This window comes from Arachis stenosperma, chromosome 5 (genome assembly GCF_014773155.1).
Source record: "Arachis stenosperma cultivar V10309 chromosome 5, arast.V10309.gnm1.PFL2, whole genome shotgun sequence".
NCBI classification, from domain to species: domain Eukaryota; kingdom Viridiplantae; phylum Streptophyta; class Magnoliopsida; order Fabales; family Fabaceae; genus Arachis; species Arachis stenosperma.
Window position 1 is genome coordinate 139,689,333 of NC_080381.1, and position 57,626 is coordinate 139,746,958.

A 57,626-nucleotide genomic window follows, 5' to 3' on the forward strand; every position below is an offset into this window, starting at 1 on the left:
GTTGTATTGTCGTTTCTTTTGTCTGATTTGAGATACCCACTTTGTGATTTATGTTGATTCCATCAGTTTTGATGATATATTTTGTTGATTGTTGAGATGCCTTATTGCTATTAGGAAGATTGTTTGTGTACCTATTATTTTGATAGTGAAAGATTTTACTGGACTAAGTCCCGTGAATTTTTTGTCCCTCTTTTAGGGGTTTTCTCATGATAAAATTTTGATGTTTGATTATTTAAATCCTATCATTATATTTGCTGTTTGGAGTATCTTTGGAGTTGTCTATTTAATCGCACAGGTTGTGAAAAAATTATTTTTGGTACTTCTGCGGTTAGACAGGTTCTTGTTTGAACCAATCTTTGTTAAGTTTTTTCAACAAAGTGGTATCTAGAGCTTTGGTTGTTTATCTCTGTGCTGATTAAATGGAGGAAAATACTCATGGGCCAAATATAGTTAAATTGAATTTCTAAAATTACTCGATTTGGAAGACTCTCATAAAAGATACGTTGTATAGCAAGGACTTGTATGATCCTGTGGAGGGGGATAAATCCAAAGGTACCAAATCCGATGCTGAATGGAAGAAGATGAATCAGAAGGCAGTTACTTTGATTTGGTAATGGCTTGATCTTAGCGTGTATCCATATGTTGACACCAAAACGAATACCGAGAAGATGTGGAAGAAATTGAATGAGTTATATGAGAGGAAGAATGTGCAAAACAAAGCATTCTTGATTAGGAAACTTGTCAATATGAAGTATATTGAAGGTAAATCAATGCAGGAGTACTTGAGCATTTTTCAGGAGACGGAGAACTAACTGACAAATAATTAAATCACTTTGAATGATGAGTTGCAAGTCTTGTTGTTGTTGAGCTCTTTGCCTGATAGTTGGAAAGTTCAGGTTGTGACACTGACTAACTCAGCTCCAAAACAATGGTTAAAGAGAGCATGTTGAATGAAGAAGGCAGAAGAAGAGAAAGAGGTTTGACTAATTCCTCCTCCCAGTCAGAAGCACTTGTTTCAAAGTCACGGAGAAGAAGTCACATTAGAAAACCTCATAGTTTTGACAAGTCAGAGAGTCAAAGCAAGTCAAGAGGAAAGTACAAGTCAAGAAAGGAGTTCATTTGTCACCATTGTGGCAAGTCGGGGCATATCAAGAGGTATTAGGTTCTTGGAATGAGAACAATCAAAGGGAAGAAACGAAGACAAAGGTAAAGATAGTGATAAAGAAAATGCTGCTATTGTTTATGAAGATGTTCTTATCACATATGATGAAAATTATATGAATCTTGTCTGTGATGATTCCACTTGGATTATGGACTCTGGTGCCTCGTGTCATGTCACTCCGAGACGTGAATTTTTCACTTCTTATACTGCTGAAAACTTTGGCAAAATCAAATTGGGAGATAAAGGAGTGTGTGATATCATTGGTATGGGTGATATGTGGCTTGAAACCAACATGGGATATAATTTGCAGTTGAAAAATGTTAGGCATGCTCAAATATGCAATTCAATCTCATTTCAGTGAAGGCATTGGATTAAGAGCGGTATTGTACTTCCTTTGGTAGTGAAAAATGCAAGATTACCAAAGGGGCTCTCATTGTTGCTAAAGAAGACAATAGTCTCACTACTCTCTACCGGTTGCAAGCAAAATTGTGCAAAGAAGAAGTAAATGTAGCTGATGATTCCTCCTCTGATTTGTGGCATATACATCTTGGTCACTTGAGCAAGAAAGGACTAACCGTCTTAGGCAAGAAGCACTCACTTCCCGTGAAAGGTACAACTTTAAATACTTGTACTCATTGTTTTGTTGGAAACCATGCTAAAGTATCATTTAATAATTTTGGACCTCATAGGAGATCACATGTTCTAGATTTAGTTCACACTAATGTTTGCACTATGGATGCTAAGACACTAAGCGATGCATCATACTTTGTTACCTTTACCGATGATTATTCTTGAAAAATGTGGACTTTTGTTTTGAAATCTAAAGACCAGGTGTTCAGTATCTTCAAACACTTTCATGCAAGTGTTGAAAGAGAAATAGAAAGGAAATTGAAATGTGTTCAAGCAGATAATGGTGGTGAATACAAGGGTCTATTTGAAGAGTATTGTAAAGGATATAGGATCAAACTTGAGAAGATGGTTCCTAAGACTCCTCAACATAATGGAGTTGCAGAGAGAATGAATCACACTATCAATGATAGAGTCAGGTGTATGCTCTCTCATGCAAAGTTGCCTAAATCCTTTTAGGGTGAAGCGATGAGAACTGCAGTGGATTTGATTAACCTTTCTCCTTCAGTTCCACCAAATGGTGATGTTCTAGAGAAAGTTTAGAGAAGGAAAGATGTCTCCTATAGTCACTTGCAAGTGTTCGACTGTAGGGTTTTTGTTCGCATTCCAAGAGATAAAAGGTCTAAACTTGATGGAAAGTCAAAGCAGTGTATCTTCATGGGTTATGGTCATGAAGACTTATTACAAATTATGAGATCCGGTGAGCAAGAAAATAATTAGAATCTGAGATGTGATTTTTCTTGAAGACCAAACTATTGAAGACCTTGAGAAGACAGATAAGTAAATAATAACTATTAGACGTTCTGGTGATGATGAACTTGGTCCTTCCACTAGACTTCTTGTTGATGGGGGGAGATATACAAGTTGATAATGATGGTGATAATTTTCATGATGAACCTACACCTCAACCTGAGGTGCCAAATGCAGAAGTTTCACCAGATGTTAAACTTCCACCTGAACCACCAGGTAAGCCTAAATTAAGAAGATCTACTAGAGAGCGTCATCATTCTCAGAAATACTCTCCTCATGAGTATGTGATGAACGCTGAGACTGGGGAGTCAGAGAGCTACCAGGAAGCTATGTCTGATGAGTATGGAAAGATTGGTTGAAGGCCATGCAAGAAGAAATGAAATCCTTGCATGAGAATCATAAGTTTGAATTGGTGGTACTACTAAAAGGTAAGAGAGCATTCAAGAATAAATAAGTGTTTAAACTGAAAGTGGATGAAAATATCTCACAGCCAAGGTACAAAGATTGATTGGTTGTGAAAGGCTTTGAGCAAAAGAAATATATCGATTTTGAGGAGATTTTCTCTCCAATTGTAAAGATGTCCTCTATTCGAGTTGTGCTTGGATTGGCAACTAGCTTGAATTTAGAGGTTGGACAGCTTGATGTGAAGACTGCGTTCCTTTACGGTGACACAGATAAAAAAAATTTATGTGGAACAACCAGAAGGTTTCGAGATTAAAGGAAAGGAGCATCTTGTATGCAAGTTGAAGAAGAGCTTATATGGGTTGAAGCAAGCGCCAAGGCAGTGGTACACGAAGTTTGATTCCTTTATGAAAGGTCATAAGTATAGTAAGACTTCTTCTGATTATTGTGTGTATGTTAAAAAATTCTCTTATGATAATTTTATAATTCTCTTGTTTTATATTGATAACATATTGATTGTTAATCATGACACTAAAAAAAATTAAAAATCTTAAAAAAGACTTGAATAGATCTTTTACTACGAAGAATTTGAGTCTTACAAAAAAAATTATTTATTAACTTTAATAAAAGCTTTTCACTTTTGCTTACTTAATAGATGTTATTTTAAGTCACGTTTTAACTAGACCTAATTTTTCTTTAAAAAATTTTTGACAATGCCAATTTTGTAATTATACATTACTTTACATGTGTTTTTTTTTTTTTTCGTGTGAGATAAGATAACTATTATTAAAATGTATGTAAAAATATGTGTATTCTTGTTGTATTTTGTCATGAGTCAAATGGTTTAATTAAATGAATTAATTTTTGTTAAAACATAACACGTTAACCACTAAACTCACATTTTTTTCCCCAACTTGCATAATCTATCTATATCTTGATCTAGCTAATTAACGCATATAGATTGAGTCTCACGTGTATCATAGGTCTCAAAGAAGATAAATTAAAGAGTATATATTCATGTTGGTCCTTAAAAAATTTCAGACTAAATATTGTAATTTTTAACTAAATTAATTATTTGATTTGTTTCTAACAATTAATTCTGTTAGTCACTTAGATTCTTGACTCCATCAACTCTAATGGAAGATAAAATAGTCCATGACAACTTTAACAGGGAATAAAATGATCACTGACAACTCTAACAAGGGACAAAATGATCTCTGACCTCTTTATTCGAAAACGACACTGTTCTTCTCCAATTTTGATCATATCTCGTATAATCTTAACATTCATACTCTTCTTCTTTACCTTCATAGTCTTCTTTTCCATCTTTTTCTTCCTCCTTTTTAACTCTAAGATTAAGCCATGGTGTAATTGCCACACGTGTTGCACCTACTTCAACATGTCATGGATCACACACTTTCTAAATCTCTGTGACTGGTACATCCACCTCCTTTGCCCTTCACCCACCAGAAACATCTACTTCCACGTCCTCGATAACATCACTTCCAACCCCGACAACGTCTACGAGATTCTCAATACCAAGTTCCACAACTATCCCAAGAGCATACATTTCTTCACTCTCCGGCAAGCAATTTAGATTGTTGGACATTAGGACATCATGAAAAGATTCTCATTTGACATCATATACAAATTCTCATTTGAAATAGACATCGAGTGCTTCATTCCTTCTTTTCCGGAGTTCAAGTTGGCAGATGGTGCACGAAATTGCAATAACACTTTTGCAATCCCGCACAACTAACCAGCAAGTGCACTGGGTCGTCCAAGTAATACCTTGCGTGAGCAAGGGTCGATCCCACGGAGATTGTCGGCTTGAAGCAAGCTATGGTTACCTTGTAAATCTTAGTCAGGATATCAGAAATTATCAGGATTGATTGTAAAAAGCAAAAGAACATGAAAAAGGTACTTGTTTTGCAGTAATGGAGAATAGGCTGAGGCTTTGGAGATGCTCCATCTTCCGAATCTCTGCTTTCCTACTGTCATCTTCATCAAACACGCAAGTCTCCTTCCATGGCAAGCTGTATGTAGGGTTTCACCGTTGTCAGTGGCTACCTCCCATCCTCTCAGTGAAAATACGTCCCGACGCTCTGTCACAGCATGGCTAATCATCTGTCGGTTCTCAATCAGGCCGGAATAGAATCCAGTGATTCTTTTGCGTCTGTCACTAACGCCCCGCCTTCAGGAGTTTGAAGCTCGTCACAGTCATCCAGTCATTGAATCCTACTCAGAATACCACAGACAAGGTTTAGACCTTCCGGATTCTCTTGAATGCCGCCATCAGTTCTAGCTTATACCACGAAGATTCCGGTTAAAGAACCCAAGAGATATCTACTCAATCTAAAGTAGAACAGAGGTGGTTGTCAGGCACATGTTCATAGTTGAGAATGATGATGAGTGTCACGGATCATCACATTCATCCGGGTTAAGAGCAAGTGATATCTTAGAATGGAAGCAAGCATGATTGAATAAGAAACAGTAGTAATTGCATTAATCCATCAAGACACAGCAGAGCTCCTCACCCCCAACCATGGGATTTAGAGACTCATGCTGTGGAAAGTATACAATGAAACGTGTAAAAGTGTCATGAGGTCATAAGGTACCGATTACAATGTCAAAAGATCCTATAAATAGTAAACTAGTATCCTAAGGTTTACAGAAATGAGTAAATGACAGAAAAATCCACTTCCGGGCCCACTTGGTGTGTGCTTGGGCTGAGCAATGAAGCAATTTCGTGTAGAGACCTTTTCTGGAGTTAAACGCCAGCTTTCATGCCAGTTTGGGCGTTTAACTCCAAGTTTTATGCCAGTTCCGGCGTTTAACGCTGGAATTTCTGATGCTGATTTGCTACGCCGGTTTGGGCCATCAAATCTTGGGCAAAGTATGGACTATCATATATTGCTGAAAAGCCCAGGATGTCTACTTTCCAATGCCCTTGAGAGCGCGCCAATTGGGCTTCTGTAGCTCCAGAAAATCCACTTCGAGTGCAGGGAGGTCAGAATCCAACAGCATCTGCAGTCCTTTTCAGTCTTTGAATCAGATTTTTGCTCAGAACCTTCAATTTCAGTCAGAAAATACCTGAAATCACAGAAAAACACACAAACTCATAGTAAAGTCCAGAAAAGTGAATTTTAACTAAAAACTAATAAAAATATACTAAAGACTAACTAAAAGATACTAAAAACATACTAAAAACAATGCCAAAAAGTGTACAAATTATCCGCTCATCACAACACCAAACTTAAATTGTTGCTTGTCCCCAAGCAACTGAAAATCAAAATAGGATAAAAAGGAGAGAATATACTATAGACTTCAAAATATCCAAGAAACATAGTTCCAATTAGATGAGCGGGACTAGTAGCTTTTTGCCTCCGAACAGTTTTGGCATCTCACTCTATCCTCTGAAATTCAGAATGATTGGCTTCTTCAGGAACTCAGAATCCAGATAGTGTTATTGATTCTCCTAGTTAAGTATGATAATTCTTGAACACAGCTACTTTATGAGTCTTGGCTGTGGCCCAAAGCACTCTGTCTTCCAGTATTACCACCGGATACATTCATGCCACAGACACATAATTGGGTGAACCTTTTTAGATTGTGACTCAGCTTTGCTAGAGTCCCCAATTAGAGGTGTCCAGGGTTCTTAAGCACACTCTTTTTGCCTTGGATCACAACTTTATTTCTTTCTTTTTTTTTCTTTTTCTTTTCTTCCCTTTTTTTTTTGTATTCACTGCTTTTTCTTGCTTCAAGAATCATTTTTATGATTTTTCAGATCCTCAATAACATGTCTCTTTTTCCATCATTCTTTCAAGAGCCAACAATTTTAACATTCATGAATAACAAATTCAAAAGACATATGCACTGTTCAAGCATTCATTCAGAAAGCAAAAAGTGTTGTCACCACATCAAACTAATTCAACTAGTTTCAGAGATAAATTTTGAAATCCTGTACTTCTTGTTCTTTTGTGATTAAAGCATTTTTCTTTTAAGAGAGGTGATGGATTCATAGGACATTCATAACTTTAAGGCATAAATTTTATTAATTATGAATTAAGAGCAAGACTCAAAATATAAGATGAAACTAAAAATAGAAAACAGAAAATGCAAAAATAAGCTCCTAAAGATAGAGGTTTTCACAGAGTTAGGACTCAACAACCTTGATTTTGAGAAGTGGATGCTCCCTCAGCTTGAGAGGAGAGCTTTTGGCGTTTCATCTCTTGGAGTTCACGCCCCTGCTTCTCTTGTTCCTTCAGCAATTTGCAGAGCATGCAGTTCTGATTCTGCTGTTCTTCCTTCAGTTGCTCCATAGTCTCTTGCAACTTGGTAATAGATGCTTCTAGGCTGGCCCAGTAGCCAATTTCAGGGAATTCAGGGAGGAACTCCTGCGCCCTCCTTTTGATAGAGTTTTCTTGTGCTTGTCCTTCCATTGACTTCTTAGTGATTGGATGTTCAATGGGTATGAATTCATCTACTCCCATCTTCACCCCAGCCTCTTTACAGAGCAAGGAGATCAAGCTTGGGTAAGCCAATTTGGCTTCAGTGGAATTTTTATTTGCAATTGTGTAGATCTCACAAGCAATCACATGATGAACCTCCACTTCTTTTCCAAGCATAATGCAATGAATCATCACTGCTCTCTTGATGGTAACCTCAGAACGGTTGCTAGTGGGCAATATGGAACGCCCAATGAAGTCTAGCCACCCTCTTGCAATTGGTTTGAGGTCTCCTCTCTTGAGTTGGTTTGGGACACCTTTAGAATTGGTTATCCACTTAGTTCCAGGGAGGCATATGTCCTCTAGAACTTGATCCAACCCTTTGTCTACTCTCACCATCCTCCTATTAAAGGAGTCAGGATCATCTTGCAGTTGAGGCAACTTGAAGATTTCTCTTATTTTGTCCAGATGGAAGTACATAACTTTCCCTCTGACCATGGTTCTATAGGTATGGTAAGCGGTTCCAGTCATTCTCTGCTTATCTGTCAGCCACAGATTTGAGTAGAATTCCTGAACCATGTTCCTTCCAACCTTTGTCTCAGGATTGGTTAGAACTTCCCAACCTCTGTTTCGAATTTGCTCTTGGATCCCCGGATATTCATCTTCTTTCAGATCAAAATTTACTTCCGGGATCACTGACCTCAGACCCATTATTTTGTGATAATGGTCTTCATGTTCTTTGGTTAAGAACTTCTCTTGATTCCAAAGATTCTTTGGATTAGTCTCTTTCTTTCCTCTTAAATTGGTTTGTTTTCCCTTAGGAGCCATGATCTTGATGAATCTTGGCTTAGTGATCACGGAAAAGCACACCAAACTTAGAGGTTTGCTTGTCCTCAAGCAAAAGAAAAGAGAGAAGAGAGGGGGATGAAGAGGAAATTCGAATGGTGTGATGGAATGAGGGAGCCAAACGTGTATTTATAAGGTGGGGAGGGGAGTTTTCGAAAAAGAAGAGAGAAATTTGAAAGGAGATTTGAGAAGATATGGAAAGAAATTGAGAAAAGGGTGAAATTTTTGAACAATGTTTGTAATTGATTTGAAATAAATTTGAAGAATGGTTTTGATTTTTGAAGATTTGAAAGTGAATGATGAATGATTGAAGTGTGATTTTGTAGAAAAGTATGGGTGAGAAAAGGAAAGTTTGAAAAAAATTGAATTGAAAACAAAATTGTGGTCCCCCCACCAAGCTGGCGTTAAACGCCCAGAATGGCACCCATTCTGGCGTTTAACGCCCATTTGCTACCCCTTTTGGGCGTTTAACGCCCAGCCAGGTGCCCTGGCTGGCGTTAAACGCCAGAAATCCTTTGTCACTGGGCGTTTTTCAGAACGCCCAGGATGCTGCACACCTGGCGTTAAACGCCCAGAATGGTGCCCATTCTGGCGTTTAACGCCCAAAATGGCACCATTCCTGGCGTTAAACGCCCAGAATGGTACCCATTCTGGCGTTTAACGCCCAAAATGCCCCTTACTGGCGTTTTTTCGCCAGTAAGCTCATTTTCTCTGTTTTTTGAGCTGAATCCTTCTGTAACTCTGTGAATTCTTTCATTTTTGATACTTGCCTTTGTAAGAACTAATCATATACCCTCCTAATGACTGGGTTGCCTCCCAGCAAGCGTTTCTTTACTGTCTTTAGCTGGACTTCTGCTAAGAATCACTCAAGTCTCAATCTTGAGCATTCCTGCTCAAAATTGCCTTCAAGATAATGCTTGATTCTCTGTCCATTAACAATGAACTTTCTATCTGAATCAATATCCTGAAGCTCAACATATCCATATGGTGACACTCCTGTAATCACATACGGACCCCTCCACCGGGATTTGAGTTTTCCTGGAAACAATTTGAGCCTGGAGTTGAAGAGCAGAACTTTTTGTCCTGGCTCAAAGACTCTGGTTGACAATCTCTTGTCATGCCACTTCTTTGCCTTTTCCTTATAAATTTTAGCATTTTCAAAGGCATTGAGTCTGAACTCCTCTAGCTCATTTAGCTGAAGCAATCTTTTTTCACCAGCTAACTGAGCATCCATGTTTAGGAATCTGGTTGCCCAGTAGGCTTTATGTTCCAGTTACACAGGCAAATGACAGGCCTTCCCATACACCAGTTGGTATGGAGAGGTGCCTATAGGAGTCTTGAACGCTGTTCTGTATGCCCATTGAGCATCATCCAAGCTCTTTGCCCAATCCTTTCTTCGGGCTATCACAGTCCGTTCTAGGATTCTTTTTAGCTCTCTGTTAGAGACTTCTGCTTGCCCATTGGTCTGTGGATGATACGGAGTTGCCACTTTATGGCTGATTCCATATCTAACCATAGCAGAGTATAGCTGTTTGTTGCAGAAATGAGAGCCCCCATCACTGATTAGTACTCTGGGAACACCAAATCTGCTGAAGATGTTTTTCTGGAGGAACTTTAGCACGGTCTTGGTATCATTAGTGGGTGTAGCAATTGCTTCTACCCACTTAGATACATAGTCTACTGCCACCAGAATGTAAGTGTTTGAGTATGATGGTGGGAATGGCCCCATGAAGTCAATTCCCCATACATCAAACAATTCTATCTCTAATATCCCTTGTTGAGGCATGGCATATCCGTGAGGCAGGTTACCAGCTCTTTGGCAACTGTCACAGTTACGTACAAACTCTCGGGAATCTTTATAGAGAGTAGGCCAGTAGAAGCCACACTGGAGGACTTTAGTGGCTGTTCGCTCACTTCCAAAATGTCCTCCATAATGTGATCCATGGCAGTGCCATAGGATCCTTTGTGCTTCTTCTCTGGGTACACATCTGCGGATCACTCCGTCAGCACATCTCTTAAAGAGATATGGTTCATCCCAGAGGTAGTACTTGGCATCTGAAATTAATTTCTTTCTTTGCACTCTGCTGTACTCCTTGGGTATGAACCTCACAGCTTTATAGTTTGCCATATCTGCAAACCATGGAGCTTCCTGAATGGCAAAGAGTTGTTCATCTGGGAAAGTCTCAGAGATCTCAGTAGAAGGGAGGGACGCCCCAGCTACTGGTTCTATTCGGGACAGATGATCAGCCACTTGGTTTTCTGTCCCTTTTCTGTCTCTTATTTCTATATCAAACTCTTGCAGAAGCAACACCCATCTGATAAGCCTGGGTTTTGAATCCTGCTTTGTGAGTAGGTATTTAAGAGCAGCATGGTCAGTGTACACAATCACCTTTGATCCCACTAGGTAGGATCTAAACTTGTCAATGGCGTAAACCACTGCAAGTAACTCTTTCTCTGTGGTTGTGTAGTTCTTTTGTGCGTCATTTAGAACACGGCTGGCATAATAAATGACGTGCAAAAGCTTGTTATGCCTCTGTCCCAACACTGCACCAATGGCATGATCACTGGCATCACACATTAATTCAAATGGCAATGTCCAATCTGGTGCAGAGATAACTGGTGCTGTGACCAGCTTAGCTTTTAGGGTCTCAAATGCCTGCAGACACTCATTATCAAAGATAAATGGAGTGTCAGCAGCTAGCAGATTACTTAGAGGTTTGGCAATTTTTGAAAAATCCTTTATAAACCTTCTATAAAATCCTGCATGCCCCAGAAAGCTTCTGATTGCCTTAACATTGGCAGGTGGTGGTAATTTTTCAATTACCTCTACCTTTGCCTTATCCACCTCTATTCCCCTGCTTGAAATTTTGTGCCCAAGGACAATTCCCTCAGTCACCATAAAGTGACATTTTTCCCAGTTTAAAACCAGGTTAGTCTCTTGGCATCTTTTCAGGACAAGTGATAGGTGGTTAAGACAGGAGCTGAATGAGTCTCCATATACTGAGAAGTCATCCATGAAGACTTCCAGAAATTTCTCTACCATATCTGAGAAGATAGATAGCATGCACCTCTGAAAGGTTGCAGGTGCATTACACAGACCAAAAGGCATCCTTCTGTAGGCAAACACGCCAGAAGGGCTAGTAAATGCTGTTTTCTCTTGGTCCTGGGGATCTACTGCTATTTGGTTGTAGCCTGAATAGCCATCCAAAAAGCAGTAGTAGTCATGACCAGCTAGTCTTTCTAGCATTTGGTCTATGAATGGTAAAGGAAAATGATCCTTTCTGGTGGCTGTATTGAGCCTTCTGTAGTCAATACACATACGCCACCCTGTGACTGTCCTTGTAGGAACCAGTTCATTTTTTTCATTATGAACCACTGTCATGCCTCCCTTTTTGGGAACAACTTGGACAGGGCTCACCCAGGGGCTATCAGAAATAGGATAAATAATCCCAGCCTCTAGTAATTTAGTGACCTCTTTCTGCACCACCTCCTTCATGGCTGGATTTAGCCGCCTCTGTGGTTGGACCACTGGTTTGGCATTATCCTCCAATAGGATCTTGTGCATGCATCTAGCTGGGCTAATGCCCTTAAGATCACTTATGGACCACCCAAGAGCTGTCTTGTGCGTCCTTAGCACTTGAATCAGTGCTTCCTCTTCCTGTGGGTCTAAAGCAGAGCTTATAATCACTGGAAAAGTGTCACCCTCTCCTAGAAATGCATATTTCAGAGATGGTGGTAGAGGTTTGAGTTCAGGTTTGGGAGGTTTATCCTCCTCCTGAGGAATTTTCGAAAATTCCTTTAATTCCTCTAGTTCTTCTTGATCCGGTTGAGCATCTTTGAAGATGTCCTCAAGCTCTGATTCTAGGCTTTCAGCCATATTGATCTCTTCTACCAGAGAGTCAATAATGTCAGCGCCCATGCAGTCATTTGGTGTGTCTGGATACTGCATAGCTTTTACAGCATTCAACTTGAACTCATCCTCATTGACTCTGAGGGTTACTTCCCCTCTTTGTACATCAATGAGAGTTCGTCCAGTTGCTAGGAAAGGTCTTCCTAGAATGAGAGTTGCACTCTTGTGCTCCTCCATTTCTAGCACCACAAAGTCAGTGGGAAAGGCAAAGGGCCCAACCTTGACAATCATGTCCTCTATTATGCCTGATGGGTGTTTAATGGAGCCATCAGCAAGTTGGAGGCATATCCTGGTTGGTTTGACTTCTCCAGCCAACCCAAGCTTTCTGATAGTGGATGCAGGTATTAGATTGATGCTTGCTCCAAGATCACATAGAGCTGTCTTGGTGCAAGCACCTTCTAATGTGCATGGTATCATAAAGCTTCCAGGATCTTGAAGCTTTTCTGGTAAGCTTTTCAGAATGACTGCACTGCATTCTTCAGTGAGAAATACTTTTTCAGTTTCTCTCCAATCCTTCTTATGACTTAGGATCTCTTTCATGAACTTAGCATAAGAAGGTATTTGCTCAAGTGCCTCTGCAAACGGAATCTTTATTTCAAGAGTCCTTAGATAGTCTGCAAAGCGGGCAAATTGCTTATCCTGTTCCGCTTTGAGGAGTTTCTGAGGATAAGGCATCTTGGCATGATATTCTTCAACCTTAGATGCTGCAGGTTTATTCCTTACAGAAGTGGTTGAAGAAGCCTTGTTAGAGGGATTACTGTCAGCACTCTCAGGTGTCTGATCTTCCCTTGGCGTATGAACGCCAGGATTGGGTGGAAAATGGGCGTTAAACGCCAACTTTTCCCCCTTTTCTGGCGTTTGAACGCCAGAACTGGGCAGGGAATGGGCGTTTAACGCCAGCTTTTCCCCCTTTTCTGGCGTTTGAACGCCATAACTGGGCAAGGAATGGGCGTTTAACGCCAACTTTCCTTCCCTTTCTGGCGTTTGAACGCCAATAATATTCCTCTCTGGGCTCTTGTTGTCCTCAGAGGGATTTTGAACAGTGGTTTGGTTATCCTCTGTCAATTGTTCTTTGTTTGCCTTCTTGCTCCTTTGAGCAGTGGTGTTCAGTGTTTTCCCACTCCTTAGTTGAACTGCTTGACATCCTTCTGTTATCTGTTTAGATATTTGCTGTTTTGCTTGATTCAACTGCAGTTCTATGTTCTTGTTAGCAACTTTAGTATCATGGAGCATTTCTTTAAATTCTGCTAACTGTTCTGTCATCAGGAGCAATTGTTGATTAAGCTCATTCATCTGTTCTTGAGGATTAGGATCAGTGACTAATGCCATGACCTCCTCTTTTGGAACGAACTCACTGCTAGAATATAAGTATTGGTTTTTAGCAACAGTGTCTATAAGCTCTTGAGCCTCTTCAATTGTCTTCCTCATGTGTATAGATCCACCAGCTGAGTGGTATAAAGACATCTGAGCTTTTTCTGTGAGCCCATAGTAGAAGATGTCTAACTGTACCCACTCTGAAAACATTTCAGAGGGGCATTTTCTAAGCATACCTCTATACCTCTCCCAGGCATTATAAAGGGATTCATTATCCTCTTGTTTAAAGCCTTGGATGTCCAGCCTTAGCTGTGTCATCCTCTTTGGAGGGTAGAAATGATTCAGGAATTTGTCTGATAACTGTTTCCATGTCTTTATGCTTGCTGTAGGTTGGTTATTCAACCACCTTTTAGCTTGATCTTTTACAGCAAATGGAAACAGTAATAGTCTGTAGACATCCTGATTTACCTCTTTATCATGTACTGTGTCAGCAATTTGTAAGAACTGTGCCAGAAACTCAGTAGGTTCTTCCTGTGGAAGACCGGAATACTGGCAATTTTGCTGCACTATGATAATGAGTTGAGGGTTTAGCTCAAAGCTGCTTGCTTTGATGGGAGGTATACAGATGCTACTCCCATATGCAGCTGTAATGGGGTTAGCATATGACCCCAGAGTCCTCTTGGACTGATTAATTCCACTTGAGTCCATAATGGACAAAAGGGAAATGATAATGATTGCAAAGAGATAAATTTTGTTTTTTTTTTCTCTTTTTTTTTATTTAACCAAAAAAAATAAAAATAAAATAAAACACAAGGAAAATAAAACAAAAAATTCGAAAATCAAAAAGAAAAATAAGATCAAAACAAATTGAGAACTGAATCAATTAGTTAATTAAAAAGATTTTGAAAACAGCAATTAAAAAGATATGATTGAAAAATTTTTATGAAAAAGATTTGATTTTTAAAAAAAAAGAGGAAAGAGAAAAACAACAAAAAGACACCAAACTTAAAATTTTTAGAAAATCAAACACTAATTTTCGAAAATTTTAAAGGAAAAACACAAAGAGGACACCAAACTTAGAATTTTTAAAGATCAAAAAGAGACTAAGAACATGCAATTTCGAAAAACTAAAAGAAAAACAAAAGCATGCAATGGACACCAAACTTAGAATATGAAACTAGACTCAGATAAAAGACTCTAAACCTACAAAAATAAAGCAGTCCTAATCTAAGCAACAAGATAAGCCGTCAGTTGTCCAAACTCGAACAATCCCCGGTAACGGCGCCAAAAACTTGGTGCACGAAATTGCAATAACACTTTTGCAATCCTGCACAACTAACCAGCAAGTGCACTGGGTCGTCCAAGTAATACCTTGCGTGAGCAAGGGTCGATCCCACAGAGATTGTTGGCTTGAAGCAAGCTATGGTTACCTTGTAAATCTTAGTCAGGATATCAGAAATTATCAGGATTGATTGTAAAAAGCAAAAGAACATGAAAAAGGTACTTGTTTTGCAGTAATGGAGAATAGGCTGAGGCTTTGGAGATGCTCCATCTTCCGAATCTCTGCTTTCCTACTGTCATCTTCATCAAACACGCAAGTCTCCTTCCATGGCAAGCTGTATGTAGGGTTTCACCGTTGTCAGTGGCTACCTCCCATCCTCTCAGTGAAAATACGTCCCGACGCTCTATCACAGCATGGCTAATCATCTGTCGGTTCTCAATCAGGCCGGAATAGAATCCAGTGATTCTTTTGCGTCTGTCACTAACGCCCCGCCTTCAGGAGTTTGAAGCTCGTCACAGTCATCCAGTCATTGAATCCTACTCAGAATACCACAGACAAGGTTTAGACCTTCCGGATTCTCTTGAATGCCGCCATCAGTTCTAGCTTATACCACGAAGATTCCGGTTAAAGAACCCAAGAGATATCTACTCAATCTAAAGTAGAACAGAGGTGGTTGTCAGGCACATGTTCATAGTTGAGAATGATGATGAGTGTCACGGATCATCACATTCATCCGGGTTAAGAGCAAGTGATATCTTAGAATGGAAGCAAGCATGATTGAATAAGAAACAGTAGTAATTGCATTAATCCATCAAGACACAGCAGAGCTCCTCACCCCCAACCATGGGGTTTAGAGACTCATGCTGTGGAAAGTATACAATGAAACATGTAAAAGTGTCATGAGGTCATAAGGTACCGATTACAATGTCAAAAGATCCTATAAATAGTAAACTAGTATCCTAAGGTTTACAGAAATGAGTAAATGACAGAAAAATCCACTTCCGGGCCCACTTGGTGTGTGCTTGGACTGAGCAATGAAGCAATTTCGTGTAGAGACCTTTTCTGGAGTTAAACGCCAGCTTTCATGCCAGTTTGGGCGTTTAACTCCAAGTTTTATGCCAGTTCCGGCGTTTAACGCTGGAATTTCTGATGCTGATTTGCTACGCCGGTTTGGGCCATCAAATCTTGGGCAAAGTATGGACTATCATATATTGCTGGAAAGCCCAGGATGTCTACTTTCCAATGCCGTTGAGAGCGCGCCAATTGGGCTTCTGTAGCTCCAGAAAATCCACTTCGAGTGCAGGGAGGTCAGAATCCAACAGCATCTGCAGTCCTTTTCAGTCTCTGAATCAGATTTTTGCTCAGAACCTTCAATTTCAGTCAGAAAATACCTGAAATCACAGAAAAACACACAAACTCATAGTAAAGTCCAGAAAAGTGAATTTTAACTAAAAACTAATAAAAATATACTAAAGACTAACTAAAAGATACTAAAAACATACTAAAAACAATGCCAAAAAGTGTACAAATTATCCGCTCATCAGCAGACAGCTTCGACCTCGCATCTAAGTTATCAATACAACGAGTAATATCGTCGTTGCCGCTCATATGGAAACTGAAGCGATTATTAAACATTAGTTCAGAGAAAAGAAGCTGAAGGAAGCGATCGGAGTGGTGGACAATGTGGTCATGGAGATGATAGGACAGAGAAGGAGGGAGATGGCAACAACGATGACGAATCTTAACAAATCAGATTTGCTATCTAGATTCATGGGATCCACGAACGAAGACGAGAAGTAGTTGAGAGACTTAGTTATTAATTTTTTGAGTATGAATTGGTTGAGAACAAGTTGGGGATTTTTTTTTTCTTGTGAACATTAAAGTTGTAGAGTGTGCATTGTGTAGCTTGAAGTTACAGTGCTAGACTGTTAGTGTTATGTGAGATATGATAAAAATTGGGAGAGAATAGTGTCGTTTCCGAATAGAAGAAACTCAGGTATCATTTTGTCCCTTATTAGAATTATCAGGGATTATTTTATCCTCCGTTAGAGTTGACAGAATAAAAGATTTAAGTGAATGACAGAATTAATTGTTAAGGATTAATTGAGTAATTAATTTTAGTTAGAGACTCAAAGTGTCTAATCTAAAATTTTTTAAGAAGCAAAATGGATATATACTCTAAATTAAATAAAATGGACTTAGCTTGTTCATATCAAATGAACTGCCAGTGCCAGCACAAATAGTTTGGTTTTTTTAATTTTAAAGTCGATTGCAATCAATAAAATTGATTTTATATAGATCATTTATATGATTGAGATATAAATGTTGGGAGCCACTCAGATAAAGACGCCTAAAATATTTTTTTTAAAGATGTTTTTCAATAATTAAAATTTAACGTATATAATCGATTAAATCATGTTATTTTTGTCAAAATTAGGCTAGACAAATTAATTTAACCGAAAAATGGTGAATCAAATCTTAAACTGATCTAAATTATTATTATTTTTTTATAAAAAATAACTACAATATTCTTATTATTTTTCTATTATAGGATTAAGATTTATAATTTTTAAAATTAATATATATATATTATATATTAATTTTGAAACTTAAACCTATGATAGAAAAATAAAGGACTAAAATTTAGGATTTTTAAAATTAATATATATAATAGAAGTATTTTAGTCATTTTCTATAATAGAGTATTGTAGTCATTTTTATAAAAAATAATATTAATTTAGACCAGTTTAAGATTTAATTCACCATTTTTTCGGTCAAATCAATTTATCTAGCCTAATTTTAACCAAAATAATACAATTTAATCGATTATATGTGTTAAATTTTAATTATTAAAAAATATTAAAAAAAAATTTTTAAACATCTTTATTTAAGTAACTCTGATAAATACTAAGTGTCTCGTATAATTTTATTTTCACCAGTGTATTTGGCATTTGGTAAGTTAGTCAAGATGACTTTGATGCGAATGAATAATTAATTAAGATAAATAATTTAAACTTGTATAATAATTAATTTAGTCAAGATAACTTTGAAGACATCAAATGCTATTTATTTGTCTATCTTAATTTTTGTTTGATTTTAGTTCTAGACGCTAAGACGATATATTCAATTTTATATACCTTTAATTAAATTAGTGTCTTAAGCAGACAGTAAAACTGTCTTTATTTATTGTCTTTTAAATACATAAATATAAATATAAATATACAAAAAAAATATTCATAAAAATATATAAATTTTTTATTATATTTGATAATACTAAACAAAATACATTAATATAAATTAAATATCAATTTTATTCTTATATTACTATCAATATTTCATTACTACTATTATAACTATTATTGTTTTTTAGTTTTTATCATTATCATCCTTTAACATTAATTTAAATTATTTTTAGCAAAAACTCTTTTAATAATCAATTCAACTATTTTTTCACGAAAAAACAAATTTATCACAAAAAAAAAATTCTTCTTCTACATCCACAGTATAACAATCTCCTCTTATTCTTCAAATCTAAAAAAATAAATATAAAAAACTTTGAATTACGCAAAAAAATTAAAAGAGTGAGAAGAGGAGGACAAAGATGAAGTAAAAGACGGAGAAGGAAATGAGAAAGGAAGGATGACGATAGAGTAAAGGCAGAGAAAGGAGTGAGAAAGGGAACATAAAAATAGAGCAGAGATGGAAAAAGAAGTGAAGAGAGAAGAAATAAAGTGGAGTAAATACAAAGAGAAGAGTGAGAAGAGGAAGACGAGGAGAGGAGCGTGTGACGGCAATTGCAGTAGCGATGACAAAGAAAAAGGATAACGACAAAGAAAAAGGAAAGGAGGAGCCAGGGTCATAAAATGAGATAAGAGAAGAAAGATAGATTAATGTTAGGGATAAGAGTGACATTTTAAAAAATTATTAAGGATAAAAGAGTAAATGTTTGTGTCTTATTCAATGTATCTCAGTGTCTCATCTTTTTTGAAAAACACCAAATACATATATTTTATGTATGTTTGTGTGTCATCAAGGCTTCGTTTGGTTACTGTCTTCAGAACATATAAACACAGACACAACTATACCAAAAGACATAGACACAGATAGACATAAATTTTTTAACGTGTTTGGTATCAGCGTACAAGACACAACAATTTAATTCAAATGTCCATTTTATCCTTATTAATTCTCTACCATCATCTTCCACCAACATTAACGCTGCCGCCACCATAACTTTCTACCACTACCACTGTCACCTACAATTTTTTAACTTCGTCGTAAAATACTATCTTCAACTTTTATTTATTCATCAGCTCAGCAATTCAATTTTCTCATAAAAAAAAAAATTGAAACTGGTTGAAATAAATAAAAAAAAACAAAAATGAAAAAACAGATCTTAAGAATGGTCAACTACTATTTTGGACTTTCTTGATTTTTTTTTTTTGCCTTTCTTAATGAAATTGATTCAAGTAATAGTGGAGACGAACAGATCTGAGCAACACCTGATGAATATAGACGAATAAATCTGACCGAAGAAGATGACCCATGGTGGTGATAGGCGCGACTGTGTGAAGAGAGAAAGAGAGAAGAGGAGGAAGAAGAAAGAAAGGGCGTCAATGGTGGTGGCCCGTGGCAGCGGTATGGAGGGGCAAAACAATGGAAGGAGACGCAGAGTGATGGGTGTGGTGATGCGAAGAGAGAAAGAGAGAAGGAGATGAAAAAGAGAGGCGAGGCAATGGCTATGGCGGTGGTGTGGATGAGGGACACAGCCATGGAAGAGGGAGGATGGAGGAAGGGACGTAGAGGTTGGAAAGATTTTGGGGGTTAGAAACATAGAATAGAGAAGATAATAAGAGAAAAAAAAGGGAATTAGGGTTAGATTAATTAGGGACATAGTTGGAATTAAAAAAAAAGGGATAAAAATATAAAATTTTGTGTCTTATAAGTTGTGTCTCAATGTCTCAACTCAATAAAGAGATACTAAAAATATGTATTTTATGTATACTTGTGTACCACCGTGTCTATTATAAATTTGTGTCTCAACAAACAGTGTCCATATTTTTAGTGTCCAAGGACACCAACCAAACGCATGTCAATTTACCATATTCTTAAAAAAATCGTGTCTCAATAAATAAATAATGGACATATAATATACCACCGTGTCTATGTATTAGTGTCTCTCTCCATCAAACAAATACAACCTAAAATATCCAAAAAATTTATATAGCGAGAAGGTGGAAAGTTAAAAAAGAAATAAACAATTAATAATTTTTTTAGAAAAATACATAAAAATGCTTACAAATATAGCTCACAAAATATATACTAATTTAAATTAGTTCATCATATATATATATATGAAACATTTGATTTTCGTTTAGAAAATTATAAGAAAAAAATTTTTACATTTGTCAAATTACTTTATTTTTAATCTGTGATCATTCTTTGAAAAGTTTAGATTCTAAGTTTTAGGATTTAGAAATTTAGAATTTAATTAGGGTTTAGGATTTAAAATTTAAAGTGATTAATCGACAATAATAAAAGGTGAAGTAGTTATAGACTTATAGTGATGTTAGAAGGAAAAAAAATAAATTAAATGTAAAAAAATTCATGAAAAATTTAGTGCAAAGTGATTATTAATTAATATTAATTTTTTAATTAGATTTTTATGTTAATTGTATATTAAAAAAATAGAAATATTTAATAATTAAAAGAAATTAATTAAAAATAATAAAAATTTGTCTTATTTAATATTTATTAATTATTACAATAAAAAAATATTAAATAAGACAACTTTTAAATTTATTTTTAACATTACTGATTTATTATTAAAAAAATAGAAAGATATTTATTGGCAAAATCTGCCGGCTCTAATTTAAGTGCAAGCTAAGGGTCCCAAACTCATCTATAATGAATATATGGTGAGTTTTAGCCTGGGGCTGGCAGAATGAGCCTTTCTATGAGGCTGGTACCGTCAGACACAGTTTTCAGGTTGTTTTGGTTTTTGTTTTATTTTTTTTCATTAAAAATAATATTTATATAAAGATCCTAAATAATTTTTTTTATATAAAGTACCTCTTTTTAGTTCTACAAGCATAAGTGGACCGAATGGACCTCATAAAAACTAGCCCAATATATTTTTACTGGATACTTAATAATAGAGTCATGGTAAATTTATTGTTTGAGTAAATGAAAACATCAGTCGAAAAAAAATTTCCATTTTCAAAAAATATTAAAGGGTAAAGTATTAAATTGGTCTCTTAGGTTTAGGCATAATTCTGTTTTGGCCCTTAAGGTTTAAATTGTTCTATTTGAATTCAAAAAAGTTTTATTTAGCATCAATTTAGTCCCACAGTGAGGTCAAAATTAAATAATTAACAAAATGTCTACATAACAATAGTACAAGAACAAAATCGATAATATGGAGAACACGTACAAGCTCCAGAGGCATAAAATCAACCATTGATGCATCAATACATTTATTTATTATTTTTTTATAATATAAATAAAATATTTTTTATAAAACTAAAGAAAATGATAAATAAATGTATTGATGCATCAATGGTTGATTTTGTGCCTCTAGAGCTTGTACTTGTTCTTCAGATTAACGATTTTATTCTTGAACTGTTGTTATGTAGGATATTTTATTAATTATTTAATTTTAACCTCACTGTGGGACTAAATTGATGCTAAATGAAACTTTTTTGGATTCAAATAGAACACTTTAAACCTTAAGGATCAAAACAGAATTACGCCCAAACTTAGGGGATCAATTTAGTAGTTTACCCAATATTAAAATTTCAGAAAATTGAAAGTGATACCCAGAAGCCATTGTTGCAACCATAATCTTAGCTTCATGTTCGGAAGTTTTGAAGAGATGCTAAGTGGAAACTGGTAGCAGAATACATTCAAAGGTACATTAAAAACTATAGCCCACTTTTTGAAATATCTGTCGAAATTGGGGGATGTGAAACTAAGGCGGTTGGGGTTAGGGTATGAAAAGGAGATGAAGAGAGAGCCGATGATCTTCAATGCAAGTAAATTTCTCAGCAGATCCAAGTTCATTTCGGATCCACGAATGTTGGGTATGTCTTAAAATTCCCTATTTTTCTTTTCTTTGTAGCTCATGGAAGATTATGAATTTACTATACTATGACACCTGTGGCTTTGTGATTGTGACAGATCTTATATTACAACAGAAGAAGAAGAAGAGTGAATTTGAATTTTTCTTTGTGCCTTGCCAACATTGATAATTACATGAACCGTGAGGTCACTTCTTCTTTTTGTTTGTATTTTCCCTCTCTCTTGGATAATACTGGCATTGTGAGCATTAGAGTCAACAAGACTTTTGAGAGAATGAGAAGGAGAAGACGAAGAAGGGGTATAAAAAAAAAAAATGCCTGCATTAGAAAAAGAAGAAGAAGCAAAAGAAGGGGTATCAAAAACAAGAGAGGTTGGAATTTTTTTTTTTTGGGTCAAGAACGAAGTTGAATTAAGATGGCTTATAAAACCCAAGACCTGCATCAAAAGGCCTATATTAAAAAAGAAATAAAAAAGAAATCAATAAAAGTCGAAAGGTTTACTCCGTACAGCCCAAAATCAAGAATATAGAGATTTTTCAATTTGGCATCTCAACATTTATAATTTACACATTAGACCATGTCCTTATTGCAAATAATGGTAACGAAAGAGGTGAATCACTTTAACTTTTTAATTTTATTTAAGAAACATTAATGTCGGATATCTAAAATGATACTTAAAAAGTAAAAGTCATTATCACTGAATAAATAGATAGAGAAAGTATTTCTTTTTACCGATAATGCTAAGGAAATAATAATTTTAAATTATTTTATTTAATTTAATATTTATTTTGAGACGTATTTGAAGTGAAAAGATGTTGGATATAATTTGATGATCACTTATAGAATCTTTATCTGTAAATAATTAGTGGTTATTCTTTTGTTTAGAGGAGTTATTTCACGTTAAGATAATTACTAATCGGTGGGTAATATCAAATAGTGGAAAAGAGTAGCAATAACTTGCTCTCCAAGTCGAATAGGGTGCACCATATCCCCTTGAACATTTTTTTAGTAGTTTCAGGCCAATCTTCCTATCCTAAACAGGCCCATAGTTGGTGGACCAGTTTTTTTGGATCATGACCTCGATCATTTGGGTCATGGTATAAATAATATTTATAATTATATATATGACACAAAACCCAAAAAAAAAATTATATATATGACACATGAATAGTTATATACTTATATTTATTCAATTTTTTTTTTAAGATTTATGTGAATTTTACATAGACTTATGCTGATTTTTTTTTTTTTGAAAATAATAAGAATTAAACTTCAAATCTTTTAGATATAGAAATTCTGGTACTATATCGTGAAATTATTTTTTCTAAAAATTTAAACTGATTGAAAAATGACATAAATAATTTATTTTTAATATGTTTCAAATATTTTTTTTCTTTTCACATTCTTCTAAATTTAAATGCACTTAAGATACACATAAATATTTTTTTTTAAATTAAATACCATCGTCAATAATTTAAAGTATATATCAGTTGTAAACAAATTTTACACACTACTAAAATGCATGCTTACAAGTCTAACTCAATATATAGTGTGTATACAAGAAAAAAAAAATGATATTCTATAATCAAGGAGAAAAGTGGTGTGGTATGTTTAGCAAAGTGGTGACATGTTTATATATTATTCTAAACCGATGCAAATATAAGAAAAGCAAAAAAGTGCATGATGAAAGGAGATAACTCTAAACTGAGGACGACGGCTATGAACTTTTTGTTCCTTTGCATAAATTCTCTAGCTAGCTATAATAAATGAATATAAAAATGATACATATCCAAAAAATTCAAAGGAGGACCTTAATAATTATCATATGTTGCTGACCCTTGTGTATATGCATTTAATGAATTGTTGCGTTTTAATTGAAGTGTGATACTACAAACATACATTAGTTATATCTTATATGATATGATATGATATATTCTTTAGGTTGCCTTAACATCTTAGCTAGGCATTTGATTCCGACAACAGGCATTTGTAGCCATGTTTTGGTCCCCTTGATATATATAGCTACAATACATTCGTTTCTAAGAAGCTAACTTGAATCTACTAGGTAGCTAGATAGATAGCTAGGAACATAATCATCAATAGTATACATTATGATCAATTAATAATTCCCCTACATATTGTTTTCATAAAAAAACTTGTTGGATTCGTAAATGTTAACCTACCCTTAGCTTGGTACTTGTCTGTAGTAAACTAGGGGTAAACTAAAGTTAAGTCACGAGTAATATTCTGATAATGAAAGGCTATCATCAATTTTACAGCTTTTATTTCTTAACTTGTTATAAGAACATTTATTAAAAATAATTCTTTATAGAAAAATATTTATAGTACGCGCGCACACGTATATATGCCTTTATGTTTTTATCCTATATTATATTACAAATATATTAAAATCAACTACCAAAATCAATTATCAATAAAAAAAATACATATTAAATTAAATATAAATACACATTAAAAATAAATTAAACCGTATATATATTTATACGTAAATATATTGGTGACTGATTTTAGTAGCTAATTTTAGTGTATAAATAATATTTTTTTATAAGCTTAAATTTTAGGTGAAATAAAACTATAATATGATATTAGAACTTTTATGATTTAAGAATTTAGAATTCAATTTTTGTTAGATTTTTAAAGAAAAAAATAGTATAAAATAAATTAAAAAATAAGAAAATACCTATACAAAAAAATAAAAAAAAAATTGTGTTTGAAGAGATAGGTTAGAATACAAAATTAAATGTTTGGGGAAAAAAATACACATATATATTACAAAATTTTATGTGTTTAAATGATTTTTTAAATAATAAATTTAAAAATTAAATTTTTTAAGATGATAACATACGATTGATTGTTTGTTTAAAACTCTTTTATATTAATAGCTCATAAAAGTTTATATATATATATATATGAATTTTGTTAATCCTTAACAAATCTTTATTAGAGCATTAGTTAATTAAAAAGCTTTATTTGGTTAATCTTTAAAAAGCAGTTCCAAGTTCCAACTAACAAACACTATTAAAACTAAGCAAGACAATATTGAATCATGTGTCTCTTTACATACTGAACCCAAAACCCATGTGTGTTAACATCATCATCATAACATGAACATAGAATTGAAGTTAAGAAAAACAGAAAACCTACTCCAAGTTTCCAAGTGTCAGATATTTAATTTTAGGGTTTCAGCTTGGAATATATATTATTCAATGTTATATACTTTTCAACTCATGAGTATGTTACATATGAAGTCAAAAAGACTCTGAAAACCTCAAGATTGCTCTCACACTTTTTCTCTCAAATCGAAATATATATTATCTTAGCTTAATCTTCTACTATTGTCCACTTGTTACAGCAATAACAATAATGATCTTCTCGTATCACAATCATATTTATTAATTAATTTTTATAATAGATTATTATAATTTTCAAATTATTCTTTTTTCAATTTATTGTTTATTAACCACTTAATAGAATGTATAGTATTAATATAAATATTCAATATATATGTGGTGTGGAACAACTCCACATAGTTTTGCATGGTCCCCTCAGCAACAACTCCCTATTCACCAATTAACTTTTAGGTTAATTTATTATATGTTCTTATGCTACTGATGATGATGAATATCTGCATGTGTATCTCAAGTAGGGAGCAATAAAAATTAATTTTTCTGGTGAATGAAAAAAATTAAATTAGTGTAGAGAATAACATGAAAATTTTGTATATACTATAATTTGCTAGTTTCCTTTGAATAGTAAGTTCAAATTTAACGTATTTATTTTTTATTAAAATAACTTAATAGTCTAAATGAAATACGAATTGTCGACAATCATATCAGCATATAATCTAAGATCAGAAATGATTGGTAACAAAAAAAAATCAACAAAAAAAATCATAACTTACTTTATTTAGCATTTATTAATTGTTGCGATAATTAATAAATGCTAAATAAGGCAAGTTTTGACTGTTTTTTGTCTCCATAGCATTACCCATTAATATGCTAATAGTTTTAATTTTTAACCGTTAATCTTAATTATAAAAATATATATAATATATTGATTAAAATCAACAATTAAACTATTAAAATACTAGTCAGAAATAATATTTAAATTTTTTTTATATCTTTATATATATTGTACGAATTAATTATATTAAAAATATTATGATATGTCAGCATCAAGCAATAGAAATTTTGCCGTTTAGATTGATGTTTCAAAGGTATGGGGTTTGAGACAATTATTATTGATTTTACTGAGTAATCATTAAGCCCTAACAGTAGAAGGATCCTTATCTTATGCATCCTATTAAGCATATTGTTCACCCTAATGTTGGTGAAATTAGGAACATTCAGAGCTATTTCAGCACCTTGGCCGTTTACTTTTACTAATGTTGATTTTGTCCCGCTATGCTTGTTTTCAAAATTTGAAACCCTAGATCCCCATCTTTTTAGGACAATATCATTTGGTATCTTTTAGTTATCTATGCCTTTGTGGGTTGTCCCAAACTTTTTAGGTACCAACCATTCTAGGCCAGAGAGATCTATGTATATATTATGGTGAAAGTGAATTGAATGAGAGGTTTTGTTATTTTTGTTTATTTATAATTATTTGGATGAATAGTACTATTAATTAGTGTTTGCAAACATCCCTTCAACCTTAAATGTAGGACATAATAAGGATAACTGATGCATGTTGTCCTTATTTCTAGGTCAGTTTCTAGTTGCATTGTGTTGTCCAATCAAATTAAGATACTGTTTTTCCCGTATAAAAAATCAATAAAATTAAGGCAAACATTTTTTTTTAGATAGAAAATTATATTTAAATGGGTATATGGGAAACATGAATTTTAGATATGTGATTTTTGAATTTTAGATGTGTAATTTTTAATTTTTTGAACATGTAAAATATTTGGTAGCTGATTTTTTTTCTCATTTTTTTTATTTGCAAGACCGTATTCAAATATTGGGTAATGTTAGATAATTAATAACTTTTTTTAACAACATAAACAACCACCAATCAAATCAAAACATACTACACCTCTAAAGTACTCACCTAAATTTTAATATTAGAATAACTATCCGCACACCTAATGAAATGAACATTCGATATATCAATTGTTCACATTGTTTAGTATTTTCATTGTTTACCTATACTTTTTCTTAAATATTAGACGAGTTACACTGTATTTATTTTCAAAATGAAAACCATACTTAAAAATAATTAAAAAAAGGATAATTAATATAATAACTACTAGAAAGGTTCTGAGGGTTTATTTATTTCCATATATACCAATCTTTTTTTTTTTTGAAAAAAAAAACATCTTACTATTTTTTGTTACAGCTAGCACATATATGCGATTTTTACAATTTTTTTTTTTGAATAATTAAGTGGGGGCCGGGGAATCTATGGTTCTATATATTGCATGAAAGATGCAGCTATGGACTATATAAATCTTTGCTAAAAGCCATGGTGGAAAAATGATGAATACATATCAAGAAGAAGCATGATCATGTGTAAGGTTTATGGTCCCCCCAAAACCCTAGCTAATAAGCTGATGATGATGTTGTATAGCAACAAGAGAAAAACATTAATTATTATATGTGTGACAATAATTAATAAATTAAAATGCCTAAAAAATAAAAGGGGATAAGTGGTGGTGACATACATTGTTGTGCTTTCCTAACCGCAAAAGCATATAAAATCCAAAGAGGAAAACAAAAAGTAAGGAGAGATTTACAAAGGGAATTGGCATTTCTCTTAGCACATCTTTTCTATGTCCCCTTCTTACTCATGTTTCCATGTGATCAGCTTCTAGCTACTTAGCCAAACTAGCATGCATATATAACTATATAACTCTTCAAACCACTTTCAATGGCTAACATTAAGATTCCATATATACACACATATATATATTGGACCCCATTCCCTTTGAGGGGACCATTTTTTATTGTTTTTATCATGTCTTTCATTTTTACCCGCATTATTACAATCACTACTTAATTACTCTATCTTTAAACTCACGTTAAACCAAAATATTGGGGTACTTAGAACTTATACTTTCCAATAATTATGCCATAAGCTTGTAGATTACTAAAGTAACATATGCCACGCTATTGGTTTTATATGATAATAAGCGCCGTTATTATTATTCTTAAAAGATGAAAATTCAGGTGCAGTTAACTTTAGGTGAAGTTGATAGTTCAGACCGGTTAAATGATTTGACTGATTTGATTAAATTTTCATCTAACGACTCTTAGTTATTAACTTCACGTAAAGTTGACTGCACCTAAATTTTCACCATCGCAATATTTAAAATATAATATAATCTTTAGCGACGAAATTTTGTAATGAAAATTTTCTATCAATTATTAATGACGGATGTATCCGAAACAATGATAGAATAAATGGGAACTGGAATTTTTTAAATTTTAGTGATATATAGATAAAATTTTCTGTCGAAAATTTCATCACTAATAATAATATGTGTCACTAACCTATGAAAATCCATTGATCCAATTAACGAATACATAAAAAACATTCATTAAAAAATATATATACTAGCTAGTATATTATAAACTTTTTGACTAAGGAACAAGTATCTTTGAAGATATAATTGAGCATGGTATATGAAGGATGTAGCATCTACCTAAATATCTGCTTTTTATGGAGACAAATTTTGAGTTTTGAAGCTGACATGCTGAGATGATGATGATTATGTGTTGAAGTTGGTTGTCTATGGGGATGAACTAATCAACTAACTACCATAATAGTACCATACTCCATTATTATGGATGTCAATCTGTCATCACTAATAATTCTTCATTCTTGTTATTATAATTGCTTCTTCACATACATCTTATAACATTAGGCAGTAGTATATATAACTGTTATAACTAATAATGCTAATTCCTCTGTGGTCCTTCCAACAAACCCATATGATTTGGGCGAAAAATTTGTACTAGGGGATTTCAAAATTCAACATCCATGTATATTGCAAGTTTTTTTTTTTTTAAAGAAATTATTCATTTATTTATTTTATAATAAAACTTGTTTATTGCGTATGTGTTAAAAATCAGATAGAATGAGGACAGACATAAAGAAGTAATCTTTTTTGTTTTATCTTCATACTTTATGTTTGAATAATTAAATATAGGAAATTAAATTTTAATTAAATAGTATTATTAGTCAAATTTTTATTATAATTTTTTTTAATATTCTTTTTTAGAAAATTTATGTTGTAGAGATATAATCATTTATGTTGTCTTTTCGGTTTAAACTTTTGGGAGGAGTAATATCATGACATGGTATCAGAGTTCTATATCAAAAAAATTTAGAGTTCGATCATTCATTTATGTTGCGTCCTTTTATTAATTAGTGTAAATTTTTAGAATTAATAGTTTCATAACAATTTAAAAGTTAATTTTTTAACTTAAACTCTAAAAATTTAACTGCTCAATTAAATTTTGGAAAAATTATAGAAAGTCAACAAAATTTATTATTTTTTATCTGGAGTTAATCAGTAATATTTAAAAGTATAGACAAAAAATATATAGTTAAATTGTTAGAATAAAAAATTTAATTGATAATTAAAAATATTAATAAAAAATAATAAATTTTAAAGGTTTTTTTTTAAAAATTGTTTGTTTATATTTTTTATTTTGATAAAATTTTCAAACATATTGGTATGAGTTACGCACGAAAGAAACTCTGATGTTGGATAATTTTGTTGATTCTCTATAAGTGATGATAAATGCATGAGGTGGGGTCTACCATATGGTCCTTACATATCAAGAATCATATCATTCACACTCACAGTGAGGTCTAAGTCCTAACAATACATCATTTAACGTGGCCCTCTATGGAATTTCAACTTCATTAATTCTACCTCCAAACATCAGTACACATCTTTTCCTTTCACCTTTTTCTTTTTCTTACTAGAGTTTAATTAGGGCAAATTAAATCTCATGTGTCAAAATGTAGTGTGTGTATATATATAGAATTGAAAAGTTTTTTAAATGTAACAAGAACGAACACTAGTATTTCAGTAATTTTAATAATTAATTTTAATTAATATATATTTTATAATTGAGATTAATGATTAAAATTATTAAAATATAGATATATCTAGTTCACTTGAAATTTTTTCTATAAAATTAAATGTCTAAGGTTTAATTTTCATTGCTAGTAGCTATCTACTTTCCCTTCTAGAGAAAACAATTTAAAAGGGAGTGTAACTGGCAGACAAAGATTGATGAGACTCCTTATTCCTTAATTGGATAATATCCAAATAAGGGATCACTCACATGCATCATTGATTTCTTTAATCAAGCTAAATTCAAACATGATTACCTTTAATTTGTTTAATCACATAATAATTGAAGAATTCAGACTTTAAAGTCATCATCACCATAATAAGAATACAAAAATATTTAATAACAAAAATATTTAATTATTATAATAATTAATAAATATTAAATAAAATAAATTTTGACTATTTTTTTGTCTTTTTAACATTATCCATGAAGATATATATGGTTCTTAATGACCTTCAAATTAGAAGCTAAGGCTTATTAAATAAATGATAATGACAATCAAGTTATTAATTGAAATATTCAACAGATATTTCTAATTATTAATGTTAGCATTAAAATGAATTTAATTATCATGGAACAAAAACATTCTCGGCATGTCAAATCATAGTATAGCAACATATGAATACAATGATAGACAGAAGTCACAGAACTACACATACTTTTTCATTCATTTAATAATATCCTTCATACTTGTCAGTGAAAAAATGGTTCAACTTTTGGCATGTGACTTGGCTAGTTACAATGCCCAATTTGTTCAATAAAGGGTAACATACTGTCACAAATACTAAACTTTGTAATTATTATCACAAACAAAAACATATATATACGACAATGTTTTATGTATATAAAAAATTAAGCTACTGAATCAATTCATATTTATATTGCATTTTAATTTGACTAGTCCTGTATGAAGTAACTAGCATTCTTCTAAATAACAATTTGAGATTAACAATGCACTAAATTCTCACTCATTTGTACATCATTAGAGTACTTAATTATGGTTTATGTTACATAAATCCACAGACAATAATCTAGCTAGTGTTCTGCATATTTAATTTGTTATCATGAAATATATGTCTCCTTTAGTGTTGTTCATTCATCATTACCTTAAAATTTGCAAAAAGCTTTCTAAAATTTCAAACTTGCTCATCAAAACTGTCTTCAATCACTTGAATCAATCAATCAACACTTTTAAGAAGGGAAAAGAAAAAGGAAAAAAAAAAAAAAAAGAAGAACAAAGTAGCTATCGGCAAAGGATAATATTAATGAAATTATCAGCATTATAATATATATATACATACTGATTCATTTTGGCATTTAGCACACAATTTTCTAATTCCAACATCAGTTGAAGAAAATTTCTCAACTGAAGTAAAAAGTGTTTTTTCTCCCCCATATTAACAAGATAAACAAACAAAATTGTACTCTTTCTCTTTTCTTTTCTTTTTTCTTGAAAATTATGCCTCACCAACCACATATTTATTTTTCTTATGAAATTCCATTATCCTTCTCCAAGCAGAGGAAGATAGAAACAGAGAAAATGAGTGGCTGCTGAATTCTGGCCTTGAATAATTTCTTCACCTAAATTCTTTTTCCTTTTCCTATTTGATTTTCTATCTTCAAATTCTTCCATCTTGCAGCATCATTAGCTTCTTCTTTCTGCAATAAAAAAAACAAGTTTCAAAGTTAAAAATGAACATAATGCTATCAAATTCAAGGGAAAACAAAAAGCTTGTTCTGAATTGATGAATTAAACATACCAATGGATCTCTTGCAATGAAGAACTGCTTCATAAATTGAGCTCTCAGAATCACAAGACTTTCTCCAATCATCTGCAGAATAAGCAACACTGATTCTAGGAGATGCTTCAGAATAGTATCCCCTATTCTTCACTGATTGACTCCTCTTAACAACTTTCTCAGTGCTCGAATTCGAACTAGTCTTGCTGTGGTTCTGACCCCTCAGTTTTCTACACAAGGGCCTTAAGAAATTCAGATACTTTTGAATTATCCTCCTTGATAATGTTCTGCACCTTTTCAATGAAGGACATCTCGAATGAGCCGAAGAAGAAGGCGCAGCCGCGCCATTCGACGCATTCGAAGAGGAATTTAGGCTTGGAAGATTGGAATCTAGGACCCCATGATCATCATATTCTTCCATCTTCAATGATTGAACAAAGAGAGGCATGAGGTAGCCATTGGAAAACAATTGATCTGCATCACTTTGTGATTGTGAAGAAGTTGGGAAATCAAACTTGAAATCTTGAGAGCAGTTGCTGCTGTTCTTTGGGAAGAATCTCTTTGAAGGTGGCATTCTTGGATCCATTTCAATGAATGAAGAAGCTTCATCAGAATAATAAGCATCAAGAGAAGTTCTCAATGAACTATCTAAGCTCTCTAGTGAAGGTTTAAGGTTCACTAACCAACTATAAGAGAAGCTTTCAATAGAAAGAGGTTGTGAAGAATGTGAATGTGAACTTTCCATAGCTTCTTCTTTTTCTTCTTCTAAATTCTAATAACTCAAATTAATTGAGAAATTTCAAGCTTAATTCTCTTATGTAGCATATGTTTGAAGATGTGAACATATATATATGTTATAAACTTATATGTATATATATAGCTTTGAGATATGATATGTTATGTTATGTAATCTCTCTCCAACAATTGGGTATGTGGCTGTCTGGCAAGAGACAATGAAATTTAATAATTGGAATTCAGAAAAAGAAGAAAAGAAACAGAAAAATGTGAGCCCTCACTATAGGTCCATAATGTCTTGTTGCATCACTAGTTAACCTCACCTTTTTCTTTTTAATCATTTGCTGCTTTATATTTTTTTTATTTTTTACTAAAAGGAGGAGTTGGTTGGGTTCTAGAACTTGAAATAGTTTATGATATCACATTCTAACTATAACTAGAGTATAATTTTGAGGCTATTTTTTTTTTAATGGACAAAATATTGGTGTTTTTGTTGAAAATGGAAGTATTTGGTGTAATTAGAGATGAGTGGATTTTTTTTGTGGGAAGTCAACACGTGGGGGCGTGGTGCAACATGTGGGGGGCGTGGTGAACACGTGGTAGCATTCTGGCCAACAACACGTAGCAGCATCTTAGCCAACACGTGGGGGCGTGTTGAATAATTTCCACAATACTGTACACTTCAAATGTCAATATTCAACCAAAACACCAATTCTCTTTCTATATTAAAAATAATTTCTGTAATTTTGATGCACTGAGAATAAAAAATTTTAGATAAATTTTAAGTTGAACTTAAAAATTAGTTACTTTTATTGATATGGTAATATAATTAGGTTTTTTACGTAATTTTTTATTGATAATATATGAAAATTAAATTTTTATAATTATTATTAACTAGTGAAAAAAGGCAAGAGGAGGTTCATGCATGCAATTCATGTTCAGGTAGGTACATTATGAATCTAAAAGAAAAAAAAATTAAACAAAATTAGTCCTCTGCTTTAATTTGGAATGTTGCCTTTAATAAACTTTTGTTCACTAGCTAGATCAAAAGTAAGCAAGGGGAATCTTTGTAATCTCATGAGCTGAATAGTCAACAAAATAATTAGTTCAAATCCTCAAAAACTTTGTTGTTATATATAAACCATTGTTTCCAAAACAATATCTCTATGTGGTGGATTATTTATTTTTCAAAATTTTAGTTTGAGTGAATTTTTTTTTCCTTATGATTCTATGTTTGGTTGTTGTCTTCTTGTTGTGTTGGGTTTTGTTTAATATTTGGATTTGGATTGATATGACCACTTAATAGGAAGGGTGATTTCATCACTTTGATGATCACATTCTAACTGCTGCACCACAAGTTGAACACAAAGGATAAAATTAAATATCCCATTATACCACATTTATTATTACTATTATTATTTGCATGTAACCCAAATGATTTTGATTTGTATATTTTATTGGATCATTATTATATGCATGAGATACTCAAGACAATATTATTGTTTCAAGAAACAGAAAAAGTGGTGGTGGTATTCCATAGGTATGTAGAGTCATGCATTTTTTATTTATATTTTAAATTATTATTTTTCCTAATAGAGTCTTATACAAGACACAACATACTTAAACATATCTAGAAATGATCGTCTACATTGAATGTCCTTAAAAAAAAATAAATATGTCACTAATTTTTTATTTTAAAGATAAATAAATCGATTAATTAAAAATATAAAATATTTTTTATTTTTTAAAATGTAATACATATAAGTTTTTTTATGGATCGATTTGTTTTTATATATTTTAAACGAAAGAACTTAAATATTTCATATTTTTAAAAAATCAACAATAATTTTATATTTTTAATTAATAACAAATTTATATATCTTTAAATTAAAAAATATTAGAGGCTTATTTGTAAAACTAGGAATACAAACTATTCAACCAATTGTATGAATATTTACATACTTTTTAGTAATTAAGTACTCACATATTGAATTAGTAGTTAGGGTAACTATCTCTAAGTTATAAGTATTTTTTAATTAAATTAATATGTAAATTTACATTTATTTACCCAAATACAAACATACAACTATACAAGTATGAATTGGAGACCAATTACAAAGTGCTCTAAGACCAAATGTCATAAGTCATAAAGATAATGTATATTTTCTCTAGAAACTCAGATGCAGTTAACTTTATATGAAATTGATTGTTGAGAGTCATTAAATAATTTGACAGATTTTGACTAAATTGTTATCTAACGACTTTTAACTATCAACTTTACATAACTTTACATAAAATTAGCTGCACTTGAATTTTCATTTTTTTTTTATAGAAGAAAACAGAAATGGATAAATTACTTAATAATATGAAATATTAGAAAAAAAGAGGAAAAAAATATCAAGAGGTTTTCATGGGAAGGAAATAATCTCAGGCTTTTCCATCCACCACAAGCCTTTTGTGGTGATGCATATAGAAATCTCCTAGCAATCTATAGTTTAAAATGTTAATGAAGAAAATTAAGTAAACTATATATGTCATTTTCAGGCTGAAGATGAACTATTTAGTTTTGAAAAACAACTCAAGAATTTTTATCATTTTATTAATTTAAAAAGAAAGGAGACAAGGGTCCCTAGGGATGTCGGATAAAGAAGTAGACATGAACAAAGGTTTTGAGGACAAAAGCCTTCAAGCCAGGATAGCAGAGTGACTTGAAACCAATTGGTCCCCTCTTCTATGTCCCATTTAAGACAATAAGTATTGGCTGCTAAATCCAACACTCATTAATGTGGTCTAATTCTGATAGCAACCTTACACCATTCATGTAACTACAATTCAACCTTAACTATGGCAAAAAATAAAAAATAAAAAAAATTTACCAACACCTAATAATGATATATAAATTTTATCCCAAAAAAAATTTTAAGAATTTAATTTTTATGCACTGACATATTTTATTAAAATAGTTAATTGTATATTAAGTCGATTAAAATAGTTAATTATAAAATTTATCATTTAAAAAGTTATCTAAATATATAAATTTAATTCCATGAGTATGTAAATCTTTTTACAATGTGAATGTATCAAAATTAAATCAAAGTTTTAATAGTGAGAATTGAAGTTTCCAAATTTTAAATATATTGAAAGATTCACATATTTATTTCATTTATGAACTAACAATTTTAAAAAATTTGTAACAAATATTTTGAAGAAATTTTCATGAATAAAATAATCCATCATATACAGTTTTAGATAATTAGATAAACTTGTCAGTGAGAGTAGAGAATGAATGCCAGCTAGCTCATCATAGAGGTGTTTGTTTTGTACAAAAAAGTTTTCATTGCAGGGTCATGAAAGTGAGGATTATAATATATGTCAGAGTCCTATAATATTCTGTGCAGTTTAAATTGTTGTTACATATATGTCTTTAATTAATTGTTCACTTTTCAGGTTTTTCATTTTTCAGATTTCAGACCATAGAACTCCTGAACTATATTATCTTGTAATTTTGTCTACATTTGGCGTGTAGTATATGTTGGATTTTCATTTCTATCGATGTTGGGTAACAAATAATAAATGTTAGAATATATATTTTTGAAATAATATTAAGGTACGGTTAATTTGTGTTTTTATTGTTCTATTTTTTTGTTTTTATAATTTTATAAAAAAATATTATTTTTTTTCATAAAATATTGAAAATAAAAGGTATAAACAAATCAAACAAACCCATTTTTAAAATATTGAAAATAAAAGGTATAAAAGGTATATTTGTAATTTCATTGTTATATCACTCTATCAGTGGATATAATTAAGAATTAGTCTCATGAATTTTAAACCTTTTATATTTTGGTGAATGAAATGTCCTTTCGTAGTTTTATACAAATAAATGAAATTTGAAACTCATTCAAGGAAACTCAATTGACACAAGACATTATTAGAGTTGATGCAATAGATAGGAATAGCTAGACTATTATTGTTAATTATTTCATAGTATCTAGATACTAGAAATGTAAAAACCAAGCATTCTGGCAACTATATATGCAACAACATTATTGGCAACATGGTTCCTAGCTAGCCTGTACAAGAACTTTAAGAAAAAGCATATTGATTCTCTCAATTTATTTTCTCAATATTTTTAAGTATAATTTTTACTATATAATATTAATTTCTCACACATGAGCCACCAAAACTTTTGGAAAAGGACGGAGTGAAAAAATATAAGATGAAAAATATCACATTTAATTCAAAATTTTAAGATAATAAATTAATACGTTTTTCATCTTATAAATTCTTTATTTTTTTTATTCTCTTCGATGTGAGACTAATTTTATGCACTCTTTACACTTAATATTAACATTTAATGTGATAGACCAATGATTTTTCATTTAAATGCTTATTACTGACCGATAAATGACTACATATACATAAATTAGATCATCTAAATGTGATTCAAAACTTAAACATGATGAATAAATTGATCACTCAATAAATTTAAATTATATTTTTTTTAGTCTCATTTAACATGTGTATAATAAAAAATCAAATTTTACAATATCACTTAAAATAAATGTTAAAAGTGTTGAGACAAAAACACTGCCAAACTAACTAGTAAGCATACTACTAGTAGTATATCACATACCATAAAAGCTAAGATTACTTTTTTAGTGATAGAAGAAGAAAAGTTCATGAAAAAGAATCTCATCCCATATATATCCATGGTGGAACAAATCAAGAAAACAACCCCTGCTTATTGGTGTAGTAGGAAGAACTAGGCAACTAGTATTTCAGGACTAAATAGAAAGAACAACACCAATCACCATTTGAAAGTTATATATCAACATGACGTGATCTTTTCATCATAATAATTATGCAAATTATTTATACATATATCTTCATCATCAAATGCATATGTATATAACATCTTCAATTCCTCTATATGTATGAGCCAAAAATTATACAACTATGGAAAACATGAAAGGCATATATATATACCATGTGCTATTCTCAAAGAATAATTGTGAGTATATTATTTATTATGTGCTTAATTATATTGATTATGAATGCTTTGACAGTAGTTTGAACATTGTTAATCAGTTCGATCATGCTGTTATATCAAATATATATATATATATATATATATATATATATATATATAAATTATTTTGCTCAGCCGACACTTAAATATATGTCCCACTGCACACATAAAAAATTATATATCCCATGAAATATATGCAAGCTTTAAATCACCAAAATCTACTAAAATATTTGCCAATTGGAAGCTTCTTATTGAATACAGTTTTTTATATAGATTTTTTTGGTAGATATCATAAAGAATATTTTACAACTTTGATTGTTAGATATTGTCATTATATATATATATATATATATATATATATATATATATATATATATAGTGTAGCATAATTTTCTTCTGTCCACAAAAAGTTAAAAATAGAATTATCAAATTGATAGTGAAATTTTTTTTGGGTCAATATAGTGAATTGTTTTTTTTTTGTCAAGGCAAAATAGTGAATATTTTTGGTACTTGCAATATAATGAATTGGTTTTTTTTTTGGTCTTGGAATATAGTGAATTGTTAAATCATATAAATGGAAAATTTTGGGCCACAAATTTGTTTATTTGGACAACCATTTGGGACACTGGAAAAGCCTCCCAATGGTATCATCTATAGGCCCATGAATCTTTAAAAGGAAATAAAGCCCTGATGCCCTCCTGACCAAAAGAAGAGTCCTGATGCTCTCAGCTCCTCATTATTGGGCTATCACTTTTCTGACTTCAACTAAACTCATAGGCCCAAATTGTGGCCCATAGTTTCGTCGAAACTTTAGTTCCAAAAAAAATAACAAATGCATGCAAGAAAACGACATCGCTTTAAAGCTGAGACATCATCGTGGACAAGCAACGGCAGCAACGGTGAAGGGACACTTTGACACTTCCATTCGTTTGTGTTCGATACGAACGAGGTCTCTCTCAAAACCCAAAGCTCCAACTACCTCTTTCTTCTGAGATTCTCCGTCAAATTTGGCTTTGATTTTTCCAACATCCGCTCACCACCTTCTTAAACTTCTCACTCTTCTTCTTCTATTCATAACATCAACGCATTCTCTCTCTCTCTCTCTCTCTCTCGCTCAATGGCTCAGATTGTGGCAACAACACGATCCATTCAGAGCACCCTTTTGTGCCCTACTTCAGGATCTGCAAATGAAAGGGCGCGTAATCTCTTAAAGCCTCCAACTTTTTCCTCCAAGGTTTTCTCATCAAATGGGATCAACAAGTGCCCCCAAGATGCATTCAGAAGCTGCAGGATCAATGCGAGGAAATCTGCATCTGTTGAAGTTATCCCTGTCTCCGCTGAAGATGATCCAAAGGTTCCTTCTTTTCATCTCTCTCTTGCTTCCCTCTTATTAGACTTTCTTTTTGTTGCTAAAAAGTGATGGGAAAATATTGGAATTTGAGATTTTGAATAGGACCCCATATGTTGAAAATTATGGAAAATGGAAATGGTTGTGACCCTTAACAATAGAGTTATGTTTGTGGAAAAATGAATCTCGTTTTTTTAATTGAGATTTGAGCATTGAGTAGTTTGCATGCTGAGAGTGTATTTGAAATTATGAGATTTGCTAGCTAGCTTTCAGCTGTGTTTACATCATGTGTAAACTAAATATCAGAAGGAGATGTGCACACAATATTGTTAAATCTTTGTTGGTGCATCTTTATAACTATCTGAAAACTTTAACTTGGTGTGTTTTGGTGATTAGATTGAGGAGCAATTGCGTGGTGTGCCGCAACTTCTTGATGCTTCGAATGGAATGTGGTCGAAGCCCACGTTTAGGCGCAAGACGAAGATAGTTTGTACTATTGGTCCTTCCACCAATACCAAGGAAATGATCTGGAAGCTGGCTGAGGCCGGCATGAATGTCGCACGCCTCAATATGTCCCATGGAGACCATGCTTCGCATCAGAAAGTTATTGACTTGGTTAAAGAATATAATGCACAAGCAAAGGATAATGTAATTGCAATTATGCTTGATACTAAGGTATGTTATACTTCATGAAAGCATTTCTTCTTATTATGATTAATGTAATAAAATTTTTGTGCAAATAGTGTTACTATCATTAGCCTATGTTTTTAATATTCCTTTTCTGTATTGAATTATGTGCAGTGTCATATGTTAATATCTTTTTTCTTTATTTTCAGGGTCCTGAGGTGAGGAGTGGGGATCTGCCACAACCAATCATGCTATCAACTGGACAGGAATTCACTTTTACTATCCAAAGAGGTGTTGGAACTGCAGATTGTGTTAGTGTGAACTATGATGATTTTGTCAATGATGTGGAACCTGGGGACATGCTTCTTGTTGATGGTATGGGGTCTACTATTTGACAGAAATTACTTATCCTAAAGCATGTAAATATAATGTTGAGGTGGTTTATTTTCATGACCCCTTTATAGGTTAATTATATGATGGCTTTGATGACTAAATATATAATGATGACCCAGGTGGTATGATGTCGTTGATGGTAAAATCTAAGACAGAAGATTCCGTTAAATGTGAAGTTGTTGACGGAGGAGAGCTCAAGTCAAGAAGGCATTTAAATGTTAGAGGAAAAAGTGCAACACTTCCTTCCATCACTGGTGAGACTTTAGATGAGTAATCATATTCTTGATGATTTTCCAACTAGTGTCTTTTGGTATTTGGGTACATGGTGATGCTTGAGAATATAGTGATTTCAATGGAAATAATCTTCTCATTTATTTACTGCAGAGAAGGATTGGGATGATATCAAATTCGGAGTGGATAATCAAGTTGATTTCTATGCTGTCTCCTTTGTTAAGAGTGCTGAAGTTGTGCATGAACTGAAGAATTATTTGAAAAGTAAAACATTTATAAGATATATATCATATCGAGTTGTTTGGTGCATATTTGAATCATAAGAATGATAAAGTCTCCATTCAATACTGCAGACTCTGGAACTGATATACATGTCATCGTAAAGATTGAAAGTGCAGACTCTATACCAAATTTGCATTCCATTATCACTGCGTCTGACGGGGTGCTTAACCTAATCCTTGAATTACTCTTAACTCTTGCTGCTAAGTTCTGTGGTTGATTTAGCATATATTGTAAATGCATATTCTTCTCCACTTTTTTTGAATGTGTTTTGTGGAGTACTTCTGTGTGTTTATATTTACCTGATTCCTTCCTTTTCAGGCTATGGTTGCCAGAGGAGATCTTGGTGCTGAGCTTCCTATTGAAGAGGTTCCACTTTTGCAGGTAAACAAACTGTTATATAAAGATAATGTGAGCAATTGGCATCATTTAGTCGAAATCAAGTTAAGCTCATCTTAAATTCCATAATGCTTGTAAATGTAGGAAGAGATAATCAACTTGTGCCGTAGCATGGGAAAAGCTGTTATTGTGGCCACAAATATGCTGGAAAGCATGATTGTTCACCCAACACCAACCAGAGCGGAAGTATCGGACATAGCAATTGCTGTTCGAGAAGGTTCTGATGCAATAATGCTGTCTGGAGAAACTGCCCACGGAAAGTAAGTAAATAGTTTTGAATATTGCATGCTTGAGTAGTACTAATCTTGAGCCGCCGAATTTTTGTAGCGGCATATAAGAGACCTTGAAGATAAAGTGAGCTTTACCAGTAATGTTCCAATTTTATAAGGAAGAAGGGGAATAGGCTGATTCTTAGAAAATGATGTACTTTATATATTTGTTTTTCTTATAACACAGGTATCCGCTAAAAGCTGTGAAAGTAATGCACACAGTTGCGTTACGTACAGAGGCTACTATACCAGGGGGTCAAATGCCACCTAATATCGGTCAAGTGTTCAAGGTTTGAAGTTGATATATTTTGTATCCTTGACTAGTTTATGCATTCATTGCCTTCCCAGGTGATTCTTGGCATTGATATATGTATTATGTTTTTCTTTTTTCTTTTTTTTTTCTTTGCCCCTTCTTTGGCTCCATGTAGAACCACATGAGTGAGATGTTTGCATACCATGCAACCATGATGTCTAACACCCTTGGCACTGCAACCGTCGTCTTTACGAGGACGGGTTTCATGGGCATCCTACTGAGCCACTATCGACCTTCTGGGACCATATTCGCCTTTACTGATGAGTAAGTTCTCTTTTATAACATCTGTGGATCTTTTTGGTTCAAAAATTAACAGTTTTCCTGCGTAGTATCTCATGAAACTGATTATGTGATGGCCTTGTGAGGTGTTACGAATTTCATGGTCCTCTAGCAATTGTCTTGAGCTGTATTAAATGTCATGACAGTGGATTTCTTTCCTTAGTTTTGTTGACGTATTTGAAAGCAACTATGCTACATGTACACAAAAAATCAGTCACTTGTACAGAGTACATGTTGAAATACAAAATACACGTTAAAAATGAATTAAACAACACATGTATTCATACACAAACACATGGTGACGGAGTACAACAGAGCACAACAGAGATGGCACTGTATCTACCTAGTTTTGAATTTTGCTTGTTGTGCAGTAAACGAGTGCAACAGAGATTGGCACTGTATCAAGGAGTCTGCCCTATATACATGCAATTTTGCGATGATTCTGAAGCGACCTTCAGACGAGCCTTGGATTTGTTGAAGGTAAAGGGTTTAAATTAAAGCACTTTTATTATAACATGTAATATAAGATGATAACTAGTGGCATGGAATGATTATAAAACCTTCATGAATCCCTCCTTAACATGATAAACTAGCACTTCTCTTCATGCATGCAATAAACCATGGACCTTATGCAGATTTCATTACATTTAGCGACATATTTTTTAAGAATTAAATTTTGATGCACTGTCAGTATAAAACCGTTTTACACGTACATCTAATCAAATAACGCTACATTAGCAAAAATAACTATTTTTTATGTTGACTGCGTGAATGGTCATCCAAGAAAACAGTTGTGATGGCATTAGTTTTGCACTGTTATTGCATGAAAATTAAACTCTATTTTTAATCCTTTTAAAGGGATTATTATTAAGTCTTGCTGCTCCTAATTTAGCCTATATGATGATTTATGTATGCAGAATCAAGGAATGGTGAAAGAAGGAGAAGAAGTAGCACTTGTACAAAGTGGTAGGCAACCTATATGGAGGTCCCAAACCACACACAATATCCAAGTTCGGAAAGTGTAAGATCATAAGATCACAATAATGGAGAGTGGTAACTGATTTCAGTCTTAGGAAATATACACTACCATGTCATCTTATTTAACACTTTGCACATTGATGCCAGTCTTTACTTTTTCTTTTATAATTTGTTTATTCATTTTATGTTTTTCAGTTTATCAGGAACAAACTTCTGTATATGTTCTTGAAATTTGGGTGAAAATTTTGAAATAAGGCATAGGCCATCAAGGCCTTTGAATATACATTAGTACTTTATATGTCATCATCTTAATTTGTTTATATTCTTATAAGAGTTAATCACTTTTGAATCATTTAGTAAGTCCACAAATTCAGTGACACGGAAGAAGGGGTAGGGTGCCGAGGATCTATCCCTAGAAATCTTGTGAAGTTGCAAATATAATTTGAGAGAGTTTAATGCTTATGCCTGATGTTGCTTATAGTAATGCTGACCTTTTTTTTTAAAAGAAAATGTGAACTTTTTTTAATGATTAACGTGAAACTATGAAGGTACATTATTTATGTTCTTATGTAAAATGAACTTCTCAATAAATAATGTTATTTTGAATTTGAGTGATATAGAATGGTGTAGTCTGTGGTGTATCATCAGGAATATAATTGAATATGGTGGTAGGTTTATATTAATATTAGATTCATTATTAGAGGTTTCAATTTTCAAGCTTGAATGATGAGAATTAAAAAAAATAGAGAGTAAATACCAATTTGCTTCCTGTTATTTATCTTTTATTTGAGACTGATCCTTCATGAAATACACAAAATCAAACTGAATTTAACTTATTATTGAATCATGAAAATAGTATAAAAAATTTGTATAACCTTATTTTACTAAAATAAACTATATACAAGTCATTTTTATCTATATTGCACATACTCAAAAAAAGAAACAAGGATAACTCCAATTTCTCAAAGTTAAAGATGTCAATGTTTTTAAAGAACGGTAAAGTAAATGAAAACAAAGCAAAATACAACTAAACTATTACATGAAATTAACCATTTGAACTAGTTTTTCTTACGAAGTTTTACATTATTCAATTATATGAAAGAAGAAGATATTGCCGCTGTTCAAGAAGAGTCAAAAAAAAAAAAAAAACCAAATTGGAGGACTATTCCAAGTGCAGCTTTGTAAACGGATTTAACATTTGTATTGTACATGACCAAATAAGAACACTGATAAACTAATCAAGTTGGTTGGTCTAGTGATTAGTTTATTAGTTTATTAATCTGCTTAAGTAAGTGTAAATTCTGTCTTGTGTATAAGTAACTTATTGATCGACGACAAATTTTTAAATAAAGTTTAAAAAGCAAAGAGACATTGTTTGAGGTTGGTCTTTGGTTGTCATGGTTGATTAAGCTATGGATGACTTAGTTAAGAACTAGGAATCAATCGATGTATGGTGATATAGGAGGTAACTTATATGATTGGGTAGAATATATATATATATATATATATATATATATATATATATATATATTATTTTAATAACTGATTTTATTGTATTTCTAACTGATTGTAAAAGATATATATTGTTTACTAAATTACTCTCTAAATTGAAAATTCTAACGATTTCTTCTCCTGTCCGAAAACAATTATATACTGGATGAGTTTCAACTTTCAAACCCCTTCACCAAATTAAAGAGGTACAATTGAAACCATTAATAAACAAATAAATGAAAAAGTTATCTCTTTCCACTATTATAATTTTTATTTATATCTTATATATTTATTTAAAGTTTTTTATTTATTATTAAATTATTAGTTTAATAAATTTATAAATTTATTTTTAACATGCATTTAGTTCTAATTGAAACATATATTTGGACCTTAATCCAACTCAACACACAACAAATTAAAGCTCCATGCATGGCTTCAAAACCACCATCACTGTCCCTCCTCTTCATTGCTCTCTCCATGCTCTCTTCCACCACCACCACCAGCAGCTCCGGCCCCGGGATCGCCGTCTACTGGGGCCAAAACGGCAAAGAAGGCACCTTACAACAAGCATGCGCCACAAACAACTACAAAATCGTAATCCTCGCATTTCTTACCGTCTTTGGCAGCGGCCGAACTCCGAAATGGAACTTCGCCGGCCACTGCGGCGATTGGAGCCCCTGCACCAAACTAGCCCCACAAATCCACTACTGCCAAAGCCAAAACATCAAAGTGTTCCTCTCCCTCGGCGGCGGCATCGGACACTACTCTCTCTCCTCGCCGCAAGACGCTAGGGAAGTTGCGCTCTATCTTTTTGAAAGCTTTCTCAGTGGCCAACACGGACCACTGGGAAGCGTGGCATTAGATGGCATTGACTTTGACATCGAAGAAGGGTCAAATCTTTTCTACGATGACTTAGTCAAAGCCATCAATGCATTCTCCACAAAGGAGAAAAGAATTTACCTATCTGCGGCGCCGCAATGTCCGTACCCAGATCACTACCTCGATAAAGCCATCAAAACTGGATTATTTGATTATATTTGGGTTCAATTCTATAACAACCCTCCATGCCAATACTCAAATGGAAACCCTAACAAACTTTTCGAGTATTGGGACACGTGGACATCGTCGGTTTTGCCGAATAACACTGTCCTTTTGGGGCTTCCGGCGGCGCCTCATGCTGCCGGAAGTGGGTTCGTAGCTGCTGAGGTTGTGGCGGATGAAATTCTTCCGTACATAAGACAAGGTTCAAACTATGGAGGGGTTATGCTTTGGAACAGATACTATGATGTTCAAACCAACTTCAGTGAGAAGATTAAGGGTAGCTTGATGATGAGATCTGCGTTGAAGTTAGTGAAAGCAATTGGAGATGCAATATATGAAGGCCTGTTTTCCATTTTGAACCGTTCTTATGTGCCTAAATCTGCTTCACTTAGGGCTGATGTTTGAAGCTTCTATAATATATTTGCAAAGGTGACAACTTACTATTATTTTTACTTAAAATTGATAATTGAAAATTTTTAGATTATAATTTAATTAAATTTATAAAATGATCTAATAATTTTTAGTTGTCAACTTCATTTCAAAATATCTGTATATGACTTTTCACCGTTTGCAAAAGCTTCAAGAAAATGAGAGAATAATAAGTCACTTTGCATGCATGTGTGATATCTTTCTAAAGTTGGTGTCTTCTAGGGTTTATGGGGAGCTTTTAAAAAAGAGGAGTGGTAGAGACCAATTATTTTTGTAATTTGTAGTCATTAAATAGTTATTAATGATGTTTTTAAAGAAAAAGTCTATAGGCCAGCAATTTTATTAAATTCTGGCCAGCATGTAACCAGCAAAGAAAAGTGAGCAATTAAATAAAATTTCACACCATTAAAATCATCATTAATGGCTATTTGATAACTACAAATTACAAAAATTGCTGCTTCCTAACACTCATCATTTTTAAATAGTGTGAAATTTCATCAAATATGTAAGATTACTTACTTTTATTTTGCTGGTTAGAATTTAATAAAGTTGGTGGCTACTAAACCTTTCCTTTAAAAAAAGTAGTATTTATTTTTCATGTAACTATAGGGTGACTTCGATGATTGTCACTCTTCTATATTTATGTGGTAGAGAAAGGTTTTTAATTTAATTTGTTTGAATTTGATATTATTATTATTATTATTATTATTATTATTATTATTGGTCATTTTTAAAATTGCTAATTTAGATTCAATTGAATTTTATTTTTGGACTATATGGATTAGATCGAATTTTAAATCTATTTTTTAAAACCAATCCAATTAAATCTAAAACATACAATGTGTATAATAATATTATTTTATTATTATATTTTTATTTTATTAATGTATTATTATTATTATTATTATTTAGTAAATATTTTATAAATTTAAAATAAAATTTATTTATTTATTTTAACTAACTTATAATTTTATTTCTATTATTATATTATTATTGATTTTTCAAGATATTATTCGTTATGTCATTATTTGTTATTTAAGATTTGATGTTAGAATTTATAAGTATTTTTTAATTTTTAAAATCGCAAATTTAATCAAATCCAATATAAATCGCTTAAAATTGGATCAGATTATCTAAAAAATTTCCAATCCAAACTACATCATAAGTAAAATTAATGTTTGAATTGAATAATTTTTTGACACAAAACTGATCTAAACCGCACCGCGAACACTGAGAGTGATAGAAAAAGTCACCATACAAATTCTCTCATTTCAAATATTTATCAAAACTTCATCCTATTACAAGACACTTTTCTGAACCCTTTCAATAGAAGGGATTCTAACATGAAACCTAAACATTTGACATAATAATGCACTAACTATTTCCAACAAGAAATCAAGCATTTTGGCAGATAGAGAGAGGGTAAAAAGGGTATTATGGTCCTCCAAGTACAGCATTCTCAATGTCTTCTCTGCTCAGAGCATAACTAAACCTCCTCTCCACATCCTTATCCAGATTCCCAGGTCCACTCTTCAAATACCTACACAGATATAATAAACTCTTCAATCTCTATTAACAATTAAACATTTATCTTGTTGCAAGGGAAAATCCATCACGAGCCTTTACAAATTGCAATGAGATTACTCACTGAATAGTTAGCAAGTATGTCAACTTCAACTTAATAGAAAACCAACAATTCATTCAGGATATTTACTTCTAAAATAAGTATTTTGTTTAGTACATATTTTTCTTCAAGTACTAAGCATGTTCAATAATAGTTTTTAGAATGAATTCACAAGTACATATCAGTAGGATGCCCCATTTTCAATCCAAAAGTAACATGGTAACATTGAAAATAAAATAAGAACAAAAAACACCCTTCTATTTTGTGTCTCAGAACATAGAATAGTAAAGAACACACTGCCACCAGAAAGTGATTAAAGATTCATTGTGAAATCTTAACCATTCTTTGATTTCACCAACTTGATGTAACATATATGTCTAAAAGGAATCAAAGGACCAATTTAAGTATCTAGTATCTACCCTATCCTAATTTGATCTCACAGATGGCATTGCAGCAATGCAGGGGAACATAACAGTGCATTGGCTTGCTTAGCTTCAAGCAATTTGGACGGAAAATTCAACAGACATGACAAACATTAAAAATATAATTTTTTGCTTAAAAAAACTCAATTTAAGTCAAACCCTTCACAACTTTCCAACTACAGTATCCAGCTCCACATTCCATCTACCAATTCTAAACCACACAAAGTGGATAGCACCTTGTGCACATTCAGCACACACAAGCATAAACTCAAACACCAAGAGTGCAATAACCAAAAGCACAAAAATTCTCATTTTTTTAAATAATAATAAGAACAAGGGAAAGAAAAACCCAACCTTATGTAGAGATCAGTGACATCTAAATAGAGATGAGCATGCCAATCAGCTTTTTGAATCAGCCAAACAGCTCTATCATCCTTGCTCTGGTAGAATCCAAGGCTCTTGAGCCAAGCCTCAATGCAAGGCAAGCTATGTGAGTAGAGAGGCTTGTTCTTCTCTGGAAGCTTCTGAAGCCACTCATCATCTTCTTTTGGTGACAGCTCTTCTGCTTCCGGTGACTTGCAGAAAATTTGGGTGACTGTGGCGATGGGTTTTCTGGACGAGATAGAAAGTGGGTTGGGACATTGAAGGTGTTTTGGGAAATGGGTTAGGTGAAAGATTGGAAATTGAGTTGAACTTGAAGAGATTGAAGACGGAGGAACATTGTAGTTTGTGAATGTTGAGGATGTAATAGTTGACATTTTTGTGTTTTTCCCGTTTTTTTCCTTCCTGTGATGATTTGGGTATTGTGTGATGAATTCGGATAGAACTGGACAGAAAAAATAAAATTAATTCGAAAATCGTGATAAAAGAAAAAGAAAAGTGTTGAACTTTTAAAGGGGGGGGGGGGGGGGGGGGGGGAGAAAGCTGAAACAGAGAAATGAAATGAGCAGCAAGTTTGAACAGAGCAGAAGATTTGTTATCCTGTTTTGGGGCAATTTGCTATCTGGTGTTTTCAGCTCCACGTGCAGGTCACGTGATTCAGTTGAGAGAACTTTTACCCTCCATTTTTCAATGCAGCTGGTTAGTTATCCAACAGGAACATGAGCACTTTTTTTTTTTTTAAAGAAAAGACTTTAAACTTACATCTTTATGAAATACATTTTAATAAGCATTTTTCAATTGTATATCTAATAATTAATAATTAGCAATTTAAAGTGTGCATCTACTAGTTATTGGATTGATGATAATGAACAACTACTATTACTTCTGTGCTTAAATTTCTGTTTAACTTAGATGGTTCATTGGAGATAGTCATAGTTCATATGCATCATGAATGTCTCATAAAATGTGTTGTGTAATGATATCACTTTTGAGATTATTGGAATTGAAATAATCTATTTTTATTGGTATCATTTTTGTTATATGAAGACATTAAGAAAAGATCTGTACTTGCCCAAAAAAAAAAAATTAAATAAATGAACAGGTTCTTGTTTATTATCATGTGAGGCTTGTAAGACTTTATGGCTCATGTTATAAATGGTTGTTTAGATTTTTCATAAGTACATTTCAAAGTTAAAGTCCATAAATAAGAGTGGTACATTTATACATAAAATAATAATTTCATTGGCAAATACCAAGAACATGAGCCATCTAGATCGAAATATTTCAATATATAGTTCAAGAATATCATCCTCATAGACTTTAACTTTATTGGTTTATGGCTCATTCATTTACCAAATGATGAGACAAAATTGATTTCATAAAAGATTCATTCTTATTATCATCAATGAGATTCTGCAGACTGAAAATGAGACCAGTATTCTTTCACAAGCTTCCCAAACAATGACCCTTCTCTCTTCATTAACTTCTTTGGCTCATCATACTCTACCAATTTTCCTGATAATACAATCAAACATCTCCATTAGTTAGAATCAAACACTACTAAATGATAAAAAAAATTGATTCAACTTACCATCACTTATGGAGAGAACCTTGGTGCAATCCATCACAGTTGGTATCCTGTGTGCTACTGTGATCACTGTACAATCTGCAAATTCTGTTCTAATTGTTTTCTGCAAAATAAGATCTGTTGCATTATCAATTGATGCGGTTGCTTCATCAAGCACCAATATCCTACTTCGCCTCAAAAGGGCGCGGCCTAGACAGAATAACTGCCTTTGTCCCATACTCCAATTCGATCCATCTTCAACAACTGTGTAACATTTTGTTACTAGTCATTAGTACTAACTAGGAAAGAATTTCTTGCAGCTTAAGTAACAACATGAAATAAGAAACTCTACCTGAGGAGTCTAAGCCCTTTTCTTTTTCTTGCACGGCTTCTCGCAACTGACACTTTCCAAGAACCTTAACATAAAGTTAAGGATTAGTTCACACCAGAAGACACCAAATTTTGACATAAACAGAATGTGACTGCTATATATACCTCCCATATCTCTTCATCAGAATGTTGAGACAAAGGGTCCAAATTATATCTAACTGTTCCATTAAAAAGAGTAGGATCCTGAGGTATAACACCTAAATGTGACCTCAAATCATGAAGGCCGATCGAGGATATGTCTATGCCATCCATTACAATCTTTCCACCGGCCGGCTCGACAAGGCGAAACAAAGCACTAATAAGAGTGGACTTCCCACTTCCTGTCCTGCCAACAATACCAATCTTGTGTCCTCCTTCAAATGTGCATGTAATTCCATGGAGTACAAGTGGTCCATTAGCCCTGTATCTTATCTGTTTTGAAATGAATAAACCAATAACTTTCTCAACATTATGCTTCAGAATTTAATATGAAGTTTCAGTTACCTGCAAGTTACTAATTTCTACTTTGCCTGCATCTGGCCAATTAACCGGAGGGCGATTTCCTTCGATAACTTCTGGGGCCTCACTTGGTATATACATATATTGATTTATCCTCTCTACAGATACTATATAATTTGCTAGAGTGCATTGAAATTGAATTGAAAATACTAGGGAATTGTTCAGTGAAAGGCCATAAGAGAGTGCCATGCCAATAAATCCTGCAACAATGGACATTTAAATTAAGAAACTTCTACAATAAGATAATTTGTGAACAATGAAGTTATGTATGACAAACTATGAATATCTGAAGCCTCACCGGCGGGGAAAGTCTCGGGTGGAAGCACAACCATGCAAAGTGCTGCAGCAGATAGAACAACAGCACTGATTGTTTCTAACCGTTGGATCAACCATTCATTTGAAGTGAAACTATGGAAGAATGGACTAGCATTGACATCAATCAGATCAAGATTCTTCTTGAAAAAGCGATCTTCCTCCTTAAAGGCCCTTATTGTCACAGCTCCAGCATTAGTTTCTGCTACATGATTAGCTACAAATGATTTTGTTGTGCCATTTAACCTCATCAATGCTTTTGCAGTAGCAAAGTAGTATTTCTGTTTAAAAAATGAAAACAACAAAAGTACTTAGCATGTTAACTTTTCCATCAAAATAATCTTTTAAATTCCATGTAGAACAGGCTATAAAAAGAAGAATTTGTTCATCACCTGCAATTGAATCGCAGCAAAAACCAGTGGTATGGCAACAAACAAGACTTGCCAACTCACAAATGATAAAACTGCAAGATTAGAATAAAAATTTGTAGTACCCCCCACAGTATATGCAAGGAAAAATGGTACATCAAGATCCACAATGCTCATATCTGCAGATACCTACACAATAAAATATTAGTCAGAATACTTAAACTTCCACATTGCATTTCATTGAATGAAAGAAAAAATCAAATAGAAAATGTTGTTTTATATGCTTACCCTGCTAAGTATCCTTCCCAAAGGTGTGGAGTCATAAAAAGACATCGGTGCGCGGAAAAGGGAGTTCATCAACTGTGAAAATAGATGTTTTGATGATAGAAGACCTAAAGCAACTATAAGAAAAGTTCTGATTAACATAAAAACAATTGAAACAACTCCTATCAACAAGTAGACTAAGATCAATTTCAGAGTTTTGATATGAGGGTTGTCAACATTAGCAGCCATCCATGAGTTTTGAATTATTTGGCCAGTTACAAATAAAATGTGACAAAGAGTAGCGGCAGCAAAGTATATGTATCCCTTCATCTGATTCAGATACTGAATGTAAGGCTTCAAGCCTGTGTCTCCTATCTCTCTTTCTTCTTGCTTAATCAACTTATTTTCGTTTGAAGCTTCTAACTTCTTCTCCAAGAAATCTTGCTTAATCTCTCTGCCAGAAGTTGAATCTCTCTTGGCAGAAGGAGTGTCAACTTGATGGTCAGAACCAGCAGTCTTCTTGTGAGCCTCGACGAGTTCTTGGAATTCTCGGCTTGATTCCAATAGATGATGATAAGGAGCAGCTTGTAGAATTTCTCCATCTAACATCAACTTTTAAGGAAAAGAAAGTTAGAGTTAAAGATAATTAAAACAAGCATGATTCCATTGTTTCTTATTCAAGCATATTAACATGAATATTAATAGCACTGCATTAAGATGAAAGAAATTACCATAACAGAATCAAAAGCTGGTAGGAAGTCAACTTGATGAGTCACAAGTAACACAGTCTTCCCTGCAAGTCCTTCCATGATATATTCCTGCCAAGTTCCGAAGCAATCTTTCAATAGAGAATGACATTGTAGATATAATTAAGAACACTATTTGAAAGAGACTAAGATGTGATTACCTTAAACAAATTTGTGGCTGTGTGAGCATCAACAGCACTGAATGGATCATCCAAGAGATATATATCAGCATTCTGATAAAGCGCACGAGCGAGCTGAATTCGCTGCTTCTGACCTCCACTCAGATTAACTCCCCTCTCGCCTATTTCGGTTAGATCTCCATAAGGAAACAACTCAAGATCCTTTATCAGTGAAGATCTATAAAGTGTCTCTTCATATCTTTGTGGATCCAAATCTGCTCCAAACAAAATATTTTCCCTTATTGTACCTGACCGTATCCATGCTGTTTGAGAAACATATGCAAAACTCCCATAAACTTCAATCTGCAATTCAAGAAACTTACCATAGTGAGTTAAATTTATGTGATAGTTTATGCTAATTTGGAGCATAACAAGGTTTAAGAGTGTATTCTAGGATTATGAAAGGTTTATGAAAGCTTACAGTTCCCTTTGTATTTGGAACTTCTCCAAGAATTGTTGCTAAGAGAGTTGATTTTCCTGATCCAACTTCTCCACAAATTGCTACCTTTTGTCCATGTCTAACCTCCAAATTTATGTTTCTAAGTGTTGGTTTTGACACATTATCTTCCCATGAAAAATCAGCAGACTTGATTGAAATTGAGCCTCTGAGGTTATCATCAACACAACTCTTCCTGCAATTTGCATTCTGCAGTTCAGATGCCTCAAGAAACTTCCCAATTCGAGCGAATGCAACTTTCGATTGAATAACCACTCCAATAACATCTGGGATGGTTGTGATTGGCTCTTGCACAAGGCGCAGTGTTGCCACAAAAGTGAAAACATTGTTTGCATGCAAAGGAATCTCCAAAAAGTAGCATGCAGCAAAGGAAGCCGCGGACACCAGAATAGGCGAAGACCAGAAGAGAAAGATGTTATAGGCCTTTCTTGATTGCACTGCTGATAACATTTCAAGTTCCACATTCCTTAAGCCTTCAATAGCCTTCTTAAAATGTTTCTCCCATGCATATAGCTTCAGAACTTTCATATTCACAAGAGCCTCAGAATTAGCCTTCAATCTCTCATCTTGTGCCACCATGAGTTTGCTTTGAAACTTCTGCTGTAGCTTTGCCAATGGAGCATTGCAAAGTACAGTGAGAATTATTACTACCATTGAGGCTATTGTCGCGAGTCCAATGGCTCGGACAAGAATCACCAAAGCAATGCATATTTGGAAGCTTGTTGTCCACATCTGATGAAACCAAAATGGAAATTCTCCAATCCTATATGCATCAACAGTCACATAATTCATTATCTCACCACCAGAATGCTCCAATCTAGCAGCATTGGATAGCTTCAATTGTTTCTTATAAATGGCTGCAGTGAGAAGTGATCTAACCTTCATACCAACGAGTCTACATCGAAAATACCATTGCCTTTGAGACAAGGATTCTATGATCTTTGCAAAGAAAAGTGAAATGGCCAACACATAACCTTCATATTTGAAACTTTCATTACCCTCAGCAACCAATATAAATGCATTCAAAAGCAGGGGACCACAAGACAGAGTAACTACCTTAATAAATGCAAAGAATCCTGAAATCCAAATCTCTCTCCAGTGGCAGGACATTATAGTCCAAAATACTGATGGCTGCAATGTTGGTTCTTTTTGTTTCTGTTTGTTAAGTTGTTCTATAAACACAGAATAGCAACTTTCTGCTCGATCCGGCTCGCGCAGCTTTGGGATATCCTCATCCTCAAGTGTTTTCTCTTTACCTTTTTTCATCAATGGATTCAACCACCAAAATGTCATCCTGCTGAAGAATCCAGCTTTCGCAAATGGTGTGACTATATCACCAACAGAATCAGCTTCATTCAACTGTCCATTCAAAGGAGCATAAAGGCTTTCATCCTTTTCCTTCCATTTTTCGTCGCAATGACATACTTTGAATGTGCATAACAGCAGTAAGATTGATGCTGGAAAAGATAGAACATCTAGAGCTATCTTCAGGGAGAGTCCTCTGCTGCTAATTGCATAGAACAAGGACAAAGAACATAGTATGCTAGAAGCTAAAAGTAGAAGAACAGCGAAAAGGCGCAATGATGTTACCGGATAATGTTTAAGCCAAAGACTTAATACTGTGAAGGATGCTAAAAGCCATGTGATTCCTTGAAAGAATTCTACCAACCACCAATTAAGAGGCAATGCAGTGTGGTTTTTTCTTATCATCTCCTCCAAAATCCAAATTCCTAAGCATGAATGCACCAAGCCAAGAACTCCATTGCTTGTGGCAGAAACTAGCTGCAAATTTGAATATCTTTCGGCTCGCGTTTGGCCATGAAATGGAGTTGATGAAGTCCTCTTGATCATAGTGAATGACAGCATGATCAGCAGCAAGATATCAAAGCAAATGATCAACAAATTGTTGATGCATTTGGAATGATCTTGCAAGAACTTGAAATCATTACAGAAAGGAGTTTCTCTGGCCTTGGAACAATCATAGTCCATACAAATCAGGCTCCAAAAATCATCCATTTTCTTCTTTTTCTGCTTAAATTCTGTTACAAAAACATACATTCAGTAAGCAGATAAAGTCAACGGTTCTATGATGTAACATAAATGAATTTTATTTAGAATATACGTGTTTCAAACTTTGAAATAAATGCAGTATTAAATGACTCATCATAAAAAAATTCTATTCATTAGTTTCATTAATTGCTTACATAATTTCAAAAAGTTAACTTGCTTCATTGGTTGACTCATTTTCTTGAGAAACTGAGGAGAAGGTCTCAATCTCTAAGGCCATAATTCACTTTAATAACTTCTTGATATACATAGCATCTTAACTGAAATTCTTATGAAGTACTATCTTAGAGTGAAAAATAATTAAATAAATGAAACAATTAAAAATTGTTGCTATGAGCTATTAAATACTTAGCATATCAACTTTTTATTTTATTTTTTTCTGAGAGGCTAAACACCTCAAATTTTATAATAAAAAATGATTAAAGTGGAGACAAGGATACCAACATTATTACAACATAGATATGATATGCCTGATGAATGGAAAATTAAATATTTGAGAGCAACTACTCCATTCAAAAGCATCAGCAATACCATAGAGTATGAATGATTGAATCATTATTCTCTGAAGTGGGAACCACTTCCAGCTTCATGAGAAACTGATTTTAAGGGAGGAGAATAAAGAGAGTAGATTTCTTTTTATTAAAATTAAGGTTATATATATATAGTGATGATATGAGAAAGACATAATTAAGAAAAGCAATGATGAGAATAATACTTATATATATAGTTTGTGAAGAAAATAATTAATTAAGTGCTAAGAAAGACAATGATAGATGATGAAGCAACAAGAACTTATTTACCTGTTTAATTTATTAAGCAGCTTTGTGACTCAAGTCTCAAGGTTTGATCTATCTTCAGGATGAGCAACAAGCTAAGCTTTCTAATAATTGGTTCATCAAGAAGAAAACTTCATCACTTCTCTGAGTTTTCTGCAAGGACCTTCTCAATAATAAATATTACAGGTCTTTGTCTAATGTATATATATCGACTATATTATGTGTACACTAAAATTAGTCACAAAAATCAACTACTAGTATAAAGTATGTGGTGTAATATAAAATATCCATTAAAAATAAGTTAAATAATATATATATTTATATTTAAATATATAGTAGCTAATTTTAATTCATAAATAACATTTTTATATATCTATACATAATAGGTACTCCACTATAAAATTATGTCTCCCATTGCTTTAATTTCAGGCAAACATCAACATTTAAAATTTTGGACCAGTTCTTTCAATCATTGAAATTTAAATTAACCCAAGAAAAAAAGTCACAGATTTTAACAGTAGATTTTCGGTTGTGTAAACAAAAAAACTAACTTAATAATAGTAATATAGCTCCTTGTATACAAATATCTTTGTATAAAAAATAACAGTTATGTATTTATATCTTAGCGACAATTTTTATATAAAGATATATTCATATAATAGAAATATATAAGAATAAAAAATTGTTTCGTAGAAGTAAAAAAAATTAGTAACCAAATTAATTATTATGTATTTGTATATAAATATAATTTATTTTTAATATTTTTTTTGTATTTTAACATATATTTTTTATGAGTAGTTGATTTGATTATTAATTTTTTGTATATAGTTAATATAATTGTAATAATATAATAACTCCAAAGTAATGACCCCAGGCCCAATGAAATACTGAATGGTGTATGTACACAAATAATAAATTATTTGGATAAATAACCAAGTTGGGTTGGTCTAGTGGTTAGCTCACTAGTCCGCTTAAGTAAGTGTCGGGGGTTTGAATCCTGCCTTGTGCATGCAGCAATCCATTGGCCAGCGACAAACCCTTAAATGGAGCTCACCAAATAGTCAAATTCGTCAAAATTTATTAATAGCGCCAAAATTTATTAGTGTTGCATGCATGTTAAGTGATACTATAATATACATATGAGTCTTAATTGACTATTAGTCCGGTAAATTTATAAAATTAGATCAAATCAAAACTTAGTTGAGGAGAGAACTTAAAGCATTGAAATTTTTTAATTTAAAATTGATTTAATCCAATTTCATAAATTTATCATATTAATAACCAATTAGGACTACCAAGTATGTGTTATATATGGTATCATTTAACGTGTTATATTTTTTGTCGTTAGTAATGAAAGTGATGAAAAGATTAAAATGACTAACTTAAAATTTTTAAAAAACAAATTTAATTAAAAAAATTCGAAAATTAATTTAAAAAATTAATTATCGAAAACTAATTTGATCATTTATTCTAAATTATATATAAATTTGTCCTACAATTTTATTTATGAATTTAACTCCATATATCTAATAGTTAAAATGAGAAATAAAACCAAAAAGAAAAAACAATAGTATATATATATAGTACCACTACATGTCTACACTACAGCTGTTTAAACTTTAAACTAGTAATTTTCACGTGTAATTTCGGTGTTAGTTACCATAAATGTGTCACAACTGACAACATTACTCTAATCGTTGAATAATAGTATAATACATTAATACTACTTTTTTTTTATATTTAGTCTTCCATCTTATTGGTTGTCAGCGATCAATTGGCAGAAAATATTACTCGGATAAAAAGTATATATAAATGATAGTAAAAATTTAGTGTAGTAGTTGATAATTAGAAATTATTAAATAAAAATTTAATTAAATTAATTAAATTATTTAATTACTCTTAACTATTAATTTTAGATAAAGTCACTGCAACTGAGTTTTTATCATAAATCATACTAAGAAGTGACCCATATGCTTATCAAACTGAAAACCACAACAAAACTATTTTATTATCTTATATTCTTAGTTATTTGTTATTTTAATTGTATTCAAATAAAAAAAA

At 32.7% G+C, this 57,626-nt stretch overlaps 5 protein-coding genes across 10 annotated transcripts; 2 read left to right on the top strand and 3 right to left on the bottom strand.

Annotated features, from left to right (window-relative positions):
• Positions 1 to 31,184: 31,184 nt before the first annotated feature.
• On the bottom strand, positions 31,185 to 32,502 carry LOC130982574 (probable membrane-associated kinase regulator 6). The gene is made up of 2 exons (XM_057906610.1): positions 31,692 to 32,502; positions 31,185 to 31,590 (listed from the first exon to the last, which is right to left on the bottom strand). The coding sequence occupies exons 1-2, from the start codon at positions 32,413 to 32,415 to the stop codon at positions 31,577 to 31,579; spliced, it is 738 nt and encodes a 245-aa protein (XP_057762593.1). The 5' UTR covers positions 32,416 to 32,502; the 3' UTR covers positions 31,185 to 31,576.
• Positions 32,503 to 38,336: 5,834 nt separating this feature from the next.
• LOC130982271 (plastidial pyruvate kinase 2-like) lies at positions 38,337 to 42,849 on the top strand. Its single transcript, XM_057906210.1, has 12 exons — positions 38,337 to 38,791; positions 39,182 to 39,460; positions 39,622 to 39,787; positions 39,925 to 40,059; positions 40,190 to 40,300; positions 40,390 to 40,478; positions 40,637 to 40,699; positions 40,799 to 40,974; positions 41,171 to 41,273; positions 41,412 to 41,560; positions 41,947 to 42,055; positions 42,493 to 42,849. The coding sequence occupies exons 1-12, from the start codon at positions 38,555 to 38,557 to the stop codon at positions 42,598 to 42,600; spliced, it is 1,725 nt and encodes a 574-aa protein (XP_057762193.1). The 5' UTR covers positions 38,337 to 38,554; the 3' UTR covers positions 42,601 to 42,849.
• Positions 42,850 to 44,449: 1,600 nt separating this feature from the next.
• On the top strand, positions 44,450 to 46,045 carry LOC130982748 (acidic endochitinase-like). Its single transcript, XM_057906825.1, has one exon. The coding sequence runs from the start codon at positions 44,474 to 44,476 to the stop codon at positions 45,488 to 45,490; it is 1,017 nt and encodes a 338-aa protein (XP_057762808.1). The 5' UTR covers positions 44,450 to 44,473; the 3' UTR covers positions 45,491 to 46,045.
• A 665-nt stretch (positions 46,046 to 46,710) lies between these two features.
• Positions 46,711 to 48,449, bottom strand: LOC130982745 (uncharacterized). Its single transcript, XM_057906822.1, has 2 exons — positions 47,915 to 48,449; positions 46,711 to 47,054 (listed from the first exon to the last, which is right to left on the bottom strand). The coding sequence occupies exons 1-2, from the start codon at positions 48,316 to 48,318 to the stop codon at positions 46,949 to 46,951; spliced, it is 510 nt and encodes a 169-aa protein (XP_057762805.1). The 5' UTR covers positions 48,319 to 48,449; the 3' UTR covers positions 46,711 to 46,948.
• A 762-nt stretch (positions 48,450 to 49,211) lies between these two features.
• LOC130982008 (ABC transporter C family member 10-like) lies at positions 49,212 to 55,725 on the bottom strand. 6 transcript variants are annotated; one of them, XM_057905817.1, is made up of 12 exons: positions 55,590 to 55,725; positions 52,687 to 54,761; positions 52,248 to 52,568; positions 52,072 to 52,158; positions 51,365 to 51,952; positions 51,101 to 51,265; positions 50,695 to 50,989; positions 50,382 to 50,596; positions 50,004 to 50,309; positions 49,861 to 49,924; positions 49,533 to 49,772; positions 49,212 to 49,456 (listed from the first exon to the last, which is right to left on the bottom strand). In XM_057905817.1, the coding sequence occupies exons 2-12, from the start codon at positions 54,736 to 54,738 to the stop codon at positions 49,344 to 49,346; spliced, it is 4,446 nt and encodes a 1,481-aa protein (XP_057761800.1). In that variant the 5' UTR covers positions 54,739 to 54,761; positions 55,590 to 55,725; the 3' UTR covers positions 49,212 to 49,343. The 6 variants fall into 6 exon arrangements, with proteins under 6 accessions (XP_057761800.1, XP_057761799.1, XP_057761801.1 ...); XM_057905816.1 differs by lacking the exon at positions 55,590 to 55,725 and adding an exon at positions 55,321 to 55,396; XM_057905818.1 differs by lacking the exon at positions 55,590 to 55,725 and adding an exon at positions 55,234 to 55,307.
• Positions 55,726 to 57,626: the final 1,901 nt, after the last annotated feature.

Coding starts and splice junctions, on each gene's coding strand:
- LOC130982008 (XM_057905816.1), bottom strand. CDS start 55,345: ATGATTCAATCATTCATACTCTATG. Junction 52,159..52,247: donor CAGCCACAAATTTGTTTAAG/GTAATCACATCT, acceptor GGAACTTGGCAG/GAATATATCATGGAAGGACT. Junction 49,925..50,003: donor CTGATGAAGAGATATGGGAG/GTATATATAGCA, acceptor CTTTATGTTAAG/GTTCTTGGAAAGTGTCAGTT.
- LOC130982748 (XM_057906825.1), top strand. CDS start 44,474: ATGGCTTCAAAACCACCATCACTGTCCCTCCTCTTCATTGCTCTCTCC.
- LOC130982271 (XM_057906210.1), top strand. CDS start 38,555: ATGGCTCAGATTGTGGCAACAACACGATCCATTCAGAGCACCCTTTTG. Junction 38,792..39,181: donor CCGCTGAAGATGATCCAAAG/GTTCCTTCTTTT, acceptor TTTGGTGATTAG/ATTGAGGAGCAATTGCGTGG. Junction 39,788..39,924: donor GGACATGCTTCTTGTTGATG/GTATGGGGTCTA, acceptor ATGATGACCCAG/GTGGTATGATGTCGTTGATG.
- LOC130982745 (XM_057906822.1), bottom strand. CDS start 48,318: ATGTCAACTATTACATCCTCAACATTCACAAACTACAATGTTCCTCCG. Junction 47,055..47,914: donor GTCACTGATCTCTACATAAG/GTTGGGTTTTTC, acceptor ATATCTGTGTAG/GTATTTGAAGAGTGGACCTG.
- LOC130982574 (XM_057906610.1), bottom strand. CDS start 32,415: ATGGAAAGTTCACATTCACATTCTTCACAACCTCTTTCTATTGAAAGC.